Source organism: Pristiophorus japonicus, chromosome 26, assembly GCF_044704955.1.
Source record: "Pristiophorus japonicus isolate sPriJap1 chromosome 26, sPriJap1.hap1, whole genome shotgun sequence".
NCBI classification, from domain to species: Eukaryota; Metazoa; Chordata; class Chondrichthyes; family Pristiophoridae; genus Pristiophorus; species Pristiophorus japonicus.
In genome coordinates this window covers 7,821,912-7,894,000 of record NC_092002.1, presented here as the reverse complement: position 1 = coordinate 7,894,000, position 72,089 = coordinate 7,821,912, and the positions used below count along the sequence as shown (strand labels likewise).

General features: G+C 49.9%; 1 protein-coding gene across 1 annotated transcript; it reads right to left on the bottom strand.

The window, feature by feature from the left end:
• Nucleotides 1-34,400: 34,400 nt before the first annotated feature.
• On the bottom strand, nucleotides 34,401-39,603 carry LOC139239073 (probable G-protein coupled receptor 132). The gene is made up of 2 exons (XM_070867586.1): nucleotides 39,441-39,603; nucleotides 34,401-36,812 (listed from the first exon to the last, which is right to left on the bottom strand). Exon 2 carries the CDS (start codon nucleotides 36,749-36,751, stop codon nucleotides 35,738-35,740), a length of 1,014 nt encoding a protein of 337 aa, XP_070723687.1. The 5' UTR covers nucleotides 36,752-36,812; nucleotides 39,441-39,603; the 3' UTR covers nucleotides 34,401-35,737.
• Nucleotides 39,604-72,089: the final 32,486 nt, after the last annotated feature.

Here is a 72,089-nt window from a genome sequence, read left to right as displayed (position 1 = left end):
CCCTTCAGATATTGGAAGAGGGGCTGCAACCTCGCACACTGAACATACGCGTGGAACACGGACTCCTCCAGACCGCAGAAAATTGCAACCGGCCTGGGAGTCCGTGAACCGACTTAAAAACTTATTGCACGGGACTGCTCCGTGCACCACCCTCCAGGCCAAGTCCCCAATAAATAGAGGGAGGACTCCCGTGTAGAGTGCACTCCATTGGGGACCCCCGCCTCCTCTGGAAGACAAGATGGTTCCCCATGGGGGGGTAAGAGAGGTGGTGGTGCTGGGGAGAGGGGTGGGTGTTGGTGGTATAAATGTTTGTACATGTAATAATATTTTGTAACCTTTGTTATTGTGCACTTGTAAATACACTCCATTGTTGACCCTCTCTTGGTGAGTGTCTGATTTTAATGTCATGTGTGGGGCCTTATGAGAAACAGACATCTGCCCCTCGGGTCATATGCTTTATCAGGAATATCTTTCCATCCACATATGACTGCACTGTATAATGGGTACGGTCATCAGGCCATCGCTGTGAGGGTTATTCGATTAATTACATCTCTCAGAATAGACTTATGTCGGTCACCACAACAAGGCACGCTGGGTACAGGTCTTTTGTGATGAATCAGAACAGATTTTATGAAGTCGTTTCCTTGCAGTACAACGAAAGACACATTAACAAGGCGATAGGGACAGTCTAGTCTAGTCGTTCAACGGTATGCCACTGAGTCACTCGGGCACTTGTCCCTCGCTGTGTTCTATTGACCGTCGTCCTTCCTCAGTTTGCTCTGTAATCGCGCTGCCCCTAAAGTCGAATAGCTGTAACTTTATACCCTTTTCCAAATGTTGTCAGAGTCTGCAGCTGTCTCAGGCATACAATAGATCATTCTAACCCTAACCCCCTCGCCCTCGATGTGATACGTCGTGCTTCCCTGAGAACTTCTTGAAGGACTGTGTCGCAGAATTAACGTAAGAAATAGGAGCAGGAGTCGGCCATTCGGCCCCTCGAGCCTGCTCCGCCATTCAATACGATCATGGCTGATCCGATCGTGGACTCGGGTCCACTTTCCTGCCCGCTCCCCATAACCCCTTATCGGTTAAGAAACTGTCTATTTCTGTCTCAAATAGAAACATAGAAACATAGAAACATAGAAAATAGGTGCAGGAGCAGGCCATTCGGCCCTTCTAGCCTGCACCGCCATTCAATGAGTTCATGGCTGAACATTCAACTTCAGTACCCCATTCCTGCTTTCTCGCCATACCCCTTGATCCCCCGAGTAGTAAGGACCTCATCTAACTCCTTTTTGAATATATTTAGTGAATTGGCCTCAACAACTTTCTGTGGTAGAGAATTTCACAGGTTCACCACTCTCTGGGTGAAGAAGTTCCTCCGCATCTCGGTCCTAAATGGCTTACCCCTTATCCTTAGACTGTGACCCCTGGTTCTGGACTTCCCCAACATTGGGAACATTCTTCCTGCATCTAACCTGTCTAACCCCGTCAGAATTTTATATGTTTCTATGAGGTCCCCTCTCATTCTTCTGAACTCCAGTGAATACAAGCCCAGTTGATCCAGTCTTTCTTGATATGTCAGTCCCGCCATCCCGGGAATCAGTCTGGTGAACCTTCGCTGCACTCCCTCAATAGCAAGAATGTCCTTCCTCAGGTTAGGAGACCAAAACTGTACACAATACTCCAGGTGTGGCCTCACCAATGCCCTGTACAACTGTAGCAACACCTCCCTGCCCCTGTACTCAAATCCCCTTGCTATGAAGGCCAACATGCCATTTGCTTTCTTAACCGCCTGCTGCACCTGCATGCCAACCTTCAATGACTGATGTACCATGACACCCAGGTCTCTTTGCACCTCCCCTTTTCCTAATCTGTCACCATTCAGATAATAGTCTGTCTCTCTGTTTTTACCACCAAAATCTACTCACTGTCCCGGCTTCCACAGCTCTCTGAGGCAGCGAATTCCACAGATTTACAACCCTCTGAGAGAAGAAATCCCTCCTCATCTCAGTTTTAAACTAACCAGCTTGGATGGACAAAATGTGACTTTTCACTTATTCATAATTATTTTGCCTTTGCCATTGGCCTTCTCAATGAAGGTCTTTCAACAAGGTCAAAGGAAGATGTTGCCATCAGCCTCGACACATTTCAGTCGCTTTTATCACATCCAAATTAAACATGACCATCAGCAAGAAAGTAAAGCAAGATCCACCGAACTTTTTTCCAGCAGTTCCCACTGCTGAAGGCCGAGCACCTGCACCATCGCCGCGATGTGCAACCCTTCTCCCTTGTCGCCCGACTCACGGCCAGCTCACGCCTGCTTTTTGCCAGCGGTCCTTCTGGCGGGCGGCAGGTCGACCTGAGGCCAGCGTCCCTCACCAAAATGGCCGATTTGCATCATCCGGCACAGGCGGGCATGGCGTCACGCCGGCGGACCTCTCCGCCGCCAATCTCGCGCCGGGCGGAACCTGGACGGCAGGTGGGCGGTGCCGGAGGAATCACGTCGGGTCCTCGCCGGCTGCGGCCGTAACCTGCACCAAGTTCGGCCCCCCTCTCCCCCCCCCGGGGAGCGTGGGGCTGAAGCGCAGCCAGAAATCATGGAGCAGCCCCTTCAAATAATGGAATCAGGGCTGCAACCTCGCACACAGCGCGCAGGCGTGGAACACAGACTCCTTCAGGCCCCCCCGCAGAAATTGCAGGCGACCTGGGAGGCCCGTGAACCGACTTAAAAACTTAATTGCACGGGACTGCTCCGTGCACCACCCTCCAGGCCAAGTCCCCTGATAGATAGGGGGAGGGCTCCCGCGTAGAGTGCGCTCCATCGGGGACCCCCGCCTCCTCCGGGCGGCAAGATGGTGCGCCGTGGCGTGTCCGGACGGCAGACGAGGATGGCAAGGCGGAGAGTGTGCAGGAGCAGCCCGTACAGGAAACCCCTCCGCGCAGAGCTGAAAGGCACGGAGGGGATTTCCCCGAGGCGGCTCAAGTTGTGAGGCGCCGGCTCCCGAGGGAGGTTTCGGGGCTTGGCGCCGATGAGGAATTCCGTCCGGGATGGGGGTCAGTTCGGACGGGATCTCCCCACGTGCTCGAGCCTCCTCGACACACCTAACGGAGTCAGGGCCCGCCGCTGTTTTTAGCGGCTCGATGGCAGTGGCCGCGTGCTGGACATCGGCTCAGGATGCTTCAGGAACAGAAACCCTGGCGCACATTCTCGGCCACGTGCACTCAGCGTCCAAACGCATCTCTGCTTCCGGCACGCAGGGTATAGAATCACCGAATCGCAGAGCGGTTACAGCACAGAAGGAGGCCATCGGGCCCCTCGAGCCCGTGCCGGTTCTCTGCGAGAGCCCCTCAGCCAATCCCACTCCCTCCACCCTGCCCCCTCCCTCGCCCTCTCCCCGTCACTTTGCAAATTTTAATTTCCTTCGAAAACCGCAATTGACTCGGCCTCCTACACCCTTTCGGGCCGGTCCCCACCTCCGGCGTAGGCGGACGGCTGCAAACACGCCACGGCAACTTTGAAAGAGAGCAGTCAATTTGTTCAAATGACCGGTGAAACGGAACGTACCTGCTTTTACCGGGAGGGCGGTGGGGCAGCTGAGCGGAGGAGGTCGAGGGAAGTCTCAGCCCTGAGTCACCTGTCCCGGACCACCCCTCGAAGCGGTCACGGGGAAGGGGGAAGCGCTGTCTTGTCCCCTCGCCAGCTCCAGCGTCGGCTCCTGCTCACAGCGCTCGGTGCTCAGCAGGTAATGTTACTGCTCAGCACTCGGCTCCTGCCAGCAGTGGATCACGTGACGCGCAGCCCGTGTGTATTGTGTCAACACAACGAGTGTTTGAATGGAACAGCCGCAAGCAGCAAAAAACGCCCACCTGCAAACAGGTGCCAGCATTAGTTTATCTCAGCCCTGTGTGCAGTTAAAACCATATTTATAGCCATTTGCAAAGAACAATTGCTTGTGTATTAAACCCAGGGGCAAGTCTTTCACTCGTGGTATAAATTGTAGACAACAAAAAAGTGCATTTGCATGGCGCCTTTCACTGGAAAAATGCCCCAAGGTGCTTCACAGGATTATCAAACAGAATTTGACACCGAGCCACATAAGGAGATATTAGGGCAGGTGACCAAAAGCTTTCATTTTTATTCTTTTGTTGGATGTGGACGTTGCTGGCAAGGCTGGCATTTATTGCCCATCCCTAATCGCCCACGAGTAGGTGGTGAGCTGCCTTCTTGAACCGCTGCAGTCCCGTGTGGTGAAGGTGCTCCCACACAGTGCTGTTAAAGTCTTGGTCAAAGAGACAGGTTTTATTCGTGATCGGTATTGAAATGTATCCTGGAATGTAATGCAAACCTGTTCTCATCTGCTCCATGTAATACCCTTATTTGCTCAGTACTACATGTAACGTGATTTACGGATTGTACTAAACTGTACCTTGAAATGAAATGCACACGAGTGCGTTGTATGGAACTGCTGTCAGCGTCCAAACGAATTGTTTGGAATTGCTGACCGTAAGGTACTGAACTATTTTTCAATGTATTGTGAAAATGTTATATGAATAAAATATATATATATTTTTTTTAAAAGACAGGTTTTAAGGAGCATCTAAAAGGAGGAGCGAGAGAGGCGACGAGCTTTTGGGAGGGAATTCCAGAGCTTCGAGGTCCAGGGATGAGTTGGAGGTCAGAATAGGAGGAACGCAGAGATCTCGGAGGTCGGGGAGATAGGGAGGGAGGGGGGGGGGGGAGCGAGGGGGGCGTGAGGCCACAGAGGGATTTGAAAACAAGAGTGAGATTATTTGAATCGAGGTGTTGACGGGCCGGGAACCAATGCAGGTCAGCGAGCACAGTGGGTGATGGGTGAGTGGGACCGAGAGGTTTCGGAAGGAATTCTAGAGCTTGGTACCGAGGCAGCTGAAGGTACGGCTGCTAATGGTGGAGTGACAAACACAATAGATGAGAGAGTTGGGACGGTTCTATGGCTGATCTTACGTAGAGCTTAACTGGTTTCTACCGTAATATAATTCACGAGGGCCTGGGATCTGACTCCTGGCCACGTTAAAGCCCATTCGGGCTAACCCCTTGAAATTGGCATTGAGCGGCAATTCTGTTGCCATTATACTGCACGAGTCAAGAAGGCAGCACTCTCTCGCCTCTGAGTCAGAAGGTTGTGGGTTCAGGTCCCACTCCAGAGACTTGAGCAGAAAATCTAGGCTGACACTCCCAGTGCAGTGCTGAGGGAGCGCCGCACTGTCGGAGGTGCCGTTTTTCGGATGAGACATTAAACCGAGGCCCTATCTGCTCTCTCAGGTGGACGTAAAAAATCGCACGGCACTATTTCGAAGAAGTTATCCCCGGTGTCCTGGGCCAATATTTATCCCTCAATCAACATCACTGTAATGTATTTGCTTCATGGGTTCTTTGCTTAAGAATTCATAGCAACACATTGCTATTCAGAACTAGTTGGTTTATTAACAAAGGTTTAACAATCACACTAAACATTACCGGTTCATCTACCAGGCTCACAATTGCATACCTCATCGTGGATCCCCCGAACCCAATTGGCCGGGGTTTTATTGAGTCTTGTGAACATCACGTGACTGGCTAAGCCACTCACAGTGCAACAGATGATCTGGTCATTATCAAATTATTGTTTTTGGTAGCTTGCTGTGCACAAATAGGCTGCTGTTATTTCCTACATTACAACAGTGACTGCACTCCAAAAGTACTTCATTGGCTGTAAAGCACATTGGGAATGTCCGGTGGTCGTGAGAGGTGCTATAGAAATGCAAGCCTTTCTTTCTTCCGTTCCCCCAGTTCCAGGTGCACAGAACTCGAATCCAAACCAAAATAAACTTGCCGGACTCCGGTGGGTCGGTTAACAGAACGTTAAACCGCGAGATTGGTCTGACCGGGGTGAGTAAACTGAGGCTGGCAAAACCCAAGTCATACTGCACGCAGCGTGTGCTGTATCTCGCACTCTGCAGATCTCCACAATGTGCTGCGAAGCTTCACTCGCTCGGTAGAACATAAGAACATAAGAAATAGGAGCAGGAGTAGGCCATACGGCCCCTCGAGCCTGCTCCGCCATTTAATACGATCATGGCTGATCTGATCATGGACTCAGGTCCACTTCCCTGCCTGTTCCCCATAACCCCTTATCGGTTAAGAAACTGTCTAGCTCTCTCTTAAATCTACTCAATGTCCCGGCTTCCACAGCTCTCTGAGGCAGCGAATTCCACAGATTTACAACCCTCCGAGAGAAGAAATTTCTCCACATCTCTGTTTTAAATGGGCGGCCCCTTATTCTAAGACCATGCCCCCTAGTTCTAGTCCCCCCCCATCAGTGGAAACATCCTCTCTGCATCCACCTTGTCAAGCCCCCTCATAATCTTATACGTTTCGATAAGATCACCTCTCATTCTTCTGAATTCCAATCAGAATCTTCTCTGAACTTCCTCCAAAGCAAGTAATATGGAAACCAAAACTGCTCGCAGTATTCCAGGTGGGCGACACTAATACCTTGTATAGCTGTAGCAAGACTTCCCTGATTTTAGACAGTAGCTATTGGTTAATGTTGGGACGACGGGAACGTGTGCTTTTGTCAAGAGGTCTTACTCTATCTCTCACATTGAGAGTTACATCGAATTTACGGCACAGAAACAGGCCATTCAGGCCAACCGGTCCGTGCCGGGGTTTATGCTCCACTTGAGGCCCCTCCCACCCCTCTTCATCTCATCCCATCAACATATCCTTCTATTCCGTTCTCCATGTGTTTATCCAGTCTCCCCTTAAATCCATCCCTGCTATTTGCCTCAACCCCTCCCTGTAGCAGTGAGTTCCACATTCTCACCTCTCTCTGGGTAAGGAAGTTTCTCCTGAATTCCCCGATTGGATTTATTAGTGACTCTTATATTGATGGCCTCTAGTTCTGGTCTTCCCCAACACCTTCTCTACGTCTACCCTGTCGAAACCCTTCGTAATTCTGATGTCCTCTCTCAGGTCACCTCTCAGAAAGAAAGAACGAAAGACTTGCATTTCTAATATGCCTCTCACAGCCACCGGTTGTCTCAAAGTGCTTTGCAGCCGATGAAGTACTTTTGGAGTGCAGTCACTGTTGTAATGTGGGAAACGCGGCAGCCAATTTGCGCACAGCGAGCTCCCACAAACAGCAATGTGATGACCAGATAAACTGTTTTTGTTATGTTGATTGAGGGATAAATATTGGCCCCAGGAACCGGGGAGAACTCCCCTGCTCTTCTGCACAGCAGTGCCACGGGATCTGAGAGAGCAGGCGGGGCCTCGGTTTAACATCTCATCCGAAAGACGGCCCCTCCGACAGTGCGGCACTCCCTCAGCACTGCCCCTCCGACAGTGCGGCGCTCCCTCAGCACTGCCCCTCCGACAGTGCGGCGCTCCCTCAGCATTGCCCCTCCGACAGTGCGGCGCTCCCTCGGCACTGCCCCTCCGACAGTGCGGCACTCCCTCAGCACTGCCCCTCCGACAGTGCGGCGCTCCCTCAGCACTGCCCCTCCGACAGTGCGGCGCTCCCTGAGCACTGCCCCTCCGACAGTGCAGCACTCCCTCAGTACTGCACTGGGAGCGTCAGCCTAAATTTTCTAGAGAAAAAAACCCCAGCCTTCTGATAATTCTGGTATTATCCTTGTTATTTTTTTTTGCATTTTCTCCAGTGCTTCTATAACCATTACAACTGTGACTACACTCCAAAATACTTCAGTGGCTGTAAAGAAATTTGAGATGTCCGGTGGTTGTGAAATTTTCTCATTTTCTTTCTTTCTTACGACTCCAAGTGTGGTCTAACCAAGGTTGGGCCTCTACTCATTGGAATTCAGAAGAATGAGGGGTGATCTTATCGAAATGTATAAGATTATGAGGGGGCTTGACAAGGTGGATGTAGAGAGGATGTTTCCACTGATGGGGGGAGACTAGAACTAGGGGGCATGACCTTAGAATAAGGGGCCGCCCATTTAATACTGAGATGAGGAGGAATTTCTTCTCTCTGAGGGTTGTAAATCTGTGGAATTCGCTGCCTCAGAGAGCTGTGGACGCCGGGACATTGAATAAATTTAAGACAGAGAGAGACAGTTTCTTAACTGATAAGGGAATAAGGGGGCGGGCAGGGAAGTGGAGCTGAGTCCATGATCAGATCAGCCATGGTCGTATTAAATGGCGGAGCAGGCTCGAGGGGCCGAATGGCCGACTCCTGCTCCTATTTCTTATGTTCTTATGATACGGGTTTAACAACACCTCTCTGCTTTTCAATTCTATTTCTCGAGAAGCTGAAAAAAAAGGACTTGGGGGAAAAAAAAAGAAATGCAGAAAGGTAGGCAATTGCAGGGGCCTCTGTCTTGAGGATAAAAATGTGTTTAATTGTTGTGGGGAGCGGAGTGCGGGATTCTGTCACCAGTGCTGTGTCAGGCTTACAATCCCGTTTCCGTCACTGTATCTGCTCCTTTGTGAGGGGAAGAGATAAGATTGTCCAAACATTCTTGTTTTCTGAGCAAGCAATACTCGCTTAAACATAACAATTTTCAGCTGCCTTGCTTCTTAAAGGGGACTGCTCACCCACCCGTGGTCTCAACCAACATCTCAAACCGCCTGGCCCTCTCCCCTCTGGTTTCACTGCCCCGCCGCTCCTCCTGTAACCTCTCTCGCCGTCTAAGCTCCCAACCAGAGCGATGTGTCCAATTCTGGGCTCTGCACTTTAGGAAGGATGTGACCGTCTTAGAGAGGGTTGCAGAAAAGGTTTAAAAAAGAAAGACTTGCATTTATTGCTATTGAGGGAGTGCAGCGAAGGTTCACCAGACTGATTCCCGGGATGGCAGGACTGACATATGAAGAGAGACTGGATCGACCAGGCTTATCTTCACTGGAACTTAGAAGAATGAGAGGGAATCTCATAGAAACATACAAAGTTCTGACGGGATTGGACAGGTTAGATGCAGGAAGAATGTTCCCAATGTTGGGGAAGTCCAGAACCAGGGGTCACAGTCTAAGGATAAGGGGTAAGCCATTTAGGACCGAGTTGAGGAGAAACTTCTTCACTCAGAGAATTGTGAACCTGTGGAATTCTCTACCACAGAAAGTTGTTGAGGCCAGTTCGTTGGATATATTCAAAAGGGAGTTAGATGTGGCCCTTACGGCTAAAGGGATCAAGGGGTATGGAGAGAAAGCAGGAATGGGGTACTGAAGTTGCATGATCAACCATGATCTTATTGAATGGTGGTGCAGGCTCGAAGGGCCCAATGGCCTGCTCCTGTACCTATTTTCTATGTTTCTATATATATCAACAATAACAACAACTTGTATTTATATAGCACCTTTAACCTCGTGAAATGTCCCAAGGTGCTTCACAGGAGTGCTATGAGATAACAGATTTGACACCGAGCCGCATAAGGTGATATTAGCGCAGGTGACCATAAGCTGGGTCAAAGAGGTCGGTTTTAAGGAGCGTCTTGAAGGAGGAAAGAGAGGTAGAGAGGCGGAGAAGTTTAGGGAGGGAGTTCCAGGGCTTGGGGCCCAGGCAACAGAAGGCATGGCCACCGATGGTTGAGCGATTATAATCAGGGATGCTCAAGAGGGCAGAATTAGAGGAGCACAGACATCTCGGGGGGGTTGTGGGGCTGGAGGAGATTACAGAGGTATACAGAGCCTTTCGCGAACACCAGATGTCTCAAAGCACCTTACAGCCAATGAAGTACTTTTGGAGTGTAGTCACTGTTGTAATGGGGGAATTTACGAGAATGATTCCCGGAATGAGGGGCGCCAGTCGCGTGGATAGACTGGAGAAGCTGGGTTGTTCTCCTCGGAGCCAAGGAGATTGAGCACAAAATAAAGACTTGCATTTATATAGCGCCTTTCACGACCACCGGATGTCTCAAAGCGCTTGACAGCCACTTTTTGGAGTGTAGTCACTGTTGTAATGTGGGAAACGCGGCATTTAGTTTGCGCACAGCAAGCTCCCACAAACAGCGATGTGATAATGACCCAGATAATCTGTTTTTGTTATGTTGGTTGAGGGATAAATATTGGATGCAGGACAAGGGGATAATTCCCCTGCTCTTCTTCGAAATGGTGCCGTGGGATCTTTTACGTCCACCTGAGAGAGCAGACGGGGCCTCGGTTTGACGTCTCATCCAAAAGACGGCACCTGTGACAGTGCGGCGCTCCCTCTGCACTGCACTGGGAGTGTCAGACTAGATTATGTGCTCAAGTTCCTGGAGTGGGACTTGCACCCGCGACCTTCTGACTCAAAAGGCAAGAGTGCTACCCACTGAGCCACGGCTGATACTAATCCACAATTAATTCATGGGGCTCAGAGAGTTAAAATTACGTCCTCCTTTGAAAAGACTTAGTCCAGCAAACCGAGCTGGTTTTATCGCCGAACTCCCAATCTCTCCCGCAGTGCCCCAGAGATCATCGGTTCTGGCTGCACGGGTTCCGAACGATTTGGTCAGCGGTACTTGGCCAAGTTTTGAGCCGAGCGGTCGGGAGGTTAGCCGGCAAGTGGAGAGCTGGCACTTTCCTGTGCTCGGGGGGTGGGGGTGGGGGGCAGTGCAGAATTGCGATGTGGATTAAAATATTCTTTAAAGAGGATAGATGCAGTAAACATCTGGTATTGCAGGAAGGTAGAAACCGGAGAAAGGCATTAAATCTGACCTATTCAGCTGACGATTCACAAACCTCTGCGGCCGTGTACCTTGTGTGCGACCAATTGCCAGCTGCTATCCGCACACGCTGTACAACCGACCATGTCGCCTGCGCACTGCAGTGAAGAAGCTGCTATCTGACAATGAGGAAGCTGTGTTGGAGAGACAGACAAGCCGGGCTTTATTTGTTTAAAACGGCAGCCTCTCGTCTTCTAAGAACATAAGAAATAGGAGCAGGAGTCGGCCATACGGCCCCTAAAGTCTGCTCCGCCATTTAATATTGTCATGTATTCAACTATCGTTGCAACCCATGTATAAGCTGACCTAAGTTGTACACCTTGAGAACATTGACCACAAGGGGGCAAACTTGTGGGAGACGCCCCTAACCTGGACTTTCAGGTATAAAAGGGGAAGCTCCGCCCACTTTCACCACTTGAGGTCTTGGTAATAAAGGTAACTGGTCTCAAGTATGGGCCTCGTGTGCATTTATACTGTATAGTAAGCACAGATCATTGGCGACGAGAAACTGGGATTTAAACCACGCGAGCATGGCCACTAGCAGCACAAAAGAGAGGTACTGTGTTGTTGATGATTGGGATGACTTTACTAAGAGGCTACAGCAAAATTTTGTCACTAAGGAATGGCTGAGACAGGATTCGGCCGACAAACGCAGGGCTCATCTCCTGACGCTTTGTGGATCCAGAACGTACTCCCTGAAGCCGGCGGACAAGATGTTCGAAGAGCTCAGTAAGTTGATCGGGGAACACCTTAAATCGGCGAGCAGCATGTACATGGCGAGACACCGGTTTTACACGCACCGGCGGCGAGAAGGGCAAAGCGTTCCAGACTTCGTGGCAGATCTCCGGCGACTGAAGAGCCTATGTAAGTTCCCAGATGCATGCAGAGCGGAGATGCTGCGAGACCTTTTCATTGAGGGCATCGGGCACGCTGGGGTTTTCAGGAAACTGATTGAGACCAAAGACTTGACCTTGGAAGCGGCGGCTCTGATAGCCCAGACATTTATCTCAGGGGAGGAAGAGACCAGAATGATGTATGACAAAAATCTTGGCTCAAATGCGGCAAACGACCAGGGAGTCAACATTGTTAATGCGGCACACAGTTCTCTAGATAGACAAGGGCAATCGGACATGCCCTAGCATGTAGTCGAACCCAAAGGGGGAATTCAATAGAGACAATGGCTAGCTGAACGGCGATTCATGCCATCGCAATGGACAATGCGGCCAGTAATGGGGCCATCAACACCTGTTAATGGTGCGCTTAAGGACAGTTACAGAGACAGTCAGAGACGATCGACTGGTAATGGACCTTTTGTTTCCAACAACAGGGCCTCCAGCTCATGCTGGAGGTGTGGAGACAAACACCCAGCCAGAGCTTGCAGGTATCAGCAATATAACTGCAGAAACTGCAACATCAGCGGTCACTTGGCGTGTATGTGCAGGAAGCCTGCAGCCAGGTTGATGTACGAGGAGGACGGGCCCGATGTAAGCCCTACGAGGCCAAATGAATACTGGGGGAAATCGCTGGAAGCTGAAGTTCAGCGAGTTCATGTGGAGCACATATACAGTTTATATACCAGGATGCCACCGATAATGATGAAAGTGCTCCTCGATGGCATCCCAGTATTAATGGAGCTGGACACGGGGGCCAGCCAATCCCTGATGAGTATCAAACAGTTCGAAAGGTTGTGGGTGTCCAAGGCCATGAGGCCAAAATTATTGCCGATTGACGCACAGCTACGGACGTATACAAAGAGATCATTCCGGTGCTAGGCAGCGCCACGGTAGTCGTGACCCACAAAGATTCAGAGAACAGGTTACCACTCTGGATTGTCCCGGGGGATGGTCCCGCACTACTGGGGAGGAGTTGGCTTGCTGTCATGAATTGGAAATGGGGCGATGTCAATGCAATTTCTTCTGTGGAGCGACTATCATGCTCACAGGTCCTGGACAAATTTGACTCATTATTTCAACCCGGCATTGGCACTTTCATGGGGGCCAAGGTAGTGATTCACATAAACCCGGACGCCAGGCCAGTACACCACAAGGCCAGAGCGGTGCCGTACGTGATGCGGGAAAAGATAGAAGGCGAATTGGACCGCCTGCTGAGGGAAGGCATCATCTCGCCAGTCGAATTCAGTGACTGGGCGAGCCCGATAGTGCCGGTGCTCAAGGCGGATGGGTCAGTCAGGATATGTGGCGATTACAAGGCCACCATCAATCGGGTGTCACTCCAAGACCAGTACCCGCTACCGAGAGCGGAGGACCACTTTGTGACGCTATCCGGTGGCAAACTTTTTTCAAAATTGGACCTGACCTCAGCTTACATGACCCAGGAGCTGGCGAGTGAGTCGAAGAAGCTGACCACCATCACGACACACAAGGGGTTGTTTGAGTACAACAGATGTCCGTTCGGGATTCGTTCGGCCGCCGCGATCTTCCAACGAAATATGGAAAGCCTCCTCAAGTCGATTCCAGGGACGGTGGTTTTTCAAGACGACATCCTCATCACGGGTTACGATACTGAAGAACACCTCCACAACCTGGAGGAGGTGCTACGCAGACTGGACCGGGTAGGGCTGCGACTGAAAAAGACGAAGTGCGTCTTCTTAGCTCCAGAGATAGAATTCCTGGGAAGGAGGGTAGCAGCAGACGGGATCAGCCCTACTGCATCCAAGACGGAAGCGATCCAGAGAGCACCCAGACCCCGTAACACGACGGAGCTGCGTTCGTTCCTGGAGCTCCTGAACTATTTTGATAACTTTTTTCCCAAATTGAGCTCGCTGTTAGAGCCGCTACACGTGCTCCTACGCAAAGGTCGCGATTGGGTCTGGGGGGACAGCCAGGAAAGGGCTTTTGATAGAGCATGCAATTTGTTATGCTCCAACAAACTGTTAACGTTATATGATCTGTGTAAGAAACTTGTTTTAACGTGCGATGCGTCATCCTATGGGGTCGGGTGTGTGTTGCAGCATGTGAATGCCAAGGGTCAGTTACAGCCGGTAGCTTATGCCTCCAGAAATCTATCCCAGGCAGAAAGGGGCTACAGGATGGTAGAAAAGGAAGCGCTAGCATGTGTATATGCAGTAAAAACAATGCACCAGTACCTGTTTGGCAGGAAGTTTGAGCTGGAGACAGATCACAAACCCCTAACGTCCCTTTTGGCTGACAACAAGGCCATAAATGCGAATGCATTGGCCCGCATACAGAGATGGGCACTCACGTTAGCCGCCTATGACTACACAATTCGGCACAGACCGGGCACCGAAAACTGCGCCGATGCACTCAGCAGGCTCCCACTAGCCACCACTGAGGGGGCAGCTGAGCATGATGCTGAGATGGTCATGGCTGTTGAAGCTTTCGAAAGCGAAGGCTCACCTGTGACAGCCCGTCAGATTAAAGTCTGGACAAATAAAGACCCGCTACTGTCTTTAGTTAAGAAATGTGTCCTGAATGGGGACTGGGCAGCCACGTACAGGGCATGCCCTGAGAAATTTAAACCGTTTCATAGGTGCAAGGATGAACTCTCGATTCAGACCGATTGCCTACTGTGGGGAAACCGAGTAGTCATGCTCCAGATGGGCAAAGAGGTGTCTATCAGAGAACTTCACAATGAGCACCCGGGCATTGTCATGATGAAGGCAATTGCCAGGTCACACGTTTGGTGACCAGGGATAGATGCAGACCTGGAACTTTGTGTTCGCAGGTGCAACACATGTGCTCAGCTGGGCAATGCATCCAGGGAAGCCCCCCTTAGCCCCTGGTCCTGGCCATGGTCACGCATCCATGTGGACTACGCAGGTCCTTTCATGGGATAAATGTTTTTGGTTGTAGTAGACGCCTACTCCAAATGGATTGAGTGTGCCATTTTAAATTCAAGCACACCTTCTGCCACGGTAGAAAGTCTACGGGCAATGTTCACCGCCCCTGGTCTACCAGATGTCTTGGTCAGCGACAATGGCCCGTGCTTCACAAGCACAGAATTCCAGGACTTCATGGCTGGCAATGGAATCAACCATGTCAGAACGGCACCGTTCAAGTCGGCCTCAAACGGCCAGGCAGAACGAGCAGTGCAGATAATCAAACAGGGGATGCTCAGAATCCAAGGGGGTTCCCTACAAAGCTGCTTATCACGCCTCCTGTTGGCCAATAGATCCCGACCACACTCGCTCACAGGGGTTCCATCCGCAGAGCTGCTAATGAAAAGGACGCTCAAAACCCGGTTATCCCTTATACACCCTACTATGAAAGAAATTGTTGAGAGCAGGCGTCAGTCACAATGTGACTACCATGACAGGAATGCGAGGGCGCGATGTGTTGATGTCAATGACCCTGTTTTTGTCCTTAATTACGCTGCAGGGCCCAAATGGCTCACAGGCACTGTGATTAGCCAAAGAGGGGAATAGGGTTTTGGTAGTTAAACTTACCAACGGACAAATCTGCCGCAAACACGTGGATCAAACTAAAAGGAGGTTCAGCAGCCCCATAGAAGAAGCAGAGGAAGAACACGATGTAGAGTTTACTCCACCGCAGGTGACCGAACACCGGAACCAAGTGGAGGAGAGCCCAGTCACTGTGGGCAGTCCGGACAGGCCTGAGGCACCGCAAACAGCAGACACTCAGGCCAGCGCCCAACAACCGGAGCCCCAACTCAGGCGCTCTACAAGGGAGCGTAAACCACCAGACAGACTCAACCTGTGATCCCAATAAGACTTTGGGGGGGAGGTGATGTCATGTATTCAACCAGCATTGTAACCCATGTATAATCTGACCTAAGTTGTACACCTTGAGAACATTGACCACAAGGGGGTGAACTTGTGGGAGACACTCCGAACCTGGACTTTCAGGTATAAAAGGGGAAGCTCCACCCACCTTCATCACTTGAGGTCTTGGTAATAAAGGAGACTGGTATAGTAAGGACATATCAAATATGATCATGGCTGATCCGATCATGGACTCAGCTCCACTTCCCCGCCCACCCCCTTATTCCCTTATCGGTTAAGAAACTGTCTATCTCTGTCTTAAATGTATTCAATGTCCCGGCTTCCACAGCTCTCTGAGGCAGCGAATTCCACAGATTCACAACCCTCTCTTTGAAGAAATTTCTCCTCATCTCTGTTTTAAATGGACAGCCCCTTATTCTAAGATTATGCCCTCTAGTTCTAGTCTCCCCCATCAGCGGAAACATCCTCTCTGCATCCACCTTGTCAAGCCCCCCCATAATCTTATACGTTTCGATAAGATCACCTCTCATTCTTCTGAATTCCAATGAGTAGAGGCCCAACCTTTCTTGAGGCAACGTAGAGAAGGAAATCCAGACGAGGCGAGCACCATTACTCCGTGTTAGCACCCCACAGCCCGGCTTCGGGCATTCAGAGAGAAAGAGAGAGAGAAAGAAAGAGAGAGAAGGAAAGAAAAAAGAGAGAGAGAAAGAGAGAGAGAAAGAAAGGAAGGAAGATTTGCATTTATATAGCGTCTTTCACAACCTCAGGACGACCCAAAGCGCTTTACAGCCCATGAAGTACTTTTGGAGTGTAGTCGCTGTTGTAATGTAGGAAACGTAGCAGCCATCTTGCACACAGCAAGCTCCCACAAACAGCAATGTGATAATGACCCAGATAATACATTTTAATGTTGTTGATTGAGGGATAAATATTGGCTCCAGGACACCTGGGAGAACTCCCCTGCTCTTCTTCAAAATAGTGCCGTGGGATCTTTTTACATCCACCTGAGAGAGCAGACGGGGCCTCGGTTTAACGTCTCATCCGAAAGACGGCCCCTCCGACAGTGCGGCGCTCCCTCAGCACCGCACTGGGAGTGTCGGCCTGTGTTTACGTGCTCCAGTCTCTGGAGTGGGACTTGAACCCACGACCTTCTGACTCAGAGGCGAGAGAGAGCGCTGCCCACTGAGCCCCGGCTGACACACATAGTAAAATATCCCAAGGCACTTCACAGGAGTGTTATAAAACAAAACTTTGACATCGAGCCATATAAGAAGAAATTAGGGCAGGTGACCAAAACCTTGAGATATTTTTTAAGGAGCGTCTTGAAGGAGGAAAGAGAGGTAGAGAGGCGGAGAGGTTTAGGGAGGGAGTTCCAGAGCTTGGGACCCAGGCAACAGAAGGCACGGCCACCAATGGTGGAGTGATTATAATCAGGGATGCTCAAGAGGGCAGAATTAGAGGAGCGCAGACATCTCGGGGGGTTGTGGGGCTGGAGGAGATTCATCATAGGCGGTCCCTCGAACGAGGATGACTTGCTTCCACAAGAGTTTACAGATGCTTCAATGAAGGACCCGATGTTCCAGTCCTGAACTCCAGTTGAAGGGGTGGAAGATGCCTGTGGGTGGATTTTTTTAACGTGGGGTGGCCGTTGCACACCAGCCACCACACGGGGCTTGACAGAGCGAGGTCTTGGTCCAGTGGCAAGGGTTAACCAGGACGACTGGAGACCAGCTCTGCTGCACGGGCCTAGTGCGCGCACATATCGCAGTGTGTGGGCTGGGCCCGTGCTACCCCTGGGCCCTCGCCTCTTCTGGACCCCGTGCCCTCATTCGCCGCACCTCCGCCCACAATCTCTCGCCTCTCCTCCACCACAAAAAGAGGAGATTACAGAGATAGAGAGGGGCGACATGGAGGGATTTGTAAGTGAGGATGAGAATTTTGAAATCTAGGTGTTGCTTAACCGGGAGCCAATGTAGGTCAGCGAGCACAGCGGGTGATGGGTGAGCGGGACTCGGTGCGGGTTAGGACACGGGGCAGTCGAGTTTTGGGTGAAGTTTAGGTCGGGTAGAATGTGGGAGGCCAGCCAGGAGTGCATTGGAATAGTCAAGTCAATGGTCGGTGCATCTGTCCTCCCAGGGGATTTGCAGGATCTTTCGGAGACATCGTTGGTGGTATTTCTCCAGCGACTTGAGATGTCTGCTGTACATGGTCCACGTCTCTGAGCCATACAGGAGGGCGGGTATCACTACTGCCCTGTAGACCAAAAGCTTGGTGCCAGATTTGAGGGCCCGATCTTCGAACACTATCAGAGTGGGAGTAGAGGCGGGGGAATGGTGTTCCTTATACCGGCCTGTGCGAGTGCAGGCGACTGCCTCCTTCAGCCTAAAGCCCCCTCCCCGGGAGGAGTCATTAATCCGGGCCTGGTGGAAGTCAGGCGTGAGACGCTCCTTGCCCAGTCCCAGTGCACTGTGTCACCTTTCCGAAGAAGAGGGACCGTTTCGGGATCTGAGCTTGACTTTAAGTGTTCGGGAATGCAGAGAAGGGTGGTGCTCGCGGCGGACAATATTATCTCTGGTTGTTGCCAGGCAACAGGAACAGTCACATGCGCCCGGGCTGCAGAATGGAGTTGCTCAGCCTCGCTCGATCCATCACTGTGACAATGCAGCTCGGCTGCCCGAGAGAGCTGGCCATAGAGGCCCCGCTTCAATTACATTTCCATTAACTCCGCCACCACTGAAGTCGCTCCCTCAGCCATCAGGCTCCTCGCACCCGCTGAAACCATTCTGACTTCTTCCAGATGAGACGTTAAACCGAGGCCCCGTCTGCCCTCTCAGGTGGACATAAAAGATCCCATGGCCACTATTTCGAAGAAGAGCACAGGGAGTTCTCCCCGGTGTCCTGGGGCCAATATTTATCCCTCAATCAACAGATGATCTGGTCATTATCACATGGCTGTTTGTGGGAGCTTGCTGTGCGCAAATTGGCTGCCGTGTTTCCCACATTTCAACGGGGACTACACTTCAAAAAGTACTTCATTGGCTGTAAAGCATTTGGAACATCCTGAGGCTGTGCAAGGCGCTACATAAGTAGGATGACACGGGATATACGGCACAGAAACAGGCCATTCGGCCCAACCAGTCCATGCCGGCGTTTATGCTCCACTCGAGCCTCCTCCCGTCTTTCCTCATCTAAATCTATCAGCCTAACCCTCTATTCCCTTCTCCCTCATATACTTGTCCAGCCTCCCCTTAAATGCATCGATACTATTCGCCTCAACCCCTCCCTGTGGCAGAAAGTTCCACATTCTCACCGCTCTCTGGGTAAAGAGGTTTCTCCTGAATTCCCGATTGGATTTCTCGGTGACGATCTTATATTGATGGCCTCTAGTTATGCTCTTCCCCACAAGTGGAAACATTCTCTCTGTATCCAATCTACCAAAACCTTTCATCATTGTAAAGACCTCTATTAGGTCACCCCTCAGCCTTTTTTCAAGAGAAAAGAGACCCAGCCTGTTCATCCTTTCCCGATATGTAAACCCTCGCATTTCTGGTATCGCCCTTGTAAATCTTCTCTGCACCCTCTCCAGTGCCTCTCTATCCTTTTTATAATATGGCGACCAGAACTGTACGCAGTGCTCCAAGTGTGGTCTAACCAAGGTTCGATACAGGGTTAGCATAACTTCCCTACTTTTCAATTCTAGAAATAAACCCTAATTCTTGGTTTGCTTTTTTTATGGCCTTGCTAACCTTGGTACAAATGCAGGACTTTATTTTTATTTTGGGGCGGGGGAGGAGGGCCCTGGACTGTGAGGGCTCAGTACCGGCCACACTGTGGGGTGGAAACTCGGTTCCGCCCATTTTGAGGCTTCTAATGGCGGTGGGGCGGTAAATTTTGCGCCAGGAAATGGTTTGTGTCTGCAACTGCGTCAGCTGGGCCCTGTGTGTGGGGCGGAGCGCTAAGGGGGAGGCGTTGCACACCTCTCACAGGGCGCTAGGCCGGCTGAGCAAATAAAATCCCGAGCTAACCAGCCGGCCTCGGAGCTCCCCGAGAGAGGCTTCTGTGGGAAAAAAAAGATCGGCAAAATGAACACCAAAAACAGTCCCGATACCTCACTGACGCCACGCCAATCGCAAAAGTTCAAAAATAAAAAGCAATCACATTTAACCGAGGGTGACATTCCTTCCCTTGCTGTGGACGCTACAGCTCGGACCGCCCGCTTTCCCAGGCGTTCCCACTAGGGGGCGCTACGCCGCGCGTCCCGCCAGCAACAAATTTCAAAACGGTGTCGCGACTGGGGTTCGTTGTACACCGGCTCGGCTCGCCCCTCCCGGGCGGTACTGCCTCGCGCCCCCTCACACACCGGCTCGCCCCTCCTCCGCCCCCACCCCCGGGCCGTACTGCCTCGCGTCCCCGCAAACCCGACACCGAATGTCCCAGCGGGGCGCTGGAAGCCGCCAGCCCGGAAATTATTTCCGGGCCGCCATTGCCGCCCCCTCCGGGGCACGTCTCGAGGTGGCAATTGACGGAATTTCCAGCCCCGTAAGTCTTTACACAGGGAGCCACCAGGGGGCGCTGTCACGTGGCCCCTCCCTCCACAATCATTGGCACACACACGAGGAATCTACTGGATAAACATTATGAATAAATAACACGGGATGATTCTCAGGGACAGTGGTCAGCTGAAGCCCTGAGACGGGACTGTTGCCAGAACGTCCATTGGCAGGCCTCCCGGACCCTGTACAGAGTTAATGCAGGGGGGAATGTACATGTTAACGCTTACTCGTTTGTTAAGTAGGGCGGATTTTTTTTTTCTTTTCTAAGTCGATCCCACCAATCGCTGGCCCCTGCTGAGGCTTCCTCGCGTGATGGACATCCTCTGGTACCCAGGTCTACCCGGCAGTCTTTAGGTATGACCCCAGGGAGTCGGGGTCAGCACGCCATTCAGCTTCAGGGGTCATTGTCACAGAGCCAGATCCTTGCCCTGCTGTAAGAGTCTATAAGAACATAAGAGTCTATTATAAATGGTGAAGGATTGAATACATAAGATAAGAACATAAGAAATAGGAGTAGGCCATTCGGCCCCTCGAGCCTGCTCCGCCATTCAATGAGATCACGGCTGATCTTCGACCTCAACTCCACTTTCCCACCCGATCCCCATATCCCTTCCAAATCTTTGTCTTGAATATACTCAACGACTGAGTCTCCACAGCCCTCTGGGGCAGAGAATTCCAAAGATTCACCACCCTCTGAGTGAAGAAATTTTTCCTCATCTCAGTCCTAAATGGCCGACCCCTTATCCTGAGACGGTGACCCCTGGTTCTAGACTCCCCAGCCCGGGGAAAACATTCTCCCTGCATCTACCCTGTCAAGCGCCGTAAAAAATTTATATTTAAACATTTCAATTAGATCATCTCTCATTCTTCTAAACTCTAGAGAATATAGGCCTAGGCTACTCAATCCTCTCCTCATAGGGCAATCCCCCCCTTCCCAGGAATCAGTCTGGTGAACCTTCGTTGCACTTCCTCTATGGCAATGATATCATTCCAACGATGTCTCCGCAAGATCCTGCAAATCCCCTGGGAGGACAGACGCACCAACGTCAGTGTCCTCGACCAGGCCAACATCCCCAGCATCGAAGCACTGACCACACTCGATCAGCTCCGCTGGGCGGGCCACATTGTCCGCATGCCAGACACGAGACTCCCAAAGCAAGCGCTCTACTCGGAACTCCTTCACGGCAAACGAGCCAAAGGCGGGCAGAGGAAACGTTACAGGGACAACCCTCAAAGCCTCCCTGATAAAGTACGACATCCCCACCGACACCTGGGAGTCCCTGGCCAAAGATCAGTCCGCCCTAAGTGGAGGAAGTGCATCCGGGAGGGCGCTGAGCACCTCGAGTCTCGTCGCCGAGAGCGTGCAGAAACCAAGCGCAGGCAGCGGAAGGAGCGTGCGGCAAACCAGTCCCACCCTCCCCTTCCCTCAACCACTGTCTGTCCCACCTGTGACAGGGACTGTAATTCCCGTATTGGACTGTTCAGCCACCTGAGAATTCACTTTTAGAGTGGAAGCAAGTCTTCCTCGATTCCGAGGGACTACCTATGATGATCCTTCCTTAGGTAAGGAGACCAAAACTGTACACAATACTCCAGGTGTAGTTTCACCAGGGCCCTATATAATCGCAGTAAGACGTCTTTACTCTTATACTCAAATCCTTTTGAAATAAAGGCCAACATACCATTTGCGTTCCTGATCTAGTGATTCCACTCACAGAGAACAGAAGGAAAGGTTTGGACTTTAGCACATCATTAAAATGCCTCACACAGCCACAGCCTTGGCTCGCTTTAGCATCTGCCGTGGTTCAGTGGGCTGTGTGTCTTCCCTCCGAGTCAGAGGCTTGTGGATTCAAATTGCACCACCATGGGCCTTGAGTACATAATCCTGTGCCAGTACGCAGGTGGATGCACAAGACCCCTCCGGGAACTATTTTGAAGATGAGCAGGGGAGTTCTCCCCGGTGTCCTGGGACCAATATTTATTCCACAACCAACATCACTAAAAACAGATGATCTGGTCATTATCACATTGCTGTTTGTGGGAGCTTGCTGTGCGCAAATTGGCTGCTGCATTTCCCACATTACAACAGTGACTTCAAAAGTACTTCATTGGCTGTAAAGCGCTTTGAGACGTCCCGAGGTTGTGAGAGGCGCTATATAAATGCAAATCTTCCTTCCTTTCTTTCTCTCTCTCTTTTTTCTTTCCTTCTCTCTCTTTCTTTCTCTCTCTCTTTCTCTCTCTCCTTCTCTCTCTCTTTCTTTCTCTCTCTCGCTCTCTTTATTTCTCCCTCTTCCTTTCCCTCCCTCTTTCTTTCTCTCCCTTCCTTTCTCTCCCTCTTTCTTTCTCTTGCTTTCGTTCTTTTTCTCTTTCTTTATTTCTTTCTTCCTTCCTTTCTCTCTTTCAGAAAAACATCTTGACAACTGTTCCTGCCTCTATGTAAGAAATCACCAAATGTCAGTAAAGGACCGTCCAACAGCTTGTGACAGCATGACTTCAGTAAAAATGATCTTTTTATTTCGAGGAAGGTATTTTTAACATAATCGTAACTTGTCACTTTATGATGCCGCCAACCTGTTCTCTCCACCTGGAGATGGTGCTGTGGAGAGCGTCCTCGTGTGGCAGATAGAATCATAGAATCATAAAACAGTTACAGCACTGAGGGAGGCCATTCAGCTCGTTGAGCCCGTGCCGGTTCTCTGCAAGAGCACTTCAGCTAGAATTGGACACAGTCCTGCAGTTGAGGCAGAACCAGTGTTTTATACAAGTTATCCAGCCCCACAACTCCCCGAGATGTCTGCGCTCCTCTAATTCTGCCCTCCTGAGCATCCCTGATTATAATCGCTCCACCATCGGTGGCCGTGCCTTCTGTTGCCTGGGCCCCAAGCTCTGGAACTCCCTCCCTAAACCTCTCCACCTCTCTTTCCTCCTTCAAGAGGCTCCTTAACCGAGCTTTTGGTCACCTGCCCTAATTTCTATTTATGCGGCTCGGTGTCAAATTTGTATCGCATAATACACCTGTGAAGCGCCTTGGGGCGTTTCACTACGTTACAGGTGCTCTATAAATACAAGTTGTTGTTGTACAGGACTTAGCAGAATGAAGCTGAAGAGCAGAGTCAGAAGTATGAGACACGATGGCTGGATGGGTTCAGTGTAGCCACACTGGATACCATCCTAAAGCTCGACACCATCCAGGACAAAGCAGCCGCTTTGATCGGCACGCTACCCACCACCTTCAACACTCACTCCCTCCACCACCGGCGCCCCCTGGCTGCAGTGTGCACCATCTACAAGGTGCACTGCAGCAACTCGCCAAGGCTTCTTCGGCAGCACCTCCCAAACCCGTGACCTCTACCCCCTAGAAGGACAAGGGCAGCAGGCGCATGGGAACACCACCACCTCCACGTTCCCCTCCCAGTCACACACCATCCCGACTGGGAAATATATCGGCCGTTCCTTCATCGTCGCTGGGTCACAATCCTGGAACTCCCTCCCTAACAGCACTGTGGGAGCACCTTCACCACACGGACTGCAGCGGTTCAAGAAGGCGGTTCACCACTACCCGTTTCCAGTGGTGGGAGGGTGGGTAACCAGAGGACACAGATTTAAGATAACTGACAAAAGAATAAGAGGGGGTGATGAGGACAAGTTTTTTATGCAGCGAGTTGCTGTGGTCTCGAACGCGCTGCCTGAAAGGGCGGTGGGAGCAGATTCAATAGTGACTTTCAAACCGGGAATTGGATATAGACTTGAAAATTAAAAAATTGCAGGGCTATGAGGAAGGAGCAGGGGGCAGGGGTCTAAATGGATCGTTCTTTCAAAGAATGGGCACAGGCATGATGGGCCGTATGGCTCCTTCTGGGCTGTATCATTCTATATGTATGATGGTGTGGCTCAGTGGGCAGCACTCTCGCCTCTGGGTCAGAAGGTTGTGGGTTCATAATCCCACGCCAGAGACTTGAGCACAAAAATCCAGGCCGACACTCCTGAGGGAGCGCTGCACTGTCGGAGGTGCCGTCTTTTGGATGAGACGTTAAACCGAGGCCCCGTCTGCTCTCTCAGGTGGATGTAAAAGATCCCATGGCACTATTTTGAAGAAGAGCAGGGGGAGTTCTCCCCGGTGTCCTGGGGCCAATATTTATCCCTCAATCAACATAACACAAACAGATTATCTGGTCATGATCACATTGCTGTTTGTGGGAGCTTGCTGTGCACTATTGGCTGCCTACATTACAACAGTGACTGCACTCCAAAAGTCCTTCATTGGCTGTAAAGTGCTTTGAGATGTCAGGTGGACATGAAAGGTGCTGTAGAAATGCAAGTCTTTCTTTCTATACGACTTCCGACACTGAGCGTTTGATTTTCACTCTTTTTGCTCTGTGTATAAATTATTGTCTGAACACTGGGTGGCGCTGTCTCCTCATTTGCTGATCGCAACTCCATCATACGTCAACTCCCACAATCGCATTCTTCATTATAATCATTCTCGGGATGTGGGTGTCGCTGGCAAGGCCGGCATTTATTGCCCATCCCTAACTGCCCCTTGAGAAGGTGGTGGTGAACCGCCTTCTTGAACCGCTGCAGTCCGTGTGGTGATTCTTAATATACTTTGTTGTAGCAGTTTGATACAACTGAGTGGCCATTTCAGAGAGCAGCCCCCACAATTCGTGCGTCTGGAGTCACCTATAGTCCCAGACAACAACAACAACTTGTATTTATATAGCGCCTTGAACCTAGTGAAACGTCCCAAGGTGCTTCACAGGAGTGTTATGAGACAAAAAATTTGACACCGAGCCGCATAATGAGAAATTAGGGCAGGTGACCAAAAGCTTGGTCAAAGAGGTTGGTTTTAAGGAACATCTTAAAGGAGGAGAGAGAGGTAAATAGTCAGAGGGGTTTATGGAGGGAGTTCCAGAGCTTGGGGCCCAGGCAACAGAAGGCACGGCCACCGATGGTCGAGCGATTATAATCAGGGATGCTCAAGAGGGCAGAATTAGAGGAGCATAGACTTCTCGGGGGGTTGTGGGGCTGAAGGAGATTACAGAGATAGGGAGGGGCGAGGGCCATGGAGGGATTTGTAAACAAGGATGAGAATTTTGAAATCGAGACGTTGCTTAACCGGGAGCCAATGTAGGTCAGCGAGCACAGGGGGTGATGGGTGAGCGGGACTCGGTGCGAGTTAGGACACGGGGCAGCGAGCACAGGGGGTGATGGGTGAGCGGGACTCGGTGCAAGTTAGGACACGGGGTCAGCAAGCACAGGGGGTGATGGTTGAGTAGGACTCGGTGCGAGTTAGGACACGGGGTCAGCGAGCACAGGGGGTGATGGGTGAGCGGGACTTGGTGCGAGTTAGGACACGGGGTCAGCGAGCAATGGGGGTGATGGGTGAGCGGGACTTGGTGCGAGTTAGGACACGGGGTCAGCGAGAACAGGAGGTGATGGGTGAGCGGGACTTGGTGCGAGTTAGGACACCAGGTCAGCGAGCACAGGAGGTGATGGGTGAGCGGGACTCGGTGCGAGTTAGGACACGGGGTCAGCGAGCACAGGGGGTGATGGGTGAGCGGGACTCGGTGCGAGTTAGGACACGGGGTCAGCGAGCACAGGGGGTGATGGGTGAGCGGGACTCGCTGCGAGTTAGGACACGGGGCAGCCGAGTTTTGGATCACCTCTAGTTTACATAAAGTAGAAATGTGGGAGGCCAGCCAGGAGTGCGTTGGTATAGTCAAGTCTGGAGGTAACAAAGGCATGGACCTGGGTGAGGGTGGCAGGCTTCCTTCCCTAAAGGACATCAGTGAACCAGATGGATTTTTAGCGACAATCCTGGGGTGCGGTCTTAGCAGGCAAGGCACTAGATACACCATCACACTGCCCCCTGTTGGTGCCTGCTGTTCACTGGCCAGTGTACTGTGGTTGAGTCTGCTCCAGCAAGACCGGAACAATAAGTGGCTCTTGAGAATGACATAAAAAAAGAAAGACTTGCATTTATATAGCGTCTTTCACGACCACCGCACGTGCCAAAGCGCTTTACAGCCAATGAAGTACTTTTGGAGTGCAGTCACTTCTTGTAATGTAGGAAACGCGGCAGCCAATTTGTGCACAGCAAGCTCCCACAAACAGCATTGTGATAATGAACAGATAATCTGTTTTTTGAGGGATAAATATTGGCCCCAGGACACCGGGGAGAACTCCCCTGCTCTTCTTCGGAATACTGCCGTGGGATCTTTTACATCCACCTGAGAGGGCAGACGGGGCCTTGGTTTAACGTCTCATCCGAAAGACGGCACCTCCGACAGTGCGGCGCTCCCTCAGCGCTGCCCCTCCGACAATGCGGCACTCACTCAGTACTGCCCCTCCGACAGTGCCGCACTCCCTTAGTACTGCCCCTCCGACAGTGCGGCACTCCCTCAATACTACCCCTCCGACAGTGCAGCGCTCCCTCAGTACTGCCCCTCCGACAGTGCCGCACTGCCTCAGTACTGACCCTCCGACAGTGCGGCACTCCCTCAGCACTGCCCCTCCGACAGTGCCGCACTCCCTCAGTACTGACCCTCCGACAGTGCGGCACTCCCTCAGTACTGCCCCTCCGACAGTGCGGCACTCCCTCAGCACTACACTAGGAGTGTCGGCCTAGATTTTTGTGCTCAAGTCTCTGGAGGGGGACTTGAACTCACGACTTTCTGACTCAGAGGCGAGAGAGTGTTGCCCACTGGGCTGACACAACTGACATGGAGCAAGTGGGCATCCTAAAGACAGAGGAACCTTTGGCAAGTAGTGACCAGGAGATCATTCGGTTTAATATAAGATTAGAAGGGGGCACTTTTTCAAAGAAGACAACAAAGATCCCCGGTGTCGAGGTCAACATGCACGCCTCAACTGACAACGGCAAAAGCAGGTTATCTGGGCGTTGACCTCGCTGGAGTTGGTGGGAGATTGCTGTGCGCAAGTTGTCTCCACAGCAACGGTTGCTCAGAAGTACTTCATTGGCTGTGAAGCGCTTTGGGCATCCTGAGGTCACGAAAGGGCGCTATATAAATGCAGGAACCTCTCTGTCTCTCTAACCTCGAACCTTATCTCCAGGTTTGTGAATGTCTGGGTTTGCTGCGTGCCCAACATAGAAACATAGAAAATAGGAGCAGGAGTCAGCCATTCGGCCCCTCGAGCCTGCACCGCCATTCAATATGATCATGGCTGATCCTCTCTCTCAACACCAAATTCCTGCTTTTTCCCCATACCCTTTGATGCCTTTTGTTTCTAGAAATCTATCTGTCCCCCTCTTAAATATATTCAGTGACTTGGCCTCCACAGCCTTCTGTGGTAGAGAATTCCACAGGTTCGCCACCCTCTGAGTGAAAACATTTCTCCTCATCTCGCTCCTAAATTTCCCACCCCGTATCCTGAGACTGTGTGACCCCCTTGTTCTAGACTTCCCAGCCCCGGGGGTAAAAACATCCTCCCCGCATCCAGTCTGTCCAACCCCGTCAGAGTTTTATACGTTTCAATGAGAAACACCCCCAACGCATTGGCATCTGGCACTGAGCTAACCGTGACACTACCCATGGACGGAAAATGTAAGCAGAAGCTTCCTGTCGAGAAATGTGTTCCCTCCTGGGTGTGGCTCACACTTTCCGTGGTCTCGGCTTCTCGTCTCGAGCTGCTGCCGATGTCAGTCACACTCCTGTGTGGTTTGGTTCCACAGCTGCGTGGTTTAGAAGCAGGTGTTAACTGCCTCCTTCCCGCGATCGTATCGCCTCGTCATGTCCGATAGCTCCCTGCGTCTTAGTAAACAGGCACGAGTTTGCTGCTCTCAATCTTCTTTCATTTAAAAAAACGGCACTTACTTTCAGCCCATTCATTATCTCGATGTGTGCAAAGGGGAGAGAGTGAGTGAGGGGCAGGACAGTTAGAGAAAGGGACACATCATCAGAACATCATAAGGGAGGACAGGCGCACCAATGTTAGCGTCGTAGACCAGGCCCAACACCCCCAGTATCGAAGCACTGACCACACTCGATCAGCTCCGCTGGGCAGGGCCACATTGTCCGCATGCCAGACACGAGACTCCCCAAAGCAAGTGCTCTACTCGGAACTCCTTCACGGCAAGCGAGCCAAAGGTGAGCAGAGGAAACGTTGCAAGGACACCCTCAAAGCCTCCCTGATAAAGTGCAACATCCCCACCGACACCTGGGAGCCCCTGGCCAAAGACCGCCCGAAGTGGAGGAAGTGCATCCGGGAGGGCGCTGAGCACCTCGAGTCTCGTCGTCGAGAGCATGCAGAAATCAAACGCAGGCAGCGGAAGGAGCGTGCGGCAAACCAGTCCCACCTTCCCCTTCCCTCAACGACTATCTGTCCCACCTGTGACAGAGTCTGTGGCTCTCATATTGGACTGTTCAGCCACCTAAGTGTTTTGTATGTATAACATAAGTATATACCCTGTGCAAGACCACTGGATGTATCTTCACACTGTATACATTATGCTTGTACCACCAGAGGGTGCAACTGGTGGAGACCTAGGGGTCACCTGTATACGACAGGTAACCAGGTATAAAATGGAGCTCACCATACTGTACCCTCATTCAGGAGCTGTAATAAATGGACTAAGGTCACAACAGTTTAAGTACAATACCTTACCTCGTGAAGTCATTACTTGAGTGCTTACAGACACAATAACTGGCGACGAGATTACGAATTTCCATGCAAAAATGGCTAACCTTGGCATGTTTCAACAATTCGCCGATGGGGAAGATTGGGTTGCCTTTGTGGAAAGGCTCGAACACTTCTTTGTCACAAACGACCTGGCGGGAGACACCCCGACCTCGCTGGCTGATAAACGCAGAGCTATCCTGCTCAGCAGTTGTGGGCCCACCGTCTATGGCCTCGTCAGGGACTTGCCAGCCCCAGCGAAGACAACGACCAAAACGTATGCGGAGCTCGTAACGGTGATACAGGAGCAGCTCAAACCTAAAGAGAGCATCCTCAGAGCCAGACACCGGTTCTACACCCACCGACGGCCCGAAGGCCAAGAAATCGCAAAATATGCTGCAGACCTCGGACGATTGGCTGCACCGTGTGATTTTGGTGACCACCTCTCCGAAGCACCGCGGGACACTTTCGTTATTGGAATCGGCCATGAGGACCTTCTCCACAGGCTGGTTTCTGCGGACACCACGATCACCCTGCAGAAGGCAATTAACGTGAGCCAGGCGTTCATGGCCTCTGCCTGTGATTCTAAGCGGATGATGACTCAAACCCAGGACTCTAACCCGGCAAGTACCGTGAACTGACTGCCGCCTTTCAGAGGCAAGGCTGCTGCAAGCAGTCTCTCTCAGGGTAGAGAGGACAGAACCCCGAGTTCCACAACCCTGAGTCCGCCACATGGGGGCCAACCGGCCAACCCCGTGCTGGCACTGTGGAGGAAATCACAGGGCTCACCAGTGCCGTTACAAAGACTATACTTGCAAAGGCTGTAACACAAAGGGCCGCCTCCAGCGAATGTGCAAGAGAAACTGTACTCACCGAGTCGCTGAAGAATTGGCCGATCACCCGGACTCCAGCGACGATGAAGAGAGAGTCCGTGAGGTAGCTCAGCCCCACGCTGAGGTGTACGGCGTGTTTACCTGCACCACCGAGAGTTCTCCGCTGAAAATGGAAGTTGAAATTAACGGTGTTCCAGCCTCGATGGAGCCAATCGCTGATGAATCAGGCGGCCTTTGAGAAACTCTGGGACAATCCAATCGAACGACCTAAAATGACCCCGATCCAGGTGAAGCTGCTCACCAACACAAACGACACCATCCCAGTGGTTGGCAGCGTGGATGTCCGGGTGTCCCATGGCGGCGCGATGCACAAGTTACCTTTGTGGATCGCTGCTGGGGATGGCCCAACGCTGCTGGGAAGGAGATGGATGAAACAAATCCGTTGGAGCTGGGGAAACCTCCAGGCCCCGGCGATCGACGTCCTACACGGCCCCAAATTTGGACCCAGCACAACACCTGAAGATCCTACCGTCCAACTCGACTGCGTGGCGACGACACAGACCGCTCAACCCAACGGCGAGACGATCCAGCCCAAACGACCCTTCCAGGCTCCAGTGGCAGGACTCCGGAGGAAGAGAATCGGCGCAGAAGGCAACTTCCCTGTTTCCGTGGCAGAACCTGGGGAGAAAAGGATCACCGCAGCCTACCTCGTGGAGAGAAAGAAGATGGCGCCCGCACCACGAGGTGAAGCGCCTGAAGTAAAGATGGCGGCGGCCAGACCACGAGGGGCAGCGTTGAGGGAGCAACACGTGATGCCGAGCAGCGAACCGGATTGGTGTAAAGATTGCAAGGCCCTCTTAAAGGAGACCGGCAACCCATTGAAATTAAAGGGACAGTTCCACTCTTTGTACAGCGATGCCGGTAATACACATGTAAAAGATGTAATTGACAAATGCAAGTATATAAATGTAACGACCCATTGCGGGCGATTGCGGTCGGAGCCAATGTATTATGACAGTAAATGAAGAAATGATGTCCGATGCCGGGTTCGACATTTACGCCGACAAAACCAAGGGCAACCTCCCGTTGGAAGCACCCAGGTCCAGCGGGCTACCCGATCATGTAGCCTGCGCCTCTGGGACCAATGTGATGCCCCATGGTTTTTTTTTTGTTCTTTCCGTCTGTACATGTATGCACTTGCAGATGTTGAGCCACACACATGGTCTATGTAATGGGGGGGAGGGGCGAATGGATGTATGTAGCCATGGGCACACATGGATCACACCCAGAACCCACTCAACCCCCACTGCAACCTCCAACCCAATGTTGTGGCAAATAGGACTTGGGGATCTACTGGGAGAGAGCCAAGCCAAAGCATAGACGAGGTGCAAGGGCTTTGGGCACTCAAGTCTAGGGCCAGAGCACACAGTGCACAGGCCAGTGGCACAAGACTTAGGGGAGAGTGATGTTGTGTATGTATAATATAAGTATACTCCCTGTACACTCAATGTACAGTTACATAAGACTACTGATGTATCTTCACACTGTATATACTGTGCCTGTACCACTAGAGGGTGCAACTGGTGGAGACCTAGGGGTCACCTGTACACGACAGGTAACCAGGTATAAAAGGGAGCTCACCATGCTGTTCCCTCACTCAGGAGCTGCAATAAATGGACTAAGGTCACCACAGTTCAAGTACAATACCTTACCTCGTGGAATCATTACTGGAGTGCTTACAGACACAATACTAAGGACTCATTTTAAGAGTGGAAGCAAGTCTTCCTCGATTCTGTGGGACTGCCTATGACGATGAAGAACATAAGAACATAAGAAATAGGAGCAGGAGTCGGCCATTCAGTCCCTCGAGTCTGCTCCGCCTTTCAGTGAGATCATGGCTGATCTGATCATGGACTCAACTCCACTTCCCCGCCCGCTCCCCATAACCGTTCACTCCCTTATCGCTCAAAAATCTGTCTATATTCAATGACCCAGCCTCCACAGCTCTCTGGGGCAGAGAATGTCACAGAATTACAACCTTCTGAGCGAAGAAATTTCTCCTCATCTCAGTTTTAAATGGACGGCCCCTTATTCTGAGACTGTGTGATGTCTGGTTTTAGTTTCTCCTATGAGTGGAAATATCCTCTCTGCATCCACTTTGTTGAGCCCCCTCATTCTTTTATAAGTTTCAATAAGATCACCTCTATTATGTATGTAAACATTGTAATAGTGTAAGACTTGCCACCAGGGGACGCACCTGTTGGAGACCTAAGGGTCACCTGCACACCTCGTGCAAGCGAGTATAAAAGGTTGTCTGCCATGCTGCTTCTTCACTCTGGAGTTTGATTAAAGAGACTAAGGTCACATCAGCTTGAGCTTACAATACAGTCTTGTGGAGTTATTCTGAACATAACAATTGGCGACGAGTAACAGAGCATGAACTTTCACGCGGTTATGGCTGCCATTGGTATTCTTGAGAGATTTGTTTAGGGTGATGATTTTAGGGTGAAACCTTTGTTGAGCGTCTTGACCAGTACTTTGTGGCCAACTGGATATGGATAATAACGCGGTCAAACGCAGGGCGATTCTCCTCACCGTTTGTGGGTCCACGATATACGGCCTCATCAAAAATCTGCTAGCACCGACGAAACCAACGGACAAGACATATGCAGAGTTGCGTACCCTGTTTCGGGAGCACCTCAAGCCGAAGGAGAGCACCTTAATGGCCAGGTATCGGTTTTATACACACCATCGCTCCGAGAGTCGGGGCGTGGCGAGCTATGTCGCTGATCTAAGACACCTTTCGGGACCGTACGAATTTCCCGGAATTTTGGGGGAAATGTTGAGGGACTTTTTCGTGCTTGGAATCGGCCACGAGGTCATTCTTTGCAAACGGCTGTCTGCCAAATCCCTAGATCTGAGCAAGGCCATCACGGTAGCCCAGGCTTTCATGTCCACGAACGATAACACTAAATAGATATCTTCTCAGCATCGAAACTCAGGCAGAACTGTACATGGCAGACAACCCTTTATACCTGCTTGCACGAGGTGTGCAGGTGACCCTTGGGTCTCCAACAGGTGCGCCCCCTGGTGGCAAGTCTTACACTATTACAAAGTTTACATACACAACAATCTCTCATCCTTCTGAACTCCTCATTAGTTACTGACAACACGAGCGAGAGAGACACACACAGTGACAGAGAGAGAAAGGCAGAGAGAGACATAACTGCAGAAAGACAGACAGTGACACAGAGAGAGTGAGGCAGGGACAGAGCGGGAGATCGAGAGAGAGACACACACAGTGACAGAGAGAAAAGAGAGAGGAAAGAGAGACAGACAAAGACAGACAGTGACAAAGAGAGAGACAGAGACAGAGGCAGAGAGAGACATAAAGACAGAGAGAGAGAGACACGGATACAGAGAGAGAGTGAGGCAGAAACAGAGCGAGAGAGAGAGAGACACAGTGACGGAGAGAGAGAGAGCGAGAGAGAAAGAAGGAGAGGCAGAGACAGACAGACACACAGTGATAAAGAGGGAAAGAGACAGACAGTGATGCAGAGAGAGAGTGAGGCAGAGACAGAGCGAGGGATAGAGAGAGACACACACAGAGACAGACAAAGAGAAGGAAAGAGAGACAGAGAGAGAGAAAGACACAGGCAGACAGAGAGTGAAAGAGAGAGAAGGAGCCCCAACCGGATTGGCAGGTTTTGCCTCCAATCCCTCAATAGTTGGTTGAAATCCCGCAACCTTCGGACAGTGGTGGGTACAAACTGGAGATGCCCTGCTCTGTGAGGAAAGCGAGGGGGAGCGTCTCCATCTCCTCAAACTATCACGATGAAGCTGCAACAGATTTTACCCCGGTTGGATTTTACAACGTTCGGGAATGGGCAAGGCTGCACTCACAACCCCACCCCCCCCCCCCCCCCCCCACACACAGCCAGCTCAATCACTCGGCATTAAACCCCAGGGGTTATCTCCAGACTGGCATCGCTCCCACTCATCCACTGGCTCCAGCTGGAGGAGGCCGCTCAGCCCCTCGAGCCCGTTCCACCATCCAATCAGATCACGGCTGATCTGTATCTCCACTCCATCTACCCGCCTGGGATCCGTAACCCTTCATACCCTCACCCAACAAAAATCCATCAAACGCAGTTCGAAATTTTCAATTGACCCACCCCCAGCCTGAGCAGCTTTTTTTTTGGGGGGGGGGGGCGACAGTTCCAGATTTCCACCCCCCTTTGCGTGAGGAAGTGTTTCCTGACATCACCCCCGAACAGCAGCAGAGAGGGCAATATATAGGAAATAGAGAAATAAGCTAACGTAATTACAATATAATCTCTATAACGCAATGTGTGAGTGAACTTGACCTTTTCCAATGGAAAATATATCATAATTCTAATCTTAATGACATATGCAAATCGTGGGTGTCTCATTGCATATGCAGATTGCGGGGATCTCATTGCATATGCAAATTCTAGCATCTCATTAGGCATGCAGATCATGCGCATCTCATTACAGGTGCAAATATTGCTTATTTCATTACAACTGTGCACACTCGGGTATCTCGTATGCAAAAGGCAAAGGGTCTCGTTAGCTCAGCAGCTAGGAGGTTGAACTCTGTCATTGAGGAGCAAAGTGTGGGGTCACAGTCTGCCATTGTGACCTGACGCACCTCACTGGGTCCGTGTCTCCAGATCTGGGCTTGCTGTACAAATTCTCTGGCCGTAGAGTGCTCCGTCTTCACAATACGGGGCGGGGTAGGGTAGGAGGGAGCATCGGCCTGACTCCGCGAGTGGATATCACTTCTTGTCGCGATCAAAAAAACCTGACAGTCCACCTTAGCCGCTGTAATGTATTTGCTTCACAGGTTCTCTGCTTAAGAATTCACAGCGACACATTGCTATTAAGAACTAGTTGGTTTATTAGCAAAGGTTTAACAATCACACGACACATTACCAGTTCATCCACCAGGCTCACAACCACCTGCCCCATCGTGGATCCCCCGAACCCAACTGGCTGGGGTTTTATTGAGTCTTGTGAACATCACGTGACTGGCTAGGTCACTCCCAACTCAATAGCTCTACAACTATTTTAATTGCGCCTGTAAATCAAATGCCCCCTTATTAAAGGGGTAAATTAGATGGCAAACTTTAACACAAGTGCCCCCTGATTAAAGGGGGGGGGCGGGCAGTAAAACCAACACATTAATCAAATTAAACTTTTGCCAGGGACTTAAATCAAATTAGAATTTGGTTGCCGGGGGTGATGATGTATTCCAGTCCCTCCGGCGCCCACCTCTCGCGGAATGCCGCGAGCGTACCGGTGGACACCGCGTGCTCCATCTCCAGGGACACCCTGGCTCGGATGTAACCGCGGAAGAGAGGCAGGTCAGTCGGGCTGAACGACCCCCTCGACCGCCCGCTGCCTGGACCGGCTGATGGCACCCCTCAACAGCTCTACAACTCTTTTGATTGGAGAACCAAAATAAAAGTTAAATCAAGTGCCCCCCAATCTGGGGGACACTTCAAACACGTATCAAGGCCCTTTTTGTGGGGTTTTTTTGTGTTTTTTGTGGGACTTTTTTGGGTTTTTTGGGCACTAAAAGCATACTTTTTTTTTTACAAGTGTCCCCTATAAAAGGGGAGGGGGACACTAAAACCCGGCAATTAAAACAAATTAAACTTTAAGACATATAAAATCAAATTAAAATTTGGTTGCTGGGGGTGATGATGCACTCCAGTCCCTCCGGCGCCCACCTCTAGCGGAAGGCCGCGAGCGTACCGGTGGACACCGCGTGCTCCATCTCCAGGGACGCCCTGGCTCGGATGTAACCGTGGAAGAGAGGCAGGCAGTCGGGCTGAACGACCCCCTCGACCGCCCGCTGCCTGGACCGGCTGATGGCACCCCTCAACAGCTCTACAAACCCGAGAGCATGCTCACAGGTGCCAACATTACAGCCAGTAACCATACCTCTGGTCCAACACTTGGTCAGTTATTGTATGGGCAGTCCAGGATTAGAATGGTCCATGCAGAAATTTCTAAACTGCACACCGGACACTCAAAGTCAGTTTATAAAATAAAATAACAACATCAACTAAAATAAAAGAAGTCCATTTTATTAAGCGGGTCATAATTGATTATAGTTATTATCAGAAGCCATGATTCCACTTGCTGTCTTGTCCACATCTTGCCTCTTGTCTGGTTGGGGAGTTGAGGAATAGGTAGCAGCACGAATAGACCTCCTTTTAGTCAGTCGAGAAGGGGCTACTTCTTCTCCCATTGTTTTGCCTGCTCCCTTCCCTGGTCACTCATGGGCTGGTTGTGGTCTTAGTAGATGAACCGGCAGATCCATTTGCTTTCCTCTTCAGGAAGCCTGCATAACCGACGGAGGTGAAAGATTTCTTCAGGTCCTTTTTGACACTGTCGCTGACCAGCACGTAGAGAATGGGGTCCACCGCGCTGTTGAAGCTGGACAGAGCCAAGGAGATGTTGAAGTAGAGGTGGCTATTCCGCTCAAAGTAACAACTGCAGTCCATCAGGGTGAAGATGATTGTCCTGAGCAAGAGGATGATATGATAGGGGGCGAAGCAGACGACGAATATTAGGATGACTGCGATGGAAAGACGTTTGACTTTGGCCTTCTGTTCCGTGCCAAGAGTCGAGCTCTTTTTGACGCCTTTGCAAATCCTCTGGTAGCACACAATCAGCACCGCAAGCGGTACCAAGAAGCCAGCGACGAATCGGAAGTAGTTCGTGATGGCCACCGGCTTGATGAGAGGAATGTGCTCAAAGCAGGTCTGGTTGTCCTCTTCGTGGGCTCCGTCTTGGATGATGGACCCGAGCAAAACAGGCAGGTGCAAGGCAAAGATGGTCAGGAAGATGAGCAGGCTGACCTGCACGGCTTTGCTGGGCCGACGGAAGCTCTGGGACTCGATGGGATAGACCACCGCCAAGTAGCGGTCCACGGAGATGCAGCAGAGCAGGAAGACGCTGATGTAGACGTTGGAGTAGAACATAAAGCCCGAGAAGTAGCAGGCAGCCCAGCTCAGACTCCACTGGTGGCCGTTGTAGTAATACACGACCCAGAGGGGAATGGTCAAGACGTAGAACAGGTCGGATATGGACAGGCTCAGAAGGTAAATCCCCAGAGTGTTCTTCTGCTTGACTTGCAAGATGATTGGCCACAGGGTCAGAAGGTTCACGGTGAAACTCACAATAAAGATTACACCGTACATCGCCGCCAATTCAACGCTGTTCTGTCTGAAATCAATCTCACACAGGGTCTGGTTACAATAGATTACCGTGCTCGTTGATTGGTTCATGCTTTCTATGAATGGACTTATGGTGAGATGTAGAGGGTTTGGTAACCAGGCAGCAAAAGATCTGGAAGAACACAATGAAAAATAGGTTAAGCCAAATCACAACATAAAAATACCAAGTAATGGTTAAGAGAGCAAGTGAGTTAATGTATGAATGGTTAACCTCAAACCCAGTTCACTCGAAAACATTCTGACAAACACGACCTTTGGCACTGGTTCAGCGTAAAACAGCTTCAAAACACAAGTGATCAACCAACACTTATGGAAAATGTCTGAGTAGAAAGGGCCTATATTTAGAAGGTGATCTCAATGAAATGTATAAAATTCTTAGAATGTTTGACTGGGTAAATACCTGTTTCCCTTGGTTTGCGAATCTAGAACCAGGGATCACACATTCTCAGGAAAAGAGGGCGGCCATTTCGGACTGCGATGAGGGGGAATTTCTTCAACCAGAGAGTTGTGAATCTTTGGAACTCTCTGCCCCAGAGGGCTGAGGGGGCTCAGTCGTTGAATATATTCAAGGCTGAGATCGATAGATTTTTGGACACTAAGGGAATCAAAGGATATGGAGATTGGGTGGGAACATGTTGAGGTAGAAGATCAGCCATAATCTTATTGAATGACAGAGCAGGCTAGTCCTGGTTCTACTTTTTATGTTCTTAAATACACATCAGGTCAGTAAGCATCTGAACTAGATAGAGAGATTAAGGTTGTCTACTTTGGTATTATATTTCCATGGGCACAACCACAGGAATCATCACGTCCCACACAACACTCCATCGTAAAAACATAGGAGCAGGAGTCGGCCATTCGGCCCCTCGAGCCTGCTCCGCCATTCAATAAGATCACGGCTGATCTGATCTTGGCCTCAACTCCACTTCCCCGCCCGCTCCCCATTACCCTTGATTCCCTATCGTTCAAAAATCTGTCTATCGCCACCTTAAATATATTCAATGACCCAGCCTCCACAGCTCCCTGGGGTAGAGAATTCCACAGACGTTCACCAAGCTGGACCTGACCTCGGCCTACATGACGCAGGAGCTGGAGGAGTCTTCGAAAGGCCTCACCTGCATCAACATTCACAAAGGTCAGTTCATCTATAACCAGTGCCCGTTCGGGATTCGGTCGGCCGCGAATATCTTGCACCGTGGTTTTCCCGGACGACATACTGGTTACAGGTCAGGACACCATTGAACACTTGAAGAATCTGCAAGAGGTTCTTAGTCGGTTGGATTGCGTGGGGCTCAGGTTGAAATACTCGAAATGTGTTTTCCTGGCACAGGACGTCGAGTTCTTGGGAAGAAGAATCACGGCAGACGGCACCAGACCCACCGAAGCCAAGATGGAGGCCATCAAGAACGTGCGAGACCACAGAGCGTTATGGAGCTGTGGTTGTTCCTGGGACTCCTTAACTATTTCGGTGATTTCCTACCTGGGTTAAGCACCGTGCTAGATCCCCTATATGCGCTACTGGGCAAGGGAGACGACTGGGTATGGGGGAATTCACAAGAGGCTGCCTTTAAGAAAGCCAGAAATCTGTTGTGTTCAAACAAACTGCTTGTCATGTATAACCCTTGTAAACAATTAGTGTTAGCTTGCGATGCGTCGTCATACGGGGTCGGGTGTGTGTTATGTAGAATTTACCAATATCTCGCAAAGATTCCAGGTACCTTTCCCCTGCAGAGGAGAAGAATCCCTTTCTGGGCATTTAAAATGAGTTTAAAGGGGCAGACAATGCCTGCGGGGGATAAAAGGGGACGCATTCATGGAGACCCCCCCCCAGTGTTTGGACTCATAGGAAAGGGAATTCAAAATGGACCTAAATTACAGAAGCTTGAGATCCCCTAAACATCTATGGGAAGGAGCATATCAATTTTAAGATTCTACAACATTTTGACTGCGACAAAGAGTTACCAAATACAGGAGGTGGGGCCAACCTCTGAAGCAAATTCGTGTATTAAGGATCCCAGGCTATTCACCCCCTAAGAGGTACCTGCACTCTGGAGTCTTATTAAAGGAGCTAAGGTCACATTTGCTCATTGTACACAGTACTCAGTTTCATCCTTTATTACGAGTGTACCACCTAACCAGGTCAATAATTTGCCCTCAAATCCATGAGCTTCAACTTTAGCTAACAGTCTCTGATGTGGGACTTTATCAAATGGCTCCTGGAAGTCCATATAAATAACATCCCTAGACATTCCCCTGCCCACTACTTTAGTCAAAAATTTCAGTCAGGTTCGGCAGGCATGACCTAGCTTTCCCAAATCCATGCTGGCTCTCTTTGAATGGCTGAAAATTGTCACGGTGTTCAGTCTCTCTATCCTTAGTTTGTAGACTCTAGTAATTTCCTGACAACAGATGATAGGTTAACTGGTCTATAATTCAATAGTTTCCCTCTCTCATCCTTCGTAAATAACGGAATTTTCCAATCTAAAGGAAAGATTCCCAAATTGAGCAAACTCTGCAAGATTGTAGTTAGACCATCTGCAATGTTCTCACCCTGGGATGGAAACCGAACAGTGCTGGGGTATTTGTCACTCATTGATGCCATTACTTTCTTCATGACCATTATTTTGCTTACGCTAATTTCGGTACAAACTTAACGACGGTGCATAAAAGCTGTACAAGAGTCAATGTTCATCTTCTTCTAAACATACAGAAAAGATTTTTGTCTTCTTTTGAAACTTACCCCTGAGAATGAAGCCGGCTTGAGCCTCGTGTTCCGATCGTTTTTCTCTCTCGGATATGTCCTTTCTCTGGCGGGTTCTGCCCGCGAGCTGGTAACGGTTTAAGCGGCGGCAGTTTCCAGCTCTTGGGTGTTGCCGAGTGATTCTGTGGGCTTGTCGGACCATGCAGGCTGGAACTGTGTGGTTAACAGGAAGCTCGCACTGAGAGAGTTGCACAAACCCAAATGACGCATGTTTACGTTACTTCAATGTGTTTGACTGTGAAGGGCAACAGCGCGCACCTGTTCATTCTGGTTAAACCTTATGGTTTGATGATAAACGACCACAGACATAAAAGATGCAGGGTGTCAAATTGTAAACACGTTGAAAGCGAAACCTGGGGATTTTTTTTTGGAGGCTGAGGTTCATTTTCTCCCTCGTCTCTTGAAGGTGACGTCCCATAATGGCATTTCGGCCTCCCTGATAATTCGGCCAAGTGGACTCTCTTTATATGTGAGCTCACGACATTGAGTAGCAGTTGGCTATTCCACTGTAGATGCATCACAACGGCCTCCAATCCTGACTTACACACATGGATAGCGATTAACAGCAGGACCATGGCTGATTTTTCTCTCTCACTCTCTCTCTCCCTTGTTTCAGTAGCCCAGGGATCAGAGTTGGCCTCAGTGTCTCTGGGCTTGGAGCAAGGGCATGGGGGGAGGGGGTGGAATGGAGGAGGCTAGGGGGAAAAAAAAATCAGGCATGGTTTTTGCTCCTGAGGGAGTGCCGCACTGTCGGAGGTGCCGTGTTTCGGATTTGATGTCAAACCGAGACCCCGCCTGCCCTCTCGGTTGGAGGTCAAAGATCCCACGGCCACTATTTCGAAGAAGAGCAGCGGAGTTCTCCCCGGTGTCCTGGGGGCCCAATATTTATCCGTCGACCAACATCGCAAAAAAACAGATTATCTGGTCATTGTCGCGTTGCTGTTTGTGGGAGCTTGCTGTGCGCGAATTGTCTGCCGCGTTTCCTACATTACAAAAGTGTTCCTGCAGTGGTATGCCACCACACGCAGGGAGCAGAGCAGCGCGTGCTGCTGCAGGAGGGCAGCGGTGCAAAGCCAGGTCGCTGACTACAGTGCGGGCAGGCACAGCAGGAGCGCTGAAGGAGCGGCGAGAGTTTGTAGAAGGAAGTGACCGGGGCCCAGGAGAGGCGAGGGCCCAGGGGCAGCACGGGCCCAGCCCACACTGCGATATGTGCAGTAAAGCTGGTCTCCAGTTAGTCTCGGGTAATCCTTGCCACTGGACCAAGACCTCGCTCTGTCGAGCCCGTGTGGTGGCTGGTGTGCAACGGCCACCCCACGTTAAAAAAATCCACGCACAGGCATCTTCCACCTTCACGATGTAGTTCAGGATCCGGAATATTAGGCCCTTCATTGAAACACCCGTGAACTCATCCCTTTTTGGAAGCAAGTCATCCTCGCTTCGAGGGACTGCCTATGAAGATGGTAACAGTGGCCGCGTTTCTGTCATGTATCTTATATTATTATATATAACTGTATCCTAACATGCTATACATGACTGTAATAAGATATGACCTGTAACCACCAGCATACCTTACCACCAGGGGTGCACTTGCAAGAGACAGGTATATAAGGACAGGTCTCAGGCAAGTGCAGCATTCCAGAGCTGCGAAATAAAGGTGCAGGTCCAGAGTGACCTTGACTTCACTACATGCCTCGTGTGAATCTGTACTGAGGGGACAGGACTTTACAGTGGCGACGAGTTACGGGATTACAGAATCCACAGAATGGCGAACAACGGATCAGATGAAAAGTACAATGCGGGAGACAATTGGGAGGACTTTATAGAAAGGCTCCAGCAAAGCTTTGTAACCAAAGACTGGTTAGGCGACGATAAGGCAGACAAGAGAAGAGCCCATCTCTTGACCAGATGTGGCTCGAAAACATATGTTTTAATGAAGGATCTGTTGGCACCCGAGAAACCAGCAAGCAAGTCGTTTGAAGAATTGAGCACACTGGTAAGAGACCACCTGAAGCCAGCGAGCAGCCTACACATGGCCAGACACAGGTTCTACAACTACAGACGCTGTGTGGGGCAGAGCATACCCGACTTCGTGGCGGAACTTCGGAGGTTGGCTAGTTTATGTGAGTTCTCCGATGAACTGAGGAGAGAAATGCTGAGAGACTTTTTCATTGCAGGCTTATTCTGAAAGCTCATAAAATCAAGAACCTGACCTTAGAGGCAGCAGCACTGGTTGCACAGACATTCTTGGTAGGGGAAGAAGAAACGAGGTTGATTTACAATGCAGGTACGACATCTTACGAAATATCGGAACAAGAAGTTCACAGCACTAAACAAGCTGTTATACCCACACACAGACAAAACCGGGAGAACACGCTCTCGACAGCAGGCAGAAGCCATCAAGGGCCGCAGGAATGGCCGTTCACACCTCATCAACCCACAATGCGAGCAATCAACTACAAACTGAGAGAAGCTCAAGAGAGATCAGCCAGATGCAGCTCATTCTTTGGAAACACTTTGAACAATGGAACAGGTCTGTGCTGGAGGTGTGGGGGTGGGCACTGGTCAAGGGGATGTCGATTTCAGCAGGCTGTTTGCAGAAATTGTGAATATACAGGGCATTTGGCCCGCATGTGCAGAAAAACGGCAGCTCGGCTGGTATATGAATCGGATGGGTCGGAAAGTGGACCAGAAGATGGTGGGGACAGTACCCGGGACACCGATGTACAGCAGGTCAACATGATCAATGGCCGCTGCTCCTACAACAGGACGCCTCCTATAATGATGAGGGTCCTACTCAATGGAATATCTGTCAACATGGAGCTGGATATGGGAGTGAGTCAATCTCTCATGGGCGCTCAACAATTTGAACAACTGTGGCCGCATAAAAGAGACAGACCAAAACTCACTAAGGTCGACACCAAACTAAGGACCTATACCAAAGAAATCGTACCAGTCCTCGGCAGCGCAAAGGGACAGTGAACCGACTTCCCCTGTGGATTGTCCCCGGAGACCCCCCAGCACTGCTGGGGAGAAGCTGGCTGGCAAAACTAAACTGGAAATGGGATGATGTCCATGTCATGTCATTGGAGGAACGGACCTCCTGCTCAACAGTTATAAAGCGATTTGAACATCTCTTTCAACCAGGTGTGGGCACTTTCAAAGGGGCCAAAGTCAAAATCTACATCACACAGGATGCTAGACCAGTCCATCACAAGGCCAGAGCTGTACCCTATGTGATGAGGGAAAAGATTGAACACGAACTAGACAGACTTCTGCGGGAAGGCATTATATCACCTGTGGAATTTAGCGACTGGGCAAGTCCCATCGTCCCAGTCATGAAGCCTGATGGATCCGTACGAATCTGTGGGGACTACAAATCTACCATAAACAGAGTCTCCCTACAGGACCAGTACCCGCTGCCCAGAGCAGAGGACTTATTTGCCACATTGGCTGGAGGTAAACTTTTCTCAAAATTAGACCTTACATCTGCGTATATGACGCAAGAATTGACCGAGGAATCCAAGCTACTCACCACCATCAACACACATCGAGGCCTTTTCATGTACAATCGATGCCCATTTGGCATCAGGTCAGCAGCTGCCATAATCCAGCACAACATGGTGAGTCTGCTCAAATCCATCCCGGGGATGGTTGTATTTCAAGACGACATATTTATCACGGGCAGGGACACCGACTCCCATCTCCGTAATTTGGAGGAAGTACTAAAGCGGTTGGATCGGGTAGGCCTACGAGTCAAGTGCCTGTTTCTCGCACCCGAGGTTGAATTTTTGGGCAGAAGGATTGCCGCTGATGGAATCCGCCCAACAGAGTCCAAAACAGAAGCAATTCGCCTGGCACCCAGGCCCCGGAATGTCTCAGAACTGCGCACCTTTCTCGGATTACTCAATTACTTTGGGAACTTTATGCAGAACTTAAGCACGCTGCTGGAGCCTCTCCACATGCTACTCAGGAAGGGATGCGATTGGTTTTGGGGGGACGCCCAGGAACGCGCCTTCAATAAGGCACGCAACCTTCTGTGTTCAAACAGTGTTTTGACTTTCTTTGATCCAGGTAAAAAGCTAGTTCTCACATGCGATGCGTCAGCGTATGGGGTCGGGTGCATTTTGCAACATGTCAATAGTCCGGGCAAATTACAATCCATAGCTTATGCCTCCAGGTCACTTTCGCGGGCGGAGCACGGGTACGGAATGGTAGAGAAGAAGGTGCTCGCGTGCGTATACGGTGTCAAAAAGATGCACCAATACCTTTTCGGGGCCAAGTTCGCGTTAGAAACCGACCACAAGCCCCTCACGTCCCTCCTATCCGAGAGCAAGGCAATAAATGCCAATGCCTCGCTGCGAATTCAACGGTGGGCACTCATGCTGGCATCCTATGACTACACAATAAGGCACAGTCCAGGCACAGACAACTGTGCCGACGCGCTCAGCAGGCTACCCCTGGCGACCACGGAAGGGTCTGATGAACAGGACTGTGAGATAGTCATGACAATCAATGCCTTTGAGTCCACAGGTTCGCCCATGACGGCTCGCCAAATTAGAGCCTGGACGGCCAGCGACCCCACGTTATCCTTAGTAAAAAGATGTGTCCTAACCGGTGACTGGGCAGAGGCTCACGATGCCTGCCCTGAGGAATTAAAACCCTTTCACAGGCGCATGCATGAGCTATCACTACAAGCAGACTGCCTGATGTGGGCCAGCCGAGTAGTCATGCCTCTGCGAGGCAGAGAGGCATTTGTCCGGGAGCTCCACCGCGAGCACCCGGGGATCGTTCTCATGAAGGCCATAGCCAGATCCCACGTCTGGTGGCCTGGTATTGACGCGGACTTGGAGCTCTGCGTCCGAAGGTGCACCATTTGTGCCCAACTCAGCAATGTCCCCAGGGAGGCTCCACTGAGCCCCTGGCCCTTGCCTACCAAACCGTGGTCGCGGGTGCACGTAGACTATGCGGGCCCATTCATGGGCAAAATGTTCCTCGCAGTTGTAGATGCATTTTCAAAGTGGATCGAATGCACCATTTTAAACTCGAGCACAACCTCCATCACTGTGGAAAGCCTCGCAACCATGTTTGCTACGCACGGAATTCCTGACATATTGGTCAGTGACAATGGTCTGCGCTTCACCAGCGCAGAATTCCAAGACTTTATAATTGACCACGGCATAAATCACGTCAAGACGGCACCGTTCAAGCCGGCCTCCAACGGCCAGGCGGAGAGATCAGTGCAAATCATTAAACAAGGCTTGCTTAAAATCCAAGGTCCCACGCTGCAGGGTCACCTGTCGCGACTGCTGCTGGCATACAGATCTCGTCCGCACTCATTGACTGGGATCCCCCCCGCGCAACTGTTGATGAAAAGGACTTTAAAAACAAGGCTCTCATTAATCCTCCCAGACATGCACAAAATCGTTGAGGCAAAGCGCCGTAAGCTGACTGAGTACCATGACAGAAATTCGAGGGGGAGATGGAATGAGATAGGGGACAAAGTGTTTGTACTAAACTATGGCAGGGGTCCCAAATGGCTTGCAGGGACAGTAACGGGCAAGGAAGGAAACAGGCTACTGGTAGTACAAATGGACAATGGCAAAACCTGCCGGAGGCATGTAGACCAAGTCAAAAGCAGATTTACCAACAACACTGCGGAACCAGAGGCAGACTACAATGTGGAACTCGCACCACACCTGGTGGACAGACAGAGGGAACAACCTGAGGAAAGGGCAATCCCATCAGACAGCCCAGGCGAGTCAACAACAATCACACCAATCGAAACAGACAGCCCAGGCGAGATACCAGCAACCACACCCAAAGAAAAACAGACACCAAGGCAAACAACTGAACCACAACTCAGACGCTCCACGCGAGAGCGTAGACCACCTGAGAGACTGAACCTATAAAGCCAATACGACCTTGGGGGAGGGTGATGTCATGTATCTTACATTATTATATATAACTGTATCCTAACATGCTATACATGACTGTAATAAGATATGACCTGTAACCACCAGCATACCTTACCACCAGGGGTGCACTTGCAAGAGACAGGTATATAAGGACAGGTCTCAGGCAAGTGCAGCATTCCAGAGCTGTGAAATAAAGGTGCAGGTCCAGAGTGACCTTGACTTCACTACATGCCTCGTGTGAATCTGTACTGAGGGGACAGGACTTTACAGTTTCAAAAGTAATTCATAGGCAGTATAGGGGTTGGGACGTTCTGAGGCTGTGAGAGGCACTATACAAGCACAAGTCTTTCTTTATTTTATTCTTTCTGATCACTATCGATTGACTCCTGCTTGAACATGTGTGTGTGTGTGTGTGTGTGTGTGTATGTGTGTGTGTGCGTGCGTGTGTGTGAATGGTCAAGCAAGGACAGGATCAGCCAAATAGCCTATCGCAACAGCCACTTGGGAGAGGGACCAGAGAGCGGGCAGTGAGAGTCGGGAAACGAGGGGAGAACATTTGAAGATAAGGGTCAGAGATGTCATCCTGTTATTGCTAACAGAAACTCAAGGCGATGACGTTAATCTCTGATCCCTCAGAAGAGAATAAAGCTGAAAACTTTCCAGGGGTCTTTACAGCAACTGCCATCTGCTACACGATGGGTTTTTTTTAAAATAAGGTTCAAATTGTAACTACATTTGACAGGATGAAATATTCCCCTCGAGTCCCACAGGAATCTAGGGAGATTCTGCAAACGTACTAAGTACATCTACAACTGCCCACACAGTCACCTCAAATGTGATCCAAGGTTTTATCCTTGGCTCCTGGCTTGACCTCACCTGCTGTCTTCCTGTTGGGGAATTCCCTGTATTCTGGGGAAGTCCCAGCAGATTGGAAAATTGCAATGTCCGTCCCTATTTAAAAAAGGAAGCAGCAGACAGAAAGCAGTAAACTATAGACCAGTTAGCCTAACATCTGTGGTTGTGAAAATGTTGGAGTCCATTATTAAAGAAGCAGTAGTAGGACATTTGGAAAAGCAAAACTCGGTCAGGCAGAGTCAGCGTGGATTTCTGAAGGGGAAGTCATGTTTGACAAATTTGCTGGAGTTCTTCGAGGATGTAACGAACAGGGTGGATAAAGGGGAACCAGTGGATGTGGTGTATTTGGGCTTTCAGAAGGCATTTGACAAGGTGCCACAAGGGGCGTTACATTTGCACTTTTCCAATCTGCTGGGACCTCCCCAGAATCCAGGGAATCTTGGTAAATTGCATCCACAATCCCTACTTCTCTCAGGACCCTAGGATGGGAATAAATTTAAGACAGAAATAGACAGTTTTTTAACCGATAAGGGGTTATGGGGAGCGGGTAGAGAAATGGACCTGAGTCCATGATCAGATCAGCCATGATCGTATTAAATGACGGAGCAGGCTCGAGGGGCCGTATGGCCGACTCCTGCTCCTTATGTACTTATTTGACAAGGTGCCACATAAAAGGTTACTGCACAAGATAAAAGTTCACGGGTTTGGGGGTAATATATTAGCATGGAAAGAGGATTGGCTAACTAACAGAAAACAGAGAGTCAGGATAAATTCTCTGGTTGCCAACCAGTAACTAGTGGGGTGCCACAGGGATCAGTGCTGGGACCCCAACTATTTACAATCTATATTAACAACTTGGAAGAAGGGACTGAGTGTAACGTAGCCAAGTTTGCTGACGATACAAAGATGGGAGGAAAAGCAATGTGTGAGGAGGACACAAAAAATCTGCAAAAGGACATAGACAGGCTAAGTGAGTGGGCAAAAATTTGGCAGATGGAGTATAATGTTGGAAAGTGTGAGGTCATGCACTTTGGCAGAAAAAAAATCAAAGAGCAAGTTATGATTTAACTGGAGAAAGATTGCAAAGTGCTGCAATACAGCGGGACCTGGGGGTACTTGTGCATGAAACACAAAAGGTTAGTATGCAGGTTCAGCAAGTGATCAGGAAGGCCAATGGAATCTTGGCCTTTATCGGAAAGGGGATGGAGTATAAAAGCAGGGAAGTCTTGCTACAGTTATACAGGGTATTGGTAAGGCCACACCTGGAATACTGCATGCAGTTTTGGTTTCCATATTTACAAAAGGATATACTTGCTTTGGAGGCAATTCAGAGAAGGTTCACTCGGTTGATTCCGGAGATGAGGGGGTTATCTTATGAGGAAAGGTTGAGTAGGTTGGGCCTCTACTCAATGGAATTCAGAAGAATGAGAGGTGATCTTATCGAAACGTATATGATTATGAGGGGGCTAGACCAGGTGGATGCAGAGAAGATGCACTGATGGGGGAGACTAGAACAAGAGGGCATAATCTTAGAATAAGGGGCCGCCCATTTAAAACTGAGATGAAGAGAACTTTCTTGTCCCAGAGGGTTGTAAATCTGTGGAATTTGCTGCCTCAGAGAGCTGTGGAAGCTGGGAGATTGAATAAATTTAAGACAGAAATAGACAGTTTCTTAAACGATAAGGGAATAAGGGGTTATGGGGAGCAGGCAGGGAGGTGGACCTGAGTCCATGACCGGATCAGCCATGATCGTATTGAATGGCGGAGCAGGCTCGAGGGGCCGTATGGCCTACTCCGGATCCTATTTCTTATGTTCTTATCATCGGCTCGGGAATAGCAAGCTCTGCCTCTCTGCTGTCGCCCGAGACTCTTGCTGCCCGTCCAACAGCCAAGTCACGGACAAGCCCGAACTTTCCTCCAGCTCAACATCCAACAAGGCCGAAGTCATCCCTCTTCAGCACCCGCCCCCGCTGAGTTCTGTACCTCAGCTCCCGGTCCCAGCACACCTTTCCGCCTGTTCACTCAGGCTGAAGCTGACACTGCGGGTTCTTGGCATCCGGTTTGACCCTGAGCTGAAACGCCCCACAACTAGCTCACTACAGAGGCCACGTACTTGCACCTCCATTGTCTTGCCGTCACCGCTGCCTCACCCAGAATCCAGGTGACAGTCAGTTGGGTCTCGGTCTTCGACGATGAGATATGCAGTTGTGAGCCTAGTGGATGAACTGGTAAGGAGTCGTGTGATTGTTAAACCTTTGCTAATAAACTAACTAGTTCTTAATAGCAATGTGTTGCTACGAATTCTTAAGTAAAGAACCCATGAAGCAAATACATTCACACTAGCCTTCCTGGTTTTAACCAAGTTCAAATATAAGGAACCTTTTGCACGTGATTGTTACCCGGTTACAGAACATTTGTTACCAATCCCGGACAACAATCCTCCGACATGACGGAAAGCATGTGATCCGGTTATTTGCTGTTTGTGGGAGCTTGCTGTGCACAAATTGGCTGCCGCATTTGCCTGCATTACATCAGTGACTATACGTCAAAGCTACTTCATAGGTCCTTTGGGGATAAGGACGGGGTATCCAGAGGTGAAAGTCTCGCAGTAAATGCAAGACCCTTTATTAATAGCCCTGAATCCAGTAATTCAACGAGTCACTATTCTTAAATTGCCGTGGTTTTATAAAAATTATTTCTGTGTCACCAGCGTTGCTGGTAACCTGTCGACAGTTCTGCTGCCCTCTGACTGAGAACTCAACATGACTTATCTTGAAAATCAGTCAAACCGTTCGAGCTGAAGAAGTTAACTCAAAATCGAGTGCAAGCTTTTTACTTGTTGCAAACTCACTGTGGTCACAGCCATTAATCAGGGGCAGCAATGAGTTCTTCGCACTTGGCAGCTGCACTCCCTGTCACTTGCTCGACACGGTCACAATCCAGTTTCACTCAGTTTATTCCATGCTTTGAGAGCTGCCCCTTCTCTGCGGTGAGACAGCTATGAATCATTCCGTCGGCCAGCCCATGCTGCAGAAGCCAGGCCTGTGCGTACGTGGCGACCTGGATCGTCCTATCACCTTGACCTTCATTTAACTCTTTTAACCATGAGGGATAAATATTGGCCCCAGGACACCGGGGAGAACTCCCCCTGCTCTTCTTCGAAATAGTGCCATGGGACCTTTTACATCCACCTGAGAGAGCAGACAGAGCCTCGGTTTAACGTCTCATCCGAAAGACGGCACCTCCGACAATGCGGCGCTCCCTCAGTACTGCCCCTCCGACAATGCGGCGCTCCCTCAGTACTGCCCCTCCGACAGTGTGGCGCTCCCTCAGCACTGCCCCTCCGACAGTGCGGCGCTCCCTCAGCACTGCCCCTCCGACAGTGCAGCGCTCCCTCAGCACTGCCCCTCCGCCAGTGCGGCACTCCCTCAGTACCGCCCCTCCGACAGTGCGGCGCTCCCTCAGTACTGCACTGGGAGTGTCAGCCTGGATTTATGTGCTCAAGTCCCTGGAGTGGGTCTCGAACCCACAACCTCAATGTTCTGAAGGTACAATCGGCTGACCAGTGGCTCCAGTACTACAGTGTCAGGGGAGATGGGGGATGGAGGGGAGGGGATACTGGAGAGGAAAGAAGAGAAAAGACTTGCATGAACTCAGAATATTCCAAAGCGCTTTACAGCCAATGAAGTGTAGTCACTGTTGTAATGTGGGAAATGCGGCAGCCAATTTGCGTACAGCAAGCTCCCACAAACAGCAATGTGACAATGACCGGATCATCTGATGTTAAACCTCTCCGCCCCCAAGTCCCTCCTTCTCTCCATGATATTTTGCCAGCGCTGTGATGCCCTCTGCTCTTCTAACACTGCCCTACTTTGGCATTGCCCAAACTCTTGGCTCCACCCTGGGAGCTGCACCCTCAGCATCCTTGGCACCGCCCTCTGGAATTCCAAAGCATCTCCTTCTCACCCTAACCCTGCATCGCCCCCTGTGCTCACTGCCCCCGTGTCCTAACTCACACCAAGTCCCGCTCACCCATCACCCCCTGTGCTCACTGCCCCGCGTCCTAACTCACACCAAGTCCCGCTCACCCATCACCCTCTGTGCTCACTGCCCCGTGTCCTAACTCACACCGAGTCCCACTCACCCATCACCCCCTGTGCTCGCTGCCCCGTGTCCTAACTCGCACCGAGTCCCGCTCACCCATCACCCCCTGTGCTCGCTGCCCCGTGTCCTAACTCGCACCGAGTCCCGCTCACCCATCACCCCCTGTGCTCGCTGCCCCCGTGTCCTAACTCGCACCGAGTCCCGCTCACCCATCACCCCCTGTGCTCGCTGCCCCGTGTCCTAACTCGCACCGAGTCCCTCTCACCCATCACCCCCTGTGCTCGCTGACCTGCATTGGCTCCCAGTTAAGCAACGCCTCGATTTCAAAATTCTCATCCTTGTTTTCAAATCCCTCCATGGCCCTCACCCCTCACTATCCCTATAATCTCCACAACCCCCCGAGATGTCTGTGCTCCTCTAATTCTGATTATAATTGTGAGCATCCCTGATTATAATCGCTCAAACATTGGTGGCCGTGCCTTCTGTTGCCTGGGCCCCAAGCTCTGGAACTCCCTCCCTAAACCTCTCTGCCTCTCTCTGCTCCTTCAAGACGCTCTTTAAAACCTGCCTCTCTGACCAAGCTTTTGGTCACCTGCGCTAATTTCTACTTATGCGGCTCGGTGTCAAATTGTTAACGCATAATACTCCTGTGAAGCGTCTTGGGACGTTTCACTACGTTAAAGGCGCTATATAAATACACGTTGTTTTGTTGCTGTTCAAAATCTCTTTTAAGGCTCTCCTCTTTTACCATACTTTTACAACCAACTCTCTTCCCTCGGCTCTGTCAGCTACAAGGCTCGATACATTCCTCAGTACATCCCCACTGACCCTTGGCAATCCCTGGCCCAAGACCACTCAAAGTGGAGGAGAAGCATCTGTGAAGGCTCGGAACACCTCGAGTCTCTTCGCCGGGAGCACGTGGAGGCCAAGCACAAACAGCGGAAGGAACGCGTGGCAAACCCAAGCCCCCCCACCCACCCGTCCCTACAACCACCGTCTGCCCCACCTGTGACAGAGACTGTAGGTCCCACATTGGTCTCATCCGTCACCTGAGAACTCATGTTAGTGTGGAAGCAAGTCATCCCTCGACTCCAGGGGACTGCTTAAGAAGAAGAAGAATTTTATTTTATTTAATGGTCCAAAGCTGTGCTTCACCAATTGGAAATATACCCGAAATTGTTATGAAAATCAGTCCAGTGCTCAGACTTCACCCCTTCCCCTTTCTTGTTCTCAGCTGCTCGCATTGGTCTTTCAACTTTTCTCTGTTGAGGTTCCCGTTCAATCTTTAAATAGTCGGGGTGTGGGTCAGCTTATTTCCTGATGACTTGCTTCAGTATCTCTGCACTGAGGTTTTCAGCCAGCTTCCTCTGGCTGGATCGTGAGAAGCTTGAGATCAGCTTCTGCTGACCAGACATATTCCTCTTCACATCACGGTACGTTTCTAGCACACTTAGCTATTCCACTTCCTTCAGACGCCTTCAAAACACAATCCATTCAGCATTGCTCTCGCTCCACACACCTCGAGTCTTACACTGATCCATTGACCCTGTAACTGGCCCATTGGTCCTGTAAGTGACCCATTGGTATTGTAACTGACCCATTGGTATTGTAACTGACTCATTGGTATTGTAACTGACCCATTGGTATTGTAACTGACTCATTGGTATTGTAACTGGCCCATTGGTCGTGTAACTGGCCCATTGGTCCTGTAACTGACCCATTGGTATTGTAACTGACTCATTGGTATTGTAACTGACCCATTGGTATTGTAACTGGCCCATTGGTATTGTAACTGACCCATTGGTATTGTAACTGGCCCATTAGTCCTGTAACTGACCCATTGGTATTGTAACTGACCCATTGGTGTTGGTCCTGTAACTGACCTATTGGTCCTGTAACTGACCCATTGGTATTGTAACTGACCCATTGGTATTGTAACTGGCCCATTGGTATTGTAACTGACCCATTGGTCGTGTAACTGACCCATTGGTATTGTAACTGGCCCATTGGTCGTGTAACTGGCCCATTGGTCCTGTAACTGACCCATTGGTCCTGTAACTGATCCATTGGTATTGTAACTGTCCCATTGGTTGTGTAACTGACCCATTGGTATTGTAACTAGCCCATTGGTCCTGTAACTGACTCATTGGTCCTGTAACTGACCCATTAGTCCTGTAACTGACCCATTGGTATTGTAACTGACCCATTGGTATTGTAACTGGCCCACTGGTCCTGTAACTGACCTATTGGTCCTGTAACTGACCCATTGGTCCTGTAACTGACCCATTGGTATTGTAACTGGCTCATTGGTATTGTAACTGACCCATTGGTATTGTAACTGGCCCATTGGTCGTGTAACTGACCCATTGGTCATGTAACTGGCCCATTGGCCCTGTAACTGACCCATTGGTATTGTAACTGACCCATTGGTCCTGTAACTGACCCATTGGTCTTGTAACGGGCCCATTGGTCCTGTAACTGACCCATTGGTCTTGTAACTGGCCCATTGGTATTGTAACTGACCCATTGGTCTTATAACTGGCCCATTGGTCCTGTAACTGACCCATTGGTATTGTAACTGACCCATTGGTCCTGTAACTGACCCATTGGTCTTGTAACGGGCCCATTGGTCCTGTAACTGACCCATTGGTCTTGTAACTGGCCCATTGGTATTGTAACTGACCCATTGGTCTTATAACTGGCCCATTGGTCCTGTAACTGACCCATTGGTCCTGTAATTGGCCCATTGGTATTGTAACTGGCCCATTGCTCCTGTAACTGACCCATTGGTCCTGTAACTAACAAATGAAGAGGGACATTCTCCCCAACGCTTCAGCTTAAAGTGGAAAAGGCTAGTTGGTGGCCACAACCTGTCTAACCCCACTGTGATTCAGCAGGACAGCTTGAGGGAAGATTGTAAAATAGTCGTTTCCTCTTCTAAAGGTGCTGACTGTTGCTGGATGTGGATACACGTTTGCCAGAAGCCCCGACAGACCCTCACCCGAATGGTCACCCTTGGTAAGTGAGCCTAGGCAGTGAGAGCGGGCAGGCTATTTGACCCCGGAAGCATCACAGCGAGAGAAAACGGAAATAAACTGCAGAGGGATGACCTTAAATGACACCAAATTAAAAACAAGAGGCTATGGTGATGATGCTGCCACAAACTAATATAGCGGCCGCATTCACAGGGAAGTGCAATAAAGGAAATATACGGGAGTTATAATGCAAAATTTTAATTCATTAAGCACTACAGTGAGGCTTTTGATATTTCTTGAGATAATTATGCATCAGGAAGGCCATTCAGCCCATCTTATCTCATCCATCCACTTCCCCCATTCAAGCATCCATTGAATATAAATTATTCCAATTGTTTTTCTCCCCTCTAATTTTACTTGGGAGTGCATTCCATTTATCAATCACTCTCTGTGAGGGAGAAACTGCAGATTTGCACCAAAGTGTGATCCATAGGTTGCACTGCAGCAACTCGCCAAGGCTTCTTCGACAGCCGCGACCTCGACCGCCTAGAAGGCCAAGGGCAGCAGGCGCATGGGAACACCACCACCTCCACGTTCCCCTCCCAGTCACACACACCATCCCGACTTGGAAATATATCGGTCGTCCCTTCATCGTCGCCGGGTCAAAATCCTGGAACTCCCTCCCTAACAGCACTGTGGGAGCCCCTTCACCACACGGACTGCAGCGGTTCAAGAAGGTGGCTCACCACCATCTTCTCATGGGGCAACGAGGGGATCGGTAATAAATTGCAAATTTTGAGTCTGGGGTGCTACCGGTGCGATGCACGCGGCGATGACGTCACGGGCTCCGGGCGAAGGAGATCGAGGCACAACGTCCAACCTCCGCCGCGAACCTCCCGCCAAATATGGCGGGGGCCAATCATCTCGCCGCGCCCGGTCGGTATGGAGGTAGCGCCCCTCCCCCGGAGGCGATAACGGGAGGCGCTACAGAGTTTGTAACTGACCCATTGGTCTTGTAACTGACCCATTGGTATTGTAACTGGCCCATTGGTCTTGTAACTGACCCATTGGTATTGTAACTGGCCCATTGGTCTTGTAACTGACCCATTGGTATTGTAACTGGCCCATTGGTCTTGTAACTGACCCATTGGTATTGTAACTGGTCCATTGGTCTTGTAACTGACCCATTGGTATTGTAACTGGCCCATTGGTCTTGTAACTGACCAGAGGCCAATTTCTACCAATTCAAAGTCTACCCTGCCATGAATTTGCTTCTAGTGATATTCCACTCCACGGCAGGGTGGGATGGAAGATTCCCCATTTCTGTGGAGCTGGTCATGATATCTTCAACGCGAGCATTCTTACCTACACAATAACTCGGCTCCAGAGAAACCAAACCAAAGTTGCCTGTAAATCACGAGTTTTACATTACGTCGCTTCCGTTCATATTTCATTTTTATTTCCTTTTGGACTTTCCCCTAAATTGTGCTAAAACTTCTGTTTTTCCATTTTGGCCAGACATTCCCGGCGAGCAATGCAGGAAATAGTCAATCTCGTCACTCAATCTTTTTGTATCATCCTGACTTCTCCTGATGTGTGCGGTGATGGTGGCAGCTATCAAACGGCCCAACGATCTGTGAATTAGTAATGAATGAGGCAGCCTCTCTCTCTCTCTCTCGCTGATGCTGATTTTATTAGACCTCGGGGAGGTGTTCCTAGCACTGAGACGTGAGACTTGCAGCACTCGTACATAAGAACATAAGAAATAGGAGCAGGAGTCGGCCATTTGGCCCCTCGAGCCTGCTCCGCCATTCAATACGACCATGGCTGATCCGATCATGGACTCAGCTCCACTTCCCTGCCCGCTCCCCTTATTCCCTTATCGGTTAAGGAATTGTCTATCTCTGTCTTAAATTTATTCAATGTCCCGGCTTCCACAGTTCTCCGAGGCAGCGAATTCCACCCTCTGAGAGAAGAAAGTTCTCCTCATCTCAGTATTAAATGGGGGGGCCCCTTATTCTGAGATTATGCCCCCTAGTTCTAGTCTCCCCCATCAGCGGAAACATCCTCTCTGCATCCACCTTGTTAAGCCCCCTCATAATCTTATACGTTTCGATAAGATCACCTCTCATTCTTCTTAAGCAGTCTCCCGGAGTCGAGGAAGACTTGCTTCCACAGTGACATGAGGTCTCAGGTGACCCATGAGTCCGATGCGGGACCGACAGTCTTTGTCACAGATGGGGCAGACGGTGGTTGGAGGGACGGGTGGGTGGGGGGCTTGGGCTGCCGCTGTTTGTGCTTGGCCCCCGCGTGCTCCCAGCGAAGAGACTCGAGGTGTTCAGCGCCTTCCCGGTTGCTCCTCCTCCACTTCGAGCGTTCTTGGGCCAGGGATTCCCAGTGTCGGTGGGGATGTTGCACTGTTTCAAGGAGGCTTTGAGGGTGTCCTTGAAACGTCACCTCTCTCAAGCCAGAGTACAAACAGCTGCTTTTCCTAGGTTCCAATCCCTCCATGGCCCTCTCCCCCTCCCTAACTCCATTACCTCCTCCAGCCCTACAACCCTCCGACACCTCTGCGCTCCTCCAATTCAGGCCTCTTGCCCATCCCAAATTTCCTGTGTCCCAACAGTGGCGGCCGTGCCTTCAGCTGCTTCGGCCCTAAGCTCTGGAATTCTCACCTCAAACCTCTCTGCCTCTCTCTCTCCTCCTTTAAGACGCTCCTTAAAACCCACCTCCTTGACCAACCTGTCCTAATATCTCCAAATGCAGCATGGTGTCAATTTTTTTTTGGATAATCGCTGCTGTGAAGCACCTTGGGATGTTTTACCACATCAAAGGCACTATATAAATGCAAGTTGTTAATATTATGCTCACCCAATGCTTCAACGAGTTTCTCATGTGACTGAAACCCTGGTTCGGCCCCAACTGGAGTATTGTGTCCAATTCTGGGCCCCGCACTTTAGGAAGGATGTGAAGGCCTTAGAGAGGGAGCAGGAAAGATTTACCAGAATGGTTCCAGGGATAAGGGACTTCAGTGGCGTGGATAGACTGGAGAAGCTGGGGTTGTTCTCCTTGGAGCAGAGAAGGTTGGGAGGAGATTTGATCGAGGTGTTCAAAATCATGAGGGGTCTGGACAGAGTAGATCGAGAGAAACTGTTCCCATTGGTGGAAGGGTCGAGAACCAGAGGACACAGATTTAAGATGAGGAAAAACTTTTACGCAGCGAGTGGTTAGTGTTATGTATGTAAACCTGTAAATACCATGTCTAACCACCAGAGGGCTTATCCCCCAGAGTCCCAAGGGATCCCACAATCCCTTGGGAGTACCGGTATATAAGGAAGCCTCACAGGCTGGAGAGGCACTCTGAGATCTGTAATAAAGGACTACGGTCACACCTTACTTTGAGCTTGCAGCATCTAGTCTGACTCTTTATTCAAGACATAACAACTGGCGACGAGATACAGATGACGAACCTCACCGCAACAATGCAGAGAACCGTGGGCATCTTGGAGAAATTTTCGGAGGGAGATGATTGGGAAACCTTCGTGGAGCGACTCGACCAATGGTTCATGGCCAATGAGCTGGAAGGAAAAGCGAACGCTGCCAAACGAAGGGCGATCCTCCTCACCGTTTGCGGGGCACCAACGTATGGCCTCATGAAAAACCTGCTCGCTCCAGCGAAACCCACAGAAATGTCGTACAATGAGTTGTGCACACTGCTCCAGGAGTAGCTAAACGCGAAGGAAAGCGTTCTGATGGCGAGGTATCGTTTCTACACGTACAAGGAGTCTGAAGGCCAGGAAGTGGCGAGCTATGTCGCCGAGCTCAGGCGCCTTGCAGGACATTACGAATTTGAAGGACACTTGGAGCACATGCTCAGGGACTTCTTTTACTTGGTATTGGCCATGAAGTAATACTTCGTAAACTTTTGACTGTAGAGACCCCAACCTTGAGTAAAGCCATAGTGATAGCCCAGGCGTTTATCGCCACCAGTGACAATACCAAACAAATTTCTCAGCACACTCGTGCTGCTGCAAGTACTGTGAACAAAGTAACGTTGTTTTCAAATCGAAATGTACAGGGCAGGACTTACACTCCTGCAGTTGCACATCCGCAGATGATTCAGAGTCCACCATCAAGGGCGGTGAATACAAGGCCATTAACTGCGGGGGTGACCATCATTTTCATTCATGCCGCTTCAAAGGACATGTTTGCAAGGGCTGTGGAACAATGAGACACCTCCAATGCATATGCAGGCGAGCTGCAAACCCTGCTAATCCTGCAAACCACCCCCATGTTGCAGAGGAGGACGAACCAGAGCCTCAGACCGAGGAGGCAGAGGTATATGGGGTGCACACATTTACCACAAAGTGTTCCCCGATAACGCTGAAGGTTGAATTAAGTGGACTCCCGGTGTCAATGAAGCTGGACGCGGGCGCGAGCCAGTCCATAATGAGCAAAAAGACTTTCGATAAATTGTGGTGCAGCAAGGCCTCAAGGCCTGACCTGACTCCCATTCAGACTAAACTGAGAACGTACACAAAGGAACTGATTCCCGTAATTGGCAGTGCTACCGTAAAGGTCTCCTACAGTGGAGCGGTGCACGAGTTACCACTCTGGGTGGTACCGGGCGATGGCCCCACGCTGTTCAGCAGGAGCTGGCTGGGAAAGATACGCTGGAACTCAGACAACGTCCGAGCGCTTTCGTCTGTCGACAACACCTCATATGTCCAGGTCCTAAGCAAGTTCCCCTTGCTGTTCGAGCCAGGCATCGGGAAGTTCCAAGGAGAAAAAGTGCAGATCCATTTGAATCCGGGGGCGCAACCCATCCATCACAAGGCGAGAGCAGTACCGTACATGATGAGAGAAAGGGTGGAGATCGAGCTGGACAGGCTGCAACGAGAAGGCATCATTTCGCCGATCGAATTCAATGAGTGGGCCAGTCCGATTGTTCCAGTCCTCAAGGGAGACGGTACCATAAGAATCTGTGGTGATTACACAGTAACTATCAATCGTTTCTCATTGCAGGATCAATACCCACTACCGATGGCAGACGACCTATTTGTGACACTGGCGGGAGGAAAAACGTTCACGAAGCTGGACGTGACCTTGGCCTACATGACGCAGGAGCTGGAGGAATCATCGAAAGACCTCACCTGCATCAACACGCACAAAGGTCTCTTCATTTACAACAGATGCCCGTTTGGGATTCAATCGGCCGCGGTGATATTCCAGAGGAACATGGAAAGTTTACTGAAGTCGGTCCCACGCACCGTGGTCTTCCAGGACGACATCTTGGTTACAGGTCAGGACACCGTCGAGCACCTGCAGAACCTGGAGGAGGTTCTTAGTCGGCTTAATCGTGTGGGGCTCAGGCTAAAACGCTCGAAGTGCGTTTTCCTGGTGCCTGAAGTGGAGTTCGTGGGGAGGAGAATCGCGGCGGACGGCATCAGGCCACCGATTCGAGAACGCACTGAGGCCACAGAACGTGACGGAGCTGCGGTCGTTTCTAGGACTCCTGAACTATTTTGCTAACTTCTTACCGGGTCTTAGCACATTGTTAGAACCCCTGCACTCTTTACTGCGTAAAGGAGATGAATGGGTATGGGGTAAAAGCCAAGAAAATGTCTTTGAGAAAGCTAGGAAGCTGTTATGTTCAAACAAATTGGCTGTGTTGTACGATCCATGAAAGCGTTTGGCACTAGTGATGCATCGTCGTATGGGGTCGGGTGTGTGATGCAACAAGCTAATGCATTTGGGAAATTGCAACCGATTGCTTATGCATCCAGAAGTCTGTCTAAGGCTGAGAGGACCTACAGTATGATCGAAAAAGAAGCGTTAGCGTACGTTTACGAGGTAAAGAAAATGCATCAATATCTGTTTGGGTTCAAATTTGAATTGGAAACCGACGATAAACCACTTATATCCCTTTTCTCTGAAAGCAAGGGGATAAATACGAATGCCTCCAGAGATGGGCGCTCACGTTGTCCACATACAACTACGCCATCCGCCACAGGCCAGGCACAGAAAACTGTGCCGATGCTCTCAGTAGGCTGCCATTGCCCACCACAGGGGTGGAGATGGCACAGCCCACAGATTTAGTTATGGTAATGGAAGCATTCGAGAGTGAGCAATCACCTGTCACCGCCCAACAGATTAGAACCTGGATGAGCCAGGACCCCTTACTGTCCTTAGTAAAAAAAACTGTGCGCTCCACGGGAGTTGGTCTAGTGTCCCGTTAGAGATACAGGAAGAAATAAAGCCGTACCAGCAGAGCAGAGATGAAATGTCTATACAGGCGGACTGCCTCCTATGGGGTAATCGGGTAGTGGTGCAAAAAAAGGGCAGGGACACCTTTGTTAGTGATGTCCACAGCACCCACCCAGGTATCGTAATGACGAAAGCAATAGCCAGATCTCACGTGTGTGGCCCGGTATCGATGCAGACTTAGAGTCCTGCGTGCACAAATGTAATATATGTTCACAGTTAAGCAATGCACCCAGGGAGGCGCCACTAAGTTTATGGTCCTGGCCCTCCAAACCTTGGTCGACTATGCAGGCCCATTCTTGGGAAAAATGTTCCTAGTGGTTGTAGATGCATACTCTAAATGGATTGAACGTGAGATAATGTCGGCAAGCACGTCCGCTGCCACCATTGAAAGCCTATGCGCCATGTTTGCCGCGCATGGCCTGCCTGATGTCCTTGTGAGTGACAATGGGCCGTGCTTTACCAGTGCCGAGCTCAAGGAGTTCATGACCCTTGAGTAATGGGATCAAACATGTCACATCTGCCCCGTTTAAACCAGCGTCCAACGGTAAGGCAGGACGAGCAGTTCATACAATCAAGCAGAACTTGAAAAGGATAACTGAAGGCTCACTGCAGACTCGCTTATCCCAAGTCCTGTTTAGTTACCGTACAAGGCCCCACTCGCTCATGGCGGTCCCTCCCGCTGAACTCCTCATGAAAAGGGCACTTAAGACAAGGCTCTCGTTAGTCCACCCTGACCTACATGAACAGGTAGAGAGTAGTCGGCTTCAACAGAATACATATCATGTTCGCGCAAATGTGTCGCGCGAAATTGAGATAAATGATCCTGTATTTGTGTTGAACTATGGACAAGGTCCCAAGTGGATTGCTGGCACTGTTTTGGCCAAAGAGGGGAGTAGGGTGTTTGTGGTCAAACTCTCAAATGGACTCACCTGCAGGAAACACTTGGACCAAACCAAACTCAGATTTACGGACTATCCAGAACAGCCCACAATAGACTCTACCTTTTTTGACCCTCCAACACACACAAGTGGCAACCGACTCAGCGGTTGACCACGAAGCAGAACCCATCACCCGCAGCAGCCCAGCAGGACTCACCACCCCCAGCAGCCCAGCAAGGCCAGCTGCGCAGCAGCCCAGCAAGGGCCCAACAAACGACTCACCAAAACCAGCATTTGCACTGAGACGATCAACCAGGGAAAGGAAGGCCTCAGATCAACTCACATTGTAAATAGTTATACTATTGACTTTGGGCAGGCGGGGGTTGGGGGGGGGGGGGAGTGTTGTTATGTATGTAAATCTGCAAATACCATATCTAACCACCTGAGGGCTTATCCCTTAGAGTCCCAAGGGATCCCACAATCCTTTGGCATACTGGTATATAAGGAGGCCTCACAGGCTGGAGAGGCACTCTGAGATCTGTAATAAAGGACTGCGGTCACACCTTACTTTGAACTTGCAGTATCTAGTCTGACTCTTTATTCAAGTCATAACAGTTAGGACCTGGAATGCGCTGCCTGAGAAGGTGGTGGAGGCAGACTCAATTGCGGCTTTCAAAAGGGAATTGGATAAGTAAGAAAGAAAGACTTGCATTTATATAGCGCCTTTCATGACCACCGGACGTCTCAAAGCGCTTTACAGCCAATGAAGTACTTTTGGAGTGTGGTCACTGTTGTAATGTGGGAAACGTGGCAGTCAATTAGCCCACAGCAAGCTCCCGCAAACAGTAACTTGATAATGATCAGATAAACTGTTGTTATGTTGATTGAGGGATAAATATTGGCTCCAGGACATCGCAAAATCTCGCGAACAGACTCTTCATTACTCAATTGCATGATCTTGACCATCATTCAAACAGTCTTTCTTGGGGGAGGGGGGGAAAGTCACACTTTTTTTCTCCAGAGCGACTCCCCACGGTGTCTTGGAGATCAATTGTCAAATCCTGGAGACTCTAGGCCAATCTTGGAGGGTGAGCAACACTGAATATTAAGGGAATCGAGGGGTATGGGGATCGGGCGGGAAAGTGGAGTTGAGGTTGAAGATCAGCCGTGATCTCATTGAATGGCGGAGAGGGTTCGAGGGGCCGAATGGCCGATTCCTGCTCCTACTTTTTATATTCATATGACCCCCCCACCCCCGCCCCCCTGGACTGGCTTGGGGCCCTGTACAATTTCACAGCCTGCACAGCCCTGATTAAAGGCATAAAACAACTCAATTAGTTCCAGAGAAAGCTTTGTCAGGGATCAATATAATGTACCTAATGACATTTGACTTCTCCTGATATGAGTTGATTGTGATCTAAAAATTATGCGATCTTTATGATCAAGTTCAGATATAGCTCAGCCCACATCTAGAATACTGCATGCAGTTCTGGACACCACATTACAGGAAGAATGTGATCACACTAGAGAGGGTACAGAGGAAATATTTGAGGATGTTGCCAGGACTGGAGAATTTTAGCTATGAGGAAAGATTGGGGTTGTTTTCTTTGGTACAGAGGAGGCTGAGGGGAGACCTTATTGAGGTGTATAAAATTATGAGGGGCCTAGATAGAGTGGATAGGAAGGACCTATTTCCCTTAGCAGAGGGGTCAACAACCAGGGGGCATAGATTTAAAGTAATTGGTTAGAGGTAAAGAGGGGATTTGAGGTAAAATGTTTTCACCCAGAAACTCACTGCCTGAAAGGGTGGTAGAGGCAGAAACCCTCATCACATTTAAAAAGTACTTGGATGTGCACTTGAAGTGCCGTAACCTACAGGGCTACGGACCGAGAGCTGGAAAGTGGGATTAGGCTGGGTAGCTCTTTGTCGTTCGTGTGGAAATGTACTTTTAAAGTTGCATTACACTGTTGTTTGTACCCTTTCTGCAATAAAACAAAATGGAGTCCTGATCCTGCCAGAAGCTAACCTTGACTGAAACTGCTGATAGCTGGTTAATAGCCACCAGACAACATTAAGACTGTCCTGCTGAGATAAGTACCACCCATTGTGCTCCCCTGTATTATCAATAGTCTGTAACTATGCCAGACCTTAGAAGGGCGAGATAAAGGTTGTAAAGATGCAGCACCAATTCACCCCCTAAGAGATAATCAAATTACCAGCCATTATCTCAACTACAGAACTCATCCATTTGTAAGAAGCCAACTACCCAATCAACCACTATGGAAATCATGGGCCCAAATAGATGGCCAGGAAACTGGACAATCCTAAAACAATGCAAAGCCAGTGATAGCACATTATCACAACCTAATCGAGTTACTGCTGACTAGCCCACCAGAAACACTGACAAAGGAGACATTTGAAAATATGTAAAAGACTCAGACAAGGATGTGGTAATCATTAATTAATTGGAGAACTCGTAATCTGTTTTCGCTGACTGCAAAGGCAGAACCAATACACAGGATGGAGCCATAACTTGTTTGTTCTACTGTATAAATATATTGTGAATCTGTACCACAGAGAGAGCCTCCGCTTAGCCTTTAACTGGACGGGACTCTCCCTTGCTGCAAGTAAAACTTATTAAAGGAACATCTAGCGGAGCTGATTGTGTTGGAGTCTTATATTGAGAGTCGAGATTGCGACAGCCGGCACGGACACGATGGGCCAAAATGGCCTCCTTCCGTGCTGTAAATTTCTATGATTCTATGACGGTAGGGGTTCCTGTCTCTACATTGAGAGGTATATTTAAAAATATCATTGGTGTGACTTAGAGGGTGTGCAGAAGAGAGTCACCAGAATGCCTCCAGGGATGAGGGACTTCAGTTTTGTGGAGAGACTGGAGAAGCTGGGGTCATTCTCCTTGCAGCAGAAAAGGTTAAGAGGAGATTTAATAGCGGCGCTCAAAATCATGAGGTTTTAATCAAGCACTGTTTCCAGTGGCAGGAGGGTCGTCAACCAGAGGACACAGAGTTAAGGTCATTGGCAAAAGGCGACATGTTAGAAACATTTATTGACACAACGAGTTGCAGTGATCTGGAACGCGCTGCCTGAAAGGGCGGTGGGAGCAGTAACATTCAAAAGGAAATTGGATAAATGCTTGAAGGGGAAAATATTACAGGGCTACGGGGAAAGAGCAGGGGGGTGGGATAATTGGATAGCTCTACGAATGGCCCCGTTCTGTGCTGTATCATTCTATGATACTATAACTTAAATTCCAAACAGAATTAGTAACATGACTGGGCTGCGGTGAGGGTGTAGAGATGGAAAGATCAAGTGAATGTCTCGTTAGAATGATATCACCGAGTGATCTCGAAGGTCACATCTCCTACATAACGGCCTGGTGTTGCCTCAGCTATCCCACTGCATCTGAATTGACGTTCTCACAGATAATCACCCCATTCAGAAACACCTATAGATACTTTTTTAATTTCTGTTTTCTTGTCATCCGCCGCCCACACACTCGAACCGGTTACCTCAGTTAGTAAGAACCGAAGAGAGGGAATGAAAGACACCTTTTCTGAGAAGTGGTGTGATGTAGAAAAAGAACAGAAAGAGAAAGAGAGCGTGAGAAATAAAGTGACAGAACAAGAGAGGGAGAGAAAAATAGAGAGAAAGAGAAGGGAAACTGAAAAGAAAATGTTGACCGAAAGAGACAGAGAGAAGGAGAGAAAGAGAGAGACAGAAGTTATAAAGAGAAATACAGAGATATAGAAGGAGAGAAATAGAGATAGAGGATAAGACAGAAAGAGGGAAAGAGTGAGAGACAGAAAGAAGAAAAACCATTGGCCCCGATTTTAACTCCAGGATACCCAGCTCGGGCCTGAGGTAAAATTGCAGTCGGGTCTTAATGATGTCATTGGGCCGCACCATGCCTGTCATGTATTCAACTATCATTGTAACCCATGTATAAGCTGACCTAAGTTGTACACCTTGAGAACATTGACCACAAGGGGGCGAACTTGTGGGAGACACTCCTAACCTGGACTTTCAGGTTAAAAAGGGGAAGCTCCACCCACCTTCATCACTTGAGCTCTTGGTAATAAAGGTAACTGGTCACAGAGTGACCTTCTCTCAAGTATGGGGCTCGTGTGCATTTATACTGTATAGTAAGCACGTATCATTGGCGACGAGAAACTGGGATTTAAACCACACGAGCATGACCACTAGCAGCACAGAAGAGAGGTACTGTGGTGGTGATGGTTGGGACAACTTTATTGAGAGACTACAGCAAAGTTTTGTCACTCAGGAATGGTTGGGACAGGATTCGACCGACAAACGCAGGGCTCATCTCCTGACGGTTTGTGGATCCAGAACGTACTCCCTGATGCAGGACCTTCTAGCACCAGAGAAGCCGGCGGACAAGACGTTCGAAGAACTCAATAAGTTCATTGGGGAACACCTTAAACCGGCGAGCAGCATGCACATGGCGAGACACTGTTTTTACTCGCACCGGTGGCGAGAAGGGCAAAGCGTTCCAGACTTCGTGGCAGATCTCCGGCGACTGAAGAGCCTATGTAAGTTCCCAGATGCATGCAGAGCGGAGATGCTGCGAGACTTTTTATTGAGGGCATGCTGGGGTTTTCAGGAAACTGATTGAGACCAAAGACTTGACCTTGGAAGCGGCGGCTCTGATAGCCCAGACATTTATCTCAGGGGAGGAAGAGACCAGAATGATGTATGACAAAAATCTTGGCTCAAATGCGGCAAACGACCAGGGAGTCAACATTATTAATGTGGCACACAGTTCTCTAGGCAGACAAGGGCAATTGGACATGCCCCAGCATGTAGTCGAATCGAAAGGTGGAATTCAATAGAGACAATGGCTAGCTGAACGGCGATTCATGCCATCGCAAGGGACAATGCGGCCAGTAATGGGGTCATCAACACCTGTTAATGGTGCGCTTAAGGACAGTTACAGAGACAGTCAGAGACGATCGACTGGTAATGGACCTTTTGTTTCCAACAACGGGACCTCCAGCTCATGCTGGAGGTCTGGAGACAAACACCCAGCCAGAGCTTGCAGGTATCAGCAATAGACCTGCAGAAACTGCAACATCAGTGGTCACTTGGCGCGTATGTGCAGGAAACCTGCAGCCAGGTTGATGTACGAGGAGGACGGGCCCAATGTAAGCCCCACTAGGCCAAATGAATACTGGGGGAAATCGCTGGAAGCTGAAGTTCAGTGAGTTTATGTGGAGCACATATACAGATCATATACCAGAACGCCACCGATAATAATGAAAGTGCTCCTCCATGGCATCTCAGTATTAATGGAGCTAGACACGGGGGCCAGCCAGTCCCTGATGAGTATCAAACAGTTCGAAAGGTTGTGGGTGTCCAAGGCCAGGAGGCCAAAATTATTGCCGATTGACGCACAGCTACGGACATATACAAAGGAGATCATTCCGGTGCTAGGCAGCGCCACGGTAGTCGTGACCCACAAAGATTCGGAGAACAGGTTGCCACTCTGGATTGTCCCGGGGGACGGTCCCGCACTACTGGGGAGGAGTTAGCTTGCTGTCATGAACTGGAAATGTGGTGATGTCAATGCAATTATCATGCTCACAGATCCTGGACAAATTTGACTCATTATTTCAACCTGGCATCGGCACTTTCATGGGGGCCAAGGTAGTGATTCACATAAACCCGGACGCCAGGCCAGTACACCACAAGGCCAGAGCGGTGCCGTACGTGATGCGGGAAAAAATAGAATGTGAATTGGACCGCCTGCTGAGGGAAGGCATCATCTCGCCAGTCGAATTCAGTGACTGGGTGAGCCTGGTGCTTAAGGCGGATGGGATATGTGGCGATTACAAGGCCCCCATCAATCGGGTGTCACTCCAAGACCAGTACCCGTTACCGAGAGCGGAGGACCTCTTTGCGACGCTATCCGGTTGCAAACTTTTTTCAAAATTGGACCTGACCTCAGCTTACATGACCCGTTCTGACATGGTTGATTCCATTGCCTGCCATGAAGTCCTGGAATTCAGTGCTTGTGAAGCACGGGCCAGTGTCGCTGACCAAGACATCTGGTAGACCATGGGCGGCGAACATTGCCCGTAGACTTTCTAACGTGGCAGAGGATATGCTTGAATTTAAAATGGTACACTCAATCCATTTGGAGTAGACGTCTTTGCCCGCTAAATTCGGCGAGAGCTTAAAGGCAGAGCTACACTGTTGCGCTCCGGTCGCCTTTGCCCGCCGATCGTGACATCATCACCGGGTGCAGCGCCCCGGAACCCGCATTGGGTTTCGCCCCCTGAAGCTGCAATGGACAATGGCAGCCTAGAGAGGAGCCTAGATAGAAGGACTTGTATTTGCATTTATATAGCGCCTTTCACGACCACCGGACGTCTCAAAGTGCTTTACAGCCAGTGAAGTACTTTTTGAAGTGTAGTCACTGTTGTAATGTGGGAAACGCGGCAGCCAATTTGCGCACAGCAAGCTCCCACACACAGCAATGTGATAATGACCAGATAATCTGTTTTTTTGTTCTGTAGATTGAGGGATAAATATTGGCCCCAGGACACTGGGGAGAACTCCCCCTGCTCTTCTTCGAAATAATGCCATGGGATTTTTTACACCCACCTGAGAGAGCAGACGGGGCCTCGGTTTAACGTCTCATCCGAAAGACGGCACCTCCGACATTGCAGCACTCCCTCAGCACTGCACTGGGAGTGTGAGCCTAGATTTTTGTGCTACCACCTCTGACTCAGAGGCGAGAGTGCTACGGCTGAAACTAGAGTGGATAGGAAGGATCCCACGGCCCCCCGGAGCACAATTAAGTTAATCTAGGGGTTAAGTTATGGCAGGAGAGCTTGGACACCTGTTATGCTCCTCCTGTACTATGTGGGAAGTCAAGGACGCTTCCAGTGTCCCTGATGACTACATATGCAGGAAGTGTATCCGGCTGCAGCTCCTGACAGACCACATTACAGCACTGGAGCTGCGGGTGGATTCACTCTGGAGCATCCACAATGCTGGGAATAACGTGAATAGCACGTTTAGTAAGTTGATCTTTCCACAGGTAAAGGTTACACAGCCAGATAGGGGATGGGTGACCAACAGGAAGAGCAGTGGAAGGAAGCTGGTGCAGGGGTCCCCTGCGGTCATCTCCCTGCAAAACAGATACACTGCTTTGGGGACTGTTGAGGAGGATGACTCATCAGAGGAGGGCAGCAGCAGCCAAGTTCATGGCACCGTGGGTGGCTCTGCTGCACAGGAGGGCAGGAAAAAGATTGGGAGAGCTATATTGATGGGGGATTCTGTTGTAAGGGGAATAGATAGGCGTTTCCTAGGCCGCAACCGAGACTCCAGGATGGTATGTTGCCTCCCTGGTGCAAGGGATGTCTCAGAGGGGTGCAGGACATTTTGAATGGAGCAGGTAAACAGCCAGTTGTCGTGGTGCATATAGGTACCAACGATATAGGTAAAAAACGGGATGAGGTCCTACAAGACGAATTTAGGGAGCTAGGAGCTAAATTAAAAAGTAGGCCTCAAAAGTAGTAATCTCAGGATTGCTACCAGTGCCACATGCTAGTCAAAGTAGGAATCGCAGTATAGCTCAGATGAATACGTGGCTTGAAGAGTGGTGCAGAAGGGAGGGATTCAAATTCCTGGGACATTGGAACCGGTTCTGGGGGAGGTGGGACCAGTACAAACCGAACGGTCTGCACCTGGGCAGGACCGGAACCAATGTCCGAGGGGGAGAGTTTGCTAGTGCTTTTGGGGAGGGTTTAAACTAATATGGCAGGGCGGTGGGAACCTATGCAGGGAGACAGAGGGAAGTAGAATGGGGGCAGAAGCAAAAGATAGAAAGAAGAAAAGTAAAATTGGAGGGCAGAGAAACCCAAGGCAAAAAGCAAAAAGGGCCACATTACAGCAAAATCCTAAAGCAAAGGGTGTTAAAAAGACAAGCCTGAAGGCTCTGTGCCTCAATGCGAGGAGTATTCGGAATAAGGTGGACGAATTAACTGCGCAGATAGCAGTTAACGGATATGATGTAATTGGCATCACGGAGACATGGCTCCAGGGTGACCAAGGCTGGGAACTCAACATCCAGGGGTATTCAACATTCAGGAAGGATAGACAGAAAGGAAAAGGAGGTAGGGTAGCGTTGCTGGTTAAAGAGGAAATTAATGCAATAGTAAGAAAGAACATTAGCTTGGATGATGCGGAATCTGTATGGGTGGAGCTACGGAATACCAAAGAGCAGAAAACGCTAGTGGGAGTTGTGTACAGACCACCAAACAGTAGTAATGAGGTTGGGGACAGCATCAAACAAGAAATTAGGGATGTGTGCGATAAAGGTACAGCAGTTATCATGGGTGACTTTAATCTACATATTGACTGGGCTAACCAATGCGGTGGAGGAGGATTTCCTGGAGTGTATTAGGGATGGTTTTCTAGACCAATATGTCGAGGAACCAACTAGAGGGCTGGCCATCCTAGATTGGGTGATGTGTAATGCGAAAGGACTAATTAACAATCTTGTTGTGCGAGGCCCCTTGGGGAAGAGTGACCATAATATGGTAGAATTCTTTATTAAGATGGAGAGTGACACAGTTAATTCGGAAACTAGGGTCCTGATACTTGGGGAAAGATAACTTCGATGGTATGAGACGTGAATTGGCTAGAATAGACTGGCGAGTGATACTTAAAGGATTGACGGTAGATAGGCAATGGCAAACATTTAAAGATCACATGGATGAACTTCAACAATTGTGCATCCCTGTCTGGAGTAAAAATAAAACGGGGAAGATGGCTCAACCGTGGCTAACAAGGGAAATTAAAGATGGTGTTAAATCCAAGGAAGAGGCATATAAATTGGCCAGAAAGAAGCAGCAAACCTAAGGACTGGGAGAATTTTGTAATACAGCAGAGGAGGACAAAGGGTTTAATTTTGAGGGGGGAAATAGAGTATGAGAGGAAGCTTGCTGGGAACATAAAAACTGACTGCAAAATTTCCGATAGATATCAGAAGAGAAAAAGATTAGTGAAAACAAACGTAGGTCCCTTGCAGTCAGATTCAGGTGAATTTATAATGGGGAATAAAGAAATGGAGTACCAGTTAAACAAATACTTTGGTTCTGTTTTCACGAAGGAAGACACAAATAACCTATCGGAAATACTAGGGTCTAGTGAGAAGGAGGAACTAAAGAATATCCTTATAAAGCGGGAAATTGTGTTGGGGAAATTGATGGGATTGAAGGCCGATAAATCCCCAGGGCCTGATAGTCTACATCTCAGAGTCCTTAAGGAAATGGCCCTAGAAATAGTGGATGCATTGGTGATCATTTTCCAACAGTCTATCGACTCTGGATCAGTTCCTATGGACTGGAGGGTAGCTAATATAACACCACTGTTTAAAAAAGGAGGGAGAGAGAAAACGGGTAATTATAGACCTGTTAGCCTGACATCAGTAATGGGGAAAATGTTGAAATCAATTATTAAAGATGAAATAGCAGCGCATTTGGAAAGCAGTGACAGGATCGGTCCAAGTCAGCATAGATTTATGAAAGGGAAATCATGCTTGACAAATCTTCTGGAATTTTTTGAGGATGTAACTGGTAGAGTAGACAAGGGAGAACCAGTGGATGTGGTGTATTTGGACTTTCAAAAGGCTTTTGACAAGGTCCCACACAAGAGATTGGTATGCAAAATCAAAGCACATGGTATTGGGGGTAATATACTGATGTGGATAGAGAACTGGTTGGCAGACAAGAAGCAAAGAGTCGCAATAAATGGGTCCTTTTCAGAATGGCAGGCAGTGACTAGTGGAGTGCCGCAGGGCTCAATGCTGGGACCCCAGCTCTTTACAATATACATTAATGATTTAGATGAAGGAATTAAGTATAATATCTCCAAGTTTGCAGATGATACTTGTTGTGTATCTATAAGGCATGCACTCCCATGTTCCGCCACCAGGGAGCTCATCCCCTCAAGTCCCAAGGGATCCCAGCATCCCTTGGGAGCACTGTATATAAGCCGGCCCTCTAAGGCCTGTTCCTCACTCTGGAGTGTCTTATTAAAGACTGAGGTCACTGTTACTTTAACCTCCCTGTGTGCAGCCTCATCTGTGTTAGGAACACAATAACTGACGGAGAATACGAAACCAACGCAAAGATGCAGCAAACTGTGGGCATCCTGGAGAAGTTCTCGGAGGGTGAGGACTGGGAAACCTATGTCGAATGGCTAGACCATTACTTTGTAGCCAACGAGCTGGACGGAGAAGGAAGCGCTGCAAAAAGGAGAGTGGTCCTCCTCACAGTGTACGGGGCACCGACCTACAGCCTCATGAAGAATCTTCGGACGCCAGTGAAACCCACTGATAAGTCGTATGAGGAGCTGTGTACACTGGTTCAGGAGCATCTTAACCTGAGGGAGAGCGTGCTGATGGCGAGCTATCGGTTCTACACGTGCCAGCGATCTGAAGGTCAGGAAGTGGTGAACTATGTCGCTGAGCTAAGGCGACTTGCAGGACAATGTGAGTTTGATGGCTATCTGGGGCAAATGCTCAGAGACTTTTTTGTACTGGGCATTGGTCGCGAGACCATCCCACGAAAACTTTTGACTGTAGAGACACCGACCCTCAGTAAGGCCATTGCGATAGCACAGGCGTTTATGTCCACCAGTGATAACACCAAACAAATCTCTCAGCACACAAGTGCCAGCAATGTTCATAAATTAACTGGATTTTGTTTGCGAGCAGAAATGTACAGGGCAGAACCCACGAGTCTGCAACTGCCAGCAGGCCTCAGGTGACCCAGATGGCTCAGAGTCCCCAACAAAGGATGAATGCAAGGCAATTCACACCTTGTTGGTGTTGTGGAGGCTTCCATTCAGCCTATTCATGCCGCTTCAAAGGATATGTTTGCAAGAGCTGTGGAACAATGGGGCATCTCCAACGAGCTTGCAAACAAGCTGCAAGCTCTGCAAAGCCTGCCAACCACCACGTGGCAGAGGAAGATCGGTCCATGGTGGATCAAAGCAATTTCAAGCCTCAGAGAAAGGAGGCAGATGCTGAAGTACACGGGGTGCACACATTTTCGACGAAATGTCCAGCTATAATGCTAAACATAAAATTGAATGGCTTACCCATAGCCATGGAACTGGACACTGGTGCTCGCCAATCCATCATGAGTAAAAAGATGTTTGAGAGACTGTGGTGCAACAAGGTATTCAGATCAGCCCTGAGACCCATCCACACGGAACTGAGAACGTACACCAAAGAGCTTATCACTGTCCTGGGCAGCGCCATGGTAAAGGTCACCTACGAGGGCACGGTGCACGAACTGCCACTCTGGATTGTACCAGGCGATGGCCCCACACTGCTTGGAAGGAGCTGGCTGGGCAAAATCCACTGGAACTGGGATGACATCTGAGCGCTATCACATGTCGATGAGGCCTCATGTACCCAGGTTCTAAACAAATTTCTTTTTGAGCCAGGCATTGGAAACTTTTCCAGGGCGAAGGTGCGGATCCACTTGGTCCCAGAGGCACGACCCATTCACCACAAGGCGCGAGCGGTACCTCACATGATGAGGGAGAGAGTGGAAATCGAGCTGGACAGGCTG

What these genes read in the sequence shown, in the direction of transcription:
- LOC139239073 (XM_070867586.1), bottom strand. Translation starts at nt 36,751, where the DNA reads ATGAACCAATCAACGAGCACGGTAATCTATTGTAACCAGACCCTGTGT.